General features: G+C 35.9%; 2 protein-coding genes across 3 annotated transcripts; both read left to right on the top strand.

Annotated features, from left to right (window-relative positions):
• Positions 1 to 29,486: 29,486 nt before the first annotated feature.
• On the top strand, positions 29,487 to 41,737 carry LOC130980066 (serine/threonine-protein kinase BLUS1). 2 transcript variants are annotated; one of them, XM_057903677.1, is made up of 22 exons: positions 29,487 to 29,803; positions 30,120 to 30,246; positions 34,367 to 34,926; positions 35,530 to 35,784; positions 36,091 to 36,215; positions 36,319 to 36,363; positions 36,527 to 36,608; positions 36,704 to 36,772; positions 36,858 to 37,028; positions 37,107 to 37,172; positions 37,376 to 37,444; positions 37,542 to 37,688; positions 37,868 to 37,941; positions 38,813 to 39,016; positions 39,461 to 39,552; positions 39,719 to 39,795; positions 40,036 to 40,161; positions 40,251 to 40,293; positions 40,380 to 40,420; positions 40,889 to 40,950; positions 41,037 to 41,088; positions 41,415 to 41,737. In XM_057903677.1, the coding sequence occupies exons 3-22, from the start codon at positions 34,759 to 34,761 to the stop codon at positions 41,457 to 41,459; spliced, it is 2,013 nt and encodes a 670-aa protein (XP_057759660.1). In that variant the 5' UTR covers positions 29,487 to 29,803; positions 30,120 to 30,246; positions 34,367 to 34,758; the 3' UTR covers positions 41,460 to 41,737. The 2 variants fall into 2 exon arrangements, with proteins under 2 accessions (XP_057759660.1, XP_057759659.1); XM_057903676.1 differs by lacking the exon at positions 30,120 to 30,246.
• A 12,410-nt stretch (positions 41,738 to 54,147) lies between these two features.
• LOC130981227 (uncharacterized) lies at positions 54,148 to 55,422 on the top strand. Its single transcript, XM_057904837.1, has one exon. The coding sequence runs from the start codon at positions 54,148 to 54,150 to the stop codon at positions 55,420 to 55,422; it is 1,275 nt and encodes a 424-aa protein (XP_057760820.1).
• Positions 55,423 to 72,089: the final 16,667 nt, after the last annotated feature.

Below are 72,089 nucleotides of genomic sequence, written 5' to 3'. Positions count from 1 at the left end.
ACTCTAGTTTTTAATATTTAAAATTGATAAAATATTTGGAAAAAATATTATATCTGTTGGTCAATTAGCATTAAATTTAAATCTATTGACCACGATAATATCCAAATCATTGATTGATTTTTATATAAAAATATTCTTATTCTATTCAGTATTTAATTTTGGTAAAACATCAATTAATTTTAAATTTAGTTATTATGTATTCTAACTTCTAAAAATATATGCTAAGATTGTTATTAATAAAAATTTAAAATTTTTTATTTTAATAAATGCTCAACAAATTATTAAAAATTCAACCTTATAACTTTATCAAAAAAACTTTTTTAAATTAGTTAATAAATAATTGTTTATAAACTAATTTAATCAAAATATATTTTTATCTTTATAGTAGATAAAATATAAGTAATTAATTATTAACTAATCTTAGCAATGTATTTTTCATAAATAACACACATATAATTTATATAATTTTTGTATATACATTATGTAATTATTTTTATATTGTGCCTTTTATTTTATAGTAATAATATCTGAAAGACAAATAAAATTAGTTAAAATAGTTCCAACTTATTTTATTTAATATTTATTAAGTATGGTTGCAATTAATAAATATTAAATTTGATAAAGTTAAAAATTTTAATTAAAAAGTTTTTTTTGGTAAAGTTACAAGGTTGAATTTTTAATGATTTGTTAAGTATTTATTAAAATAAAAAATTTAAAATTTTTATTAATAATAATTTTAGCATATATTTTTGGAAATTAGAATACATAATAATTAAATTTAAAATTAATTTATATTTTACTAAAATTAAATACCGAATAGAATAAGAATATTTTTATATGAAAACCAATCAATGACTTGATATTATCGCGGTCAATAGATTCAATGTTAATTGACTAATAAAATATAATATTTTTGGCAAATATTTCACTTATTTTAAATATCAAAGACTAAATTCTAAATCTTTTAAAATATAAATTGAAACCTCCTAATTCGAAATACTATGGACAATTTTAAATAAACGTATACTTTACTAAATCTGTTCATCTTGATTCAATTTACATGGGGCAATGTAAATCTAAATTGCCAAATTTGATTTAGTTAAAATCAAAATCTCCTCTAATAAATTTGTGCAGCCTAATTTAAATTACTATTAGAATTTATAATAAATTACTTTAATTCGATTTACATAAAAAATTTCTTTAAAACATACACGTATCAATTTTTAATTTGGATGATACAGATAATATTTGGCTACATTTGATTTATCCAAATACTTTATCCTTTATTTTATGTTTTTATTTTTTAAAATTTATGAAAGAAAAAATGAAAATAATAATTTTTTTTGTTTTTATCTTTTATTTTCAATTTTTTTCACAAAATTTAAAGAAAATACTAAAAATAAAATAAAAAATAAAAATACAAACAAAATGTTAAATAATACTTTCATGTCTCTTGATTTATACAAGTATTAACACAAACATTAAATTTTATTGAAAATATAATTAATAAAAGAGACAAAACAAAAATATTTTTATTATTTTCTCTTTTCATCAATTATTTAATCTTCTAACCTTTTTATATTTAGTAATAGAAGGCACAATAAAAAATTAATTAATAACTTTTTAAAATTAAAAAAATAATACTTAATTTGTAATAAAAATAAAACTTAAGATGAAATAGAATGATTAGTAAGAATCTTTGCTAGCAAGCTTCGTGCTACTATATTGTTGTTATTATTATTAGCTATGATAAATAATATAATGACCTAATAAAGATCAGAGGTATTTTTGTGTCGTTAGGTTAAAGCTAAGAACAAGAGTATGAGTTAATATAATATGTATCAAATAGACTTCGAATTTCAAAGTCCTTTCCTCCTTTTAACATATGTCCTTAACTATGTGGATGGTATTGAAGTGCACAAATAAAAATATAATCAAATTTGGGCACGGAAATATGTACTATACATAAACAATTTTTAAAAAGATAAGATTTGTGGTACAACCAAACGTGGCAGATTCAGTGAGAGTAGTAGGAAAATGCAAACTTTATCCTTTGCAAAAACCTCGTTATTGTCACACCTAAGATTGACAAATGCGTACGACTCTTCAATAGCCTTTAAATTTATCAAATACCATAAATCACTTTTTTTAGGAAAATAAATTATTTATTCTAATAAAGTTGTCCAAAATATTTTTTATAAAAATATTTATTTATTTTAGTCACATTAATATTTTTATAATCTATTAAAATCAATTTTATAATTTATTATCTAATAACTAAAAATTAAAGAAGTATCCTCACACATAAAAATAGTATATAATTTTTATTAGAGTATCCACTTCACTATATAGTAGGGAAAAAATAGAATAATAAGAAGGTGAATATAAATAATATACATATTATTGAAATTAATACAAATAGAAAAGGGATGTTATAATACTAAGAAGGTGAATATTTTAATGTAAAAGTAGGTCTTAAGATATCTCTATTCTAACTGATGGATTTTTTTTTCTTCTATTTCTAATTCTCCAATTTTAGTAAATCTTTTTTCTATACTATATATTACGGTGTATATTGAACTTTTCTTTTGGTGACTATGGCATATGGAATATAATTACTCCATCATGAACAATAATAAAGAGAGTAATATTTAAATTATCTCTCTTACGCTTTTATTTTTGATATGTTTTTATAATATGACTTGCGATAAAATTTATTTAATTTGGTGTTCAAATTTTTATTTTAAAGTACTATTTATTATATATATTTGTAAAAGATATTTTTAAAATATTAAGATTTGAATTTAAGACTTTTGAATTAGAATGTTAGGTATTTACTATTTTAACTAATCACATATATTTTATAATATTTACATATTTAACAACAACAACAATAATAATAATAATAATAATGAAGTATGATGACAGATGAGTTTAGAAATTAAATTTAATCCCCCCCCTTTTTCAAATGAATTAATCTATTTCTTGAATTTAATATAATATCCTAATTCTTCACGTATAAAAAGAAGCTAAGGTATATATGTATGATTATTGATTAAGAAACTTAATGTTATATAAAATACATTACCAAAGGCCCCTCTGCTTCCAATGCAATTGCAACTAGCCAACTACCATTGAATTTGAATAACACACATAATAATTGCATTTAAAATAAAATGTCAAATTATTGAGGATGTCATTATTACACTAGAAAAAAAATTTTCCACGTTGAAAGACTACTATCCACTTTAATTGATTGTGACAAAATGAAACGAGTTTTGGATGCATTCTAAAACGTATAACACACTCATTATATGGACTCTATTTTAGTCTTTGATGGAAAATTAAAGCCTTGAAAAGTGGCTTTCTAGTTTCTACTGTTTGAACCTCCATGCATTTGTTTCATTCTTATGGAACGGAATATTCATTATATACCTATGACATTGCATTTTTTCATGCTACCATGTGTATTATTAAACCCTACATACGCATATTTATATAAAACACTTGAATAAATTATTATTTGTACCATAAAAGATATAGATACTGATAAATGTATCTATATAAAAATAAAACGACAATTATAATCACAGAAGATGGCTTTTGTATGCTAAGAGTACCCAAACTTTAGTTACACAATTAGTTCGTTAGAATATTTTTGGCACACAGAAACTATCTTCCGTGAATATAATTGTTATTTTATTCTTATATGAATATATTTATAGTGTTTATATCTTTTGTGAATACAAATGGTAATTTATTCAAAATACTTTGTATAACATACTTAAAAAAATAAAAAATATATATAAAAAATTGTTAAAATCACATTTTTAACGATGGTTTTCACTAATTTAAGATGGTGTTTAACATTTTATGTAATACAATATAAGATAAGATGATGGCAAATATTAATATGCTTCGCGTAAATTAAAGTAACGAATACAATATTTTTTTTAAATAATATATTATTAGAGATAATAAATAGAGTGGTATGTTAAACATTTTAGTGTTTTTTTTTTTTTGTAAAAAAATATGTACAGTCCATTTAAAAAAAATATACAGTTCATCTTATTATTAGTAGGTTACTATTTCAATTTCAACCGATCATATAAAATATAATAAAAAACTAAAATTTATTTAGTTAATAAAAATGTAACACTTTTTACTTAATAAAAAATATTAAAAAACGAGCCTAAAAGAAGTGATGAAAATTTATTTTGCTATCCAAATAGTTTGAATGATCAATAATAATAATGTACTCAACTAAATAAGGTAATAATTTATATAATTCTATGTGAATGACACATTTTATTCAAGTCTAGAATGTTGTATTTTTTTAGTTCAACTTTCGTTATCCTCTCCACAAATATGCCTTAGGAATAAAATATAACAATACACAATATATATGTGTTTAATTTTAGTTTACTATTAATATAAAATATTTTATACATTTATCTAATCATATTTTTTAGATGATCATTTATACAATAAAAAATAATTATTTTTTACTGACATGATATTACATAATTAAATATACATATAAAATTGATTTATACTAACGGTATGTTAAAATTAAATTTTATATATAATCAAAATGGTGTATAAAAGATTTTGATATCGCCCAAAAAAGTTCCCTGAAAAATAAATTGTGACCCTTAAAAGAAGATGAAAGTTTAATCAAAATACACTAATTCATTGAGATCATGCCACATCCTAACCATCTACTTTAGCAATTACATTGCAAAAATGGAGATAACTTCACAATTAGATATATTGTTTTTTTGGTCATGGGACAATTAGATATTTGTCAAACGTCTAAAATTATTAACGGGCCCAGGGGACTTTATTTCTATTGGAATTCTTTTTGGTTTTGCCATTCAGTTGTTTTTTTTTTTTTGTCTTGCCCTTTACTTGTTTGTTCATCCTTTAAATTAATTTTGGAAGAGTTTGAGGAAAGTGAAACTTTGGGCCTGCTGGAAGAGTTTTTAAACTGGTTTTAGTCAATAAATGCCACAGTTTGTTTGTATAAATAATTTTTCATATCCCCAATTAGGTTCATTGAGGCCCGCTATTTGTGATGGTACAAAGGAACCCGAGAAAGCCCATATACCTGACCAAAAATTAAAAAAAAGCCCATACACATAATCCAAAAAGTGGTGGTTGTGAAAGGTTGGAAATGGGGTGGAGTAAGATTTGAGGTTAGTTAACAAACTTGGTTGGTTCTAGTGGTTAGCTAATAGCTCACTAATTAGTTTAAACAAGTGTTAAAAAGTTCAAATTTTGCTTTGTGCATGTAACAATTTATTGGTTAGTGACAAACTTTTAAATGGAGCTCAGATTGGTGACTTAGTCCTTAGTCTGTCGAGTTGAAAAATATCATAAAAAAAAAGATTTGAGATTAGTAACTAGTAATATTGGAATAATTTTAGATAATTTTTTAAAGTTCGGATATTTTTATCAACCGAAATTCATCTTTTATAAGTTTAAGTAACATTAGTTTTTTTTTCATAAATAAATTTATTAACGATATGAATATTCGTAAGTAAAAATGATAATTTATTTAATTAATAATAATTTTTTATTGTTGGAAAATTAATTATGTTTGAATTATATTAAGTAAAACAATAATTCTTTGTCTAAATAAAAGGAAAAAAAGAAATCTTGATTCATGCACTCAAAATAAAAGGTAGTGAATTAATTTATGAATGTAAATGCATTATTGAAGGAGCATTTTTTAATGATTTTGTTTGTAATTTTGCGTATGATATTATTGATAGTAATTTTCAAAATTTTACTATAAAATATATTACTCAAAAAAATATAAAATAGATTATTATATCATAAAAAGTAAACATAATAATTGAATTGAATCTCTAAATTATTTTTATAATCAAAGATAATAATTGTGGGTCAACTTCAAGTTAATGCTAAGCATTTTCCTTAAAAATTTAATCTGCTGTATTTTTTTTAAAAGACGTTATTCACTATAAAATATCATAAAAAATATTCACAATACAAAGTAAAAGTAGTAGATATTTATCACTTTTATTTTAATAACGTTACAAAAATTATGGAATCTAATTTCAACAAATTAACTTAATTAATCATAGGTGATTTAAAAAAAACATAAAAAATATTTAAATTGTCACTAATTTGTCACATTAATGTTTATAATTGGGCAAAACACGAAATTTCATTTTGTATGTAGAATGTAATGAGTCTTATAAAAAAATTATAATGTTTTTGGGTTTAACTACACACCATTAAAGTTGTCATTAATATAAATTTTTAAGTTTAATTTTTTTATTTTAATAAATATATTAGAAACTTAAATTCTTATTACTTTTTCTATAAAAACTTTTAAAATTGATAAATTCAATATGTGTGACTAAACCCATATTTTTTTTTTAAGTGTGAATTTCAATGAACAATAATTTATCCAAAATCATCATGTAAATAATTGTTGAAATAAAAAAGGTCAAGTATATATCAAATCCTATTGTTTCTTTGTTTGCTAGGATTGGATCCAAACATGAGAGGGTATCCACAACCTTTCACATGTGATCCTTGTTCCTTGCCATTGCCATTTGTTTGCATTATTAATGTTATTAATATTATTGGTGACAAAATAATAATAATAATAATAACACGAAAAATTGCCGACAAAATCAAGAAAAACCTCCGATAAATTCAACTACTTAGTTCACGGGCCCCACTAATGCACATATGTTTTTATTTTTTTTGCATTTATACTTTTTTAAAGAATAATTCACCATTAACGAAAAACTATTTTGGATTAGTCATCAGGCTGACGTATTAAAAAATATTATATGAAAAAAAAACTATTTTAGGATAAATATAGTAGATTAATTAAAATGGTTTTATAATATACTTAAATCCAGATGAGTTAGGAATATTGTCACATTATACAATCTGTGTAGCAATTATTTTAAAAGTCATGTAAGTATATTATTAAATAATTAAATAATAGTGTAAAAAGATTATATACTCTTAATATATATATAGTAGTGGAGCCGCGTTACACATGACTAGTAGTGGTTATTAAAAGAAAAAAAAAAACATGATAGCTAAGTGTTAAAATGAGGAAGAAGTATATTCTAAGTTGTTTTTTGGAGGAGTTTGCTGAGATGAACATGAAGAATAAAGTGGAGGGATAGAAAACAAAGGAAAAACACTGCAACACCAGCAATTATCTTGTCTCGAACTCACGAGGAGAGGCCTAAAAAAAGATGAAAATTATTGTCATCTCCTAAGACTAATAAAAAACATATCTTCAAAGTAATTCTAAGCAGTGTCTGAAGATTGAAAAAAAGCAAAAAATGAAAGAGTCTAACCAAATAAAGTCCATACTCGACAAAAGTACAATCAAAAACGAAGAGGAGATCGAAGAATAAGGAGATGAATAAGTCTCCAAAAAATGCAAGATTAAAAGAGGAATAATTAACATATTTAATGGTGAAGGGTGCGAGTCTTCAAATGACACCTAAAGCGTCATGAGATTTTTTGTTAGAGTTTAGGAAGATCTTTGACAATCCAGAACTTTAAATGAATGTGCAAGTTCTACTCTTCCAAATTATTTTCATTATTGAGACAAAGAATCAATCTCGACAGACGAAAGTAAAGTTACGTTCGTGTGGCTATGGGAATTGGTATATTGTGGACTCGATGAGGGTGGTTGGTGGTTTAATTTTAGGATGGAAGAATACTATCAATGTTCACACACGGAGTAGTGATGACTACTTTATTACAGAAGATGTTCATGCCACAAGTAAAAATGAGGTTTGAAAATTCATTGTAGTTCACTTAAATTGCTCTGACACTATCTGAAATTCTCAGTATAATGAGCTCTTTTTTATTATTCAGCAATTTCAGTGTAGAGTGGTGATTATGGATGATTTTAATGCTATATCTAGACAAACAGAGAAAGAGGGTGGTGGCAAAAAAACTAGCAACCTCCATCTTATTATTCAATAATTTTATCAATGTTAATGAGTTATTGGATATTGAAATGGTGGGTCGACATTTCACGTGGACAAATCGGAGACAAGACTCAGAGTTGGTGAAAGAAAGACTAAACTGTGAGTTAGTGGGGGTTGAGTTGGAGAACACCGTACTCGTATGCAGTAATAAACATGCTTTTAGAATAAGGCTAAAATCATGCCCCTCTTATCTTACTGACCCGCAAAATTGGCGCAATAAAAAAATGTTTAAATTTCAAGAATGTTAGTGTTGCAAAAGAGAAGTTAGGCAAATTGTGATGGAAATCTGGACTTCTGAAGTAGAAGGGTCAGCAATGTACTCTTTGGCTAAAAGGCTAAAAAGATGTAGACATAGGGTAGTTTAATGGCAAATTAATCACAAAACTAAATTTAGAAGAAAACTTGAAGAGCTACAGTCACTCATAGAGGATCTTTAAAAAGGTGGAGTAAATGGAAGTGGCGAGCTGAATGGCCTAGAGAAGAAGCTAGAACTAGCGTTTATTAAGGAAGAGAGCTACTAGAGAGAAATCTCATGTTAAATGGTTCAAAGAGAGTGATCATAATACACGATTCTTTCATCAGAAGTTCCAATCCAAAATGAAGAAGAATTGAATATGGAGGTTGATTGGTCGAAATGATTAAGTCGCCTCTAGCCTAAAAGAAATAGCAATAGTGGCAGATGAGTATTTTGACTATTTTCAGAATATTTTTACTTCCAATAGTATTGCTGATCCAAGCTGGTTTCTTAATAGTTTGGAACCTAAGGTTACAACTTCCATGAACCGGAGGCTCCAAACACCAATTTCTATGGAAGAGATCAAACGAACTATTTTCGGTGTTCATTCTCAAAGTGTTCCAGGTGATGATGAATACATTGTAAATTTTTTCATTTCTTTTGGAATATTGTAGAGGCCGGTGCTAATGTGTTTAAAGTTGTATGTCAAGAGTTTCTTTCAAAATGGTCGAATCCTAAGAAGTTTTAACCACACTCATATCTATCTGATTCCTAAAATTTCTTATGCCAGTACTGTTAACTAGATGATATCTATTAGTTTATCCTCTGTTATATATAAAATTATCTCTAAGATTACGGTGCTTAGACTGCAAAGCATTATGAATAAGATCATCAGTCCTAATCATAGTGCATTTTTAAAGGGAGGTTTATTTCAGACAATACTCTTATCGCACATGAATGCATGCATTATTTAAAAAATAAAAGGAGTAGTCTAGACTCTGAAATAATTATTAAACTTGATATGAGCAAGGCATATGACAAGTCGAATGACAATTCGTTGGTTTATTATAAAAAAAATTGGGCTTTGAATTAAGATGGACTAATTGGACAAGAGAATTAGTAACAACTGTTTCTTACTTCATTGTTGTGGAAGGGCAACATTTTGGTTTTTTAGACCAAATAGGAGGTATCCGTCAAAGTGATCCTCCATCTCCATATTTTTTTTTCTGTGCAAAAGGACCATCATTCTTGCTGCACAAAGCACAACAAAATAAGAAAATTCAAGGTGTTTAGGTTGATCGATGATGTCCAACTGTTAATCATTTGCTTTTCGTAGATAATTCCATTCTATTTTGTAAGAGTTCAGCTGAGATAACTCGGCGGATATTGGAACTCCTGAATACTATGAGAGTTTTAGTAGTCAAAAGGTGAATTTGAAAAAGCCTACAATTTTCTTTAGCCATAACACCTTTCAGTCAACTAGACTTAGCATTGTTCGGAATCTTAATATTGATCATATAGGAGTCCAAAATTAATATCTGGGACTCCCCTCTACTGTTTAGAAATCTAAGAAAGCCATGTTTAGAGATATTAAAGAAAATATTCAAAAAAAATTATAGTGTTGGAAAAAAGCTTGTTATCATATAGAGGGAGGCATACTCTCTTGAGAGTAGTTGGTGAAGTAATTCCAATTTACTCTTTGTTTTGTTTTAGACTTTCGGATACCTTCCTAGATGATATTCACAAAATGCTGCTAGCGAGGCATGGAAAGAAAAGTTGTATGGATTAAATGGGATATTGTGACAAGATTTTAAAAAGATAGTGGGTTAGGAATCAAAGATTTGAGGATATAGAACCTAGCTCTACTCGAAAAACAGCACTGGCGAATTGCTAAATATCCCAATTCAACTCTATATAGAATACTCAGAGGTAAATACTTTAGATACAATGATATATTGATAGCTGAGATAGGTAATGGCATAGTATTCTAGAAGGGCGAAAAGTGATTGAAAAGACTTATCATGGAGAATTGGCTTTGGAACGTCAGTCAAAATCACCCAAAACCCTTGGCTGCCTCCATTGTTGTCCATTATTGTTCCCCTATCAGCATTCCTGCATCAACCGAACCATACTCTTTTCTATGTCACTAATTTGATGACTCCAGAACGAAGCTGGATCCAAGTATTGTTTGAGTCCACCTTCATTGCTGATGTTAGCTCAAGAATTCAGTCAATAAGGTCAGCAAGGGGATGATGAAATTAGTTGGATTTTGTCCAAATTAGAACATATGAGGTTAGTTTAGGCTATAAAATTGCCTACTCCTTCTATCATCCACTGTTTTTTTAATGCCCTTAGTCTTTTCAGAATCATAAAATTTAGGAAAGTGTATGAAAAATGAAAATACCTCACAAAATAAAGATCTTTTTTGAAATACTTACACGAAAAGCTCCCGATGATGAGTTTATTGCACAACAGATTCTTAGCCACACTTGCCGTTTGCCCTCGTTGCCAAATTAAAAAAGAAACTATCTGCCATGACCTCTTCCAATGTCCTCTCTCTGCCTCTATTTAGGGATTAAGCTTGATTAATGAAGATGTGTGGAGAGACAATTCATATTCCTTCCTTCAATGGTGGTAGAAAGCTCACGCGACATTGGATTCGACTCTAATGGTCGTCGATTAAATACCATCCTGCCCGTGCTTTGTTGGCATTGCTAGAAAGCAAAAAATCGCTATGTATTTGAGAATAAAATGAGTTCTATAGATCAAGTTGCTCAAAGATTCCCACAAGCTAATGAATGAGATTTTAGAAGCTAACTTTGTTCGAGTTTTTTTTGTCAATTCACTGTCTTCTTTTCTTGTCTACTGTACTATTTTCTCTTTAGTTTTTTATCTGTTTCTGTCACTTGTGTTTGTGACCACTTGGGAGGCTCCCACTTTTTTCCGTTGTATCCAACTTTGGAACCATTATGACGAATACAAAAAGCCCCTATGCATTAGGCGAAAGCCAGCCACCATTAAGAGCCTCCAATGCAGCCTTTATCCTGTTGTGACTATTTGATATGACTAAACTACCTGGTTGTGGCGTTATATGCTGCTGAAAGTGAGATAAAAAGAATGACCTCGACTCTGCATTCTCACCCTCTACAAATGCGAATGCAATAGGAATGATATTGGAGTTGCTGTCCTAAGCAATCGCGACAAGTAGTGTACCACTGTATTTGCCATACAGGTGGATCCCGTTGACACTGACAAATGGCTTGTAATGACGGAAAGATTCAATACACAGTGGGAATATCCAGAAAAGCCGATGGAAATAAGCTGATGATTCATCCACTTGCCCACCAACTCGCACAGGACTCATCCTCAACACAGCGACACTACTTGCATCGTGATCTGCACACCCAGTATCCATTATGACAAATCATTATATGACTCTCCCCAATCTTCGTAAATATGTGCCACGGCCTTTTGTTTAGCCATCTAAACCCTCTTGTAAATCAGTATAAATCCAAAATATGCTTCTGTTGTATTCTGTAGTACATTGATCGAGACGGCAGCATCAGCTCTAATCCTGGGCAGTATAAAGGTCGATATCACATGATAATCAAGCATCATGTGATCACTAGATATCGATGTGGCCAGCAAGTATGAGGACTATTGTACCGTTTTACCTCCCAAATACCTTTGCGCTGGCAGAGGCTGACCCGAATGAGTCATGTGCACCCGTTGCTGAACTCTTTGCACTCGCCATAGTATTTGCGATGATCAGATTCCAATATTTTGTACTCAACCCCACGGCGGATGCTATAAGTCTTCACGTTTAACACAACCTCCTCTTTATCTTGAAACTACCGACCAACTTGGAATTCAAATAGAGCTCTTGTATTCTGTGTATCTCTGGCCCCGAAACCAATAGGTACTCCCGGATTCTCCTGCTGTGCCATGGCATCCAATTCCAAAGTTGAAAAGTGCGAGGGTACTGATGAGTTTCTGAACTAGATGCTCCACCACCCACAACTGGAGTAATCCTTGCTATGTCATCATCACTATCATCAGCTATCGTGGCGGGCTCCACATCATCATCATCAGCATCATCATGCAGTGCATCTTCAACGCCATCCGGTACTCCACCCTCTCCGAAATCTGGGACCATAACAGGAGTACTGGGCATCGTAGTAGCAACATCACCCAATGGTCCAATATCACCTATTCCTCCATCACGACTATGGCTTAGATTAGCTGCAAAGGACGGAGATGCAAGTAAAACTGCCTCAGGTACAATCACCAGCACAGCTGACGAGGCACCAACTACCATGGAACTAGAGCAGGCTGGCATTGCTGAGGATCGAGAATTCCGGTTCAAACTTTCAGAACTACACACCACATCCACAAGCTTCGCCAACAGCTCAAGGGTCCTCACCTCAAAAAACTGACGACGATAATGGAACAGAACTTGCAAATCTTCATCATTGCCAATGATGAATGAATCGTATATCACATCATCTCGCAGCACGAAAATCAGAATAACTTATCCACCCAGTTCACGCCATGCAGTCTCAGTTTATGGAGTATAGTAGTTTGAAACTTGGTGAAACTCATCAAAGGTTTGAAGAAAACACTCAGCGGATCCTTATTAGTAAATTTAGTTTCCGATCGCATTTTCTTCTTAATCAACCCTCTATAGTGCACCAGAACTAAAAAATCTCATCACTAGCCATTGTGAGTCTCACTATGGCAAAAAATTCACATTCAACTCGTATTTATATACGTTAGAAATATTCTAATCAAATTAACTCCTTTCGAATTATACATAATAAAAGATTTCGTAATAAATCGAATCTAATGGCTTCGATTTATCATTACCCACTACTGACTTTAAATTGACTTCACTGGATTCGATTTATTAAGGGAGACTAAATCGAACTTGATTGATTCGATTTAGTATTTGCCATATAAATTGAAACTTATTGATTCGATTTACTGTAAGTTATCATAATTAGAATTTTTTGAATTCGGTTTACGTTTGAACCACAAAATCAAGTAATAATTCGAATAAAACAGATTCGATTTATTACTAACAACCCTAATTCGAATTCGATGAATTCGATTTACATAGAAATATGCAATGAGACAATCACGTAATGTTTTTAGATTTAAGGGATACACGTAAAATTAGAGTTGCTTTAATTTATAAAAGTGAATTATTCTTATTTTTAAGTTGTAATAAATAACATTTATCTATGAAAAAAAGAGTTAAAATGAAAAAAAATATCGGATAATTTACTTTTTTTTTTCTTCCAAATTCTTAGCAGATATAATAGATAATAAAATAATAATTTTATTAAAAAGAATTGGACACAACACTTGTTTGACGTACATTTTTTATATTTAAACATATTTTAACAAAAATAAAATTTTTTAAATATGTTTGGACTTTTTTAAATACTATTATGTGTAGACTTGTTCAATATCATTCCTAATCTATATTATTTAAATGGATTTAGAACTAATATGTATTCTTAATTATTAATACAAAAAATATTTTAAATACTTTATATAATTAAAAAGAGATTAAAAACATAAAAACGTTACTTTTTAGTTTAATATAAAAATATCAAGATATTATTATAAACAATATAAAAAATTTTAATTTTTGTCAAAACTGAAGTTAGTATATCTACATTTTACGTATTATGTTCGTATAAATATTAATATTTTACAATTTATGTCAATTACGCATATATTATCTATATTTTATCACAAAATAATACTACTGTTTTTTTTTTCTGAGAAAAAAAGAGGAATAATAATTCGTTCTACTCCAATTTTTGATAATGTCACTTCATATAAAATTTTTTATATTATATAATGTATAAATTTTATAGAAAAATGAATGGTATTATTAAAATTAGAATGACAATGGGCTTATTTGGGTGAGTTTTCAAAAAAATATTTTTTTTTAAAATTTTTTTAAAAAAGTAAAAATAATTTTATATTTGGATATCTCATACAAAATTTTTTTTATTTATCAATTATGTTTAAGTACAACAATACAAAAGTATTTTTTTATTTATTATTTACAGAATATCTTTCTATAAGAAAAAATATATTTTTATTTTTCTAGTACTTTTGTTTTTATTATTAGAAATTTACTAAACACGTTAAAAAATAAATAAAAAATATTTTTTTATTAAAAAATATTTTTTATCAACTTAATGACACTCAAACAAACACAATATCTATTTCAAAAAGTATTAGTTAAAAGAATTAATTTAAAGATTTATTTATTTTGTGTCCTAAGAACACATGTTAAATTTATAAATTAAAAAAATTCTTATTAAAAATATAAAAAATTTAAATTTTTAATACATTTGTTTTGTATTCATTAAATAAAAATATTTAAAATTTTTTACTAATGATAAGTTTATCATAACTAAAAGTAATACTATACATCTAAATTTTTTTATGAACTAAATTTAATCAAATTAAATAATAAAATTTAGAATAATATTAGTCATAACTTATTTTTGTTATGTTAAACTAATTTAATTAAATTTAATTAATAAAAAATTTAAATATGTAGTATTATTTCATTAACTAAATCCTAAATTTAATTACACTTAAAAGAAATGTCATTTACCCATTAAAGAAAAAGAAATGTCATTTAATAGCAAGGAGCAAGTTTGACTACATTTAAGATGATATTTGTTTCCTCATTAATAGTAGAGAGATGATTACGTGATATATTTGATCATTAAAGTACGAAAATTTTGTTGAGTTGTGGTATTCGTATAGCAAACATATTTTAGATACAATATTTGTTGATATTTATCTTATATGTGGGTATGTTGTGTTTTATGAAGTATAGGCACTTTGTTGAATTATTGTGTTTATATATCGAATACATTTCGAACATAATACTTACAGACATTTAGCCGACATGTGTGTCTGCTGTATTTAACCGTGTCTTAATAAAAAATAAAAAAGTTTTTCTCCAAACATGCCTGAACATAGCTAAATACCATCACGTATCAGTGTGTCTAGCCTTATTCTTAACATATATTCTTAAAATAATTTAGATATAGTATATATTATTATTTATTAAAACAAACAATATTTTAAATACGTGATATAATTAAAATGAGACATTAAAAATAATTAAAAAATTTATTTTATATTTTAATATCAATAAAATATCACAATATAATTACAATTTATCTAAAAAATACTTTATATTTTATATTTATGCGTGTCCCGTGGCATGTAAGATTTGCGTTGGCGTGTCCCGTGTCCCATGTTGTGTCGTGTCCCTATTAGTGTCCGTGCATCATAGATTGTGACCAATCGTGTCTTAATAAAAATAAAAATTTTTTTCAAACATATTTAGATATACCTAAATACCATAACGTATTAGTGTGTCCAACTTTATTTTTAACATGTATTATTTTCAAAATAAATTTAAAAATAATAATATATTATTTATTAAAATAAAAATATTTTTAAATATTTTATAATTAAAATAAATATTAAAAATAATAAAAAATTAATTTATATTTAATATTAATAAATATTAAAATATTATTACAATTTATCTAAAAAATACTTTATATATATATATATATATATATATATATATATATATATATATATATATATATATATATACGTGTTTCCTATTTTATAAAATTTTAAAATAACTATTGAGACTTTCAAATTAATAATATTGTTCGCATTTGAGAGATTTTATTCAAAGTGCATTTACGAAATTTCTTAAAGGAAAAATTATTACTCTTTAATTGATGATGTCTTTTTTTATTGTATGTTATTTTCAAAATTACTTATGTAGTGAAAAGTAAAAACAAAAAGATAATTAAAAGATGTAACAATGTATATACGTTTGTTCTGACTTTATTAATTCGATTTTCATTATGATATGAATGTTTACTGAAGGTAAATAAGAAAATATAGAAATATGAAATAAAGACAAAAGAGAATGAGAATTTTGTAGGAAAAGAAAGAAAGAATAAAATAAGGACAAAATTTAAAAAAATATTGATTTTAAGAAATTTTGACCGAATAATACAATTGAAATATTTGACACCGTTAGAAGTAAAATTTGAAAAAAAATGAATAAAATTAAAATATTGAAATATCTCATGGTTTGACCTTGACTCTAATGATTAGTCAATGTTAATTCTACCAAAATTTTCTTTAATTTTTTTTCATTAAAGATAGAAGACTTCATCCCGCAATTTCTTAATTAAATATAAAAAAATTATGCTATTTGAATTATTATTCATTAGCTTCTTCAATTGTTATTTGGAATATATTATAGGAATAATATTAATTTTGTTAATTGTTTTCTTAATCTATAAATATTACTACTCTCGTTAATAACATTCTTACGTAATTGTTTAATATATTCATTTAAAAATATAATAAAAGGCAAGTATTTGAATGACAGTATTACAATAAGAATAATAATATCTATTTTAGGTTTAACCAATTTGAATTAATTAAGTGGTCAACTTACTTATTTAAATAAATATTAGAGATTTAAATTTTATATTATGTATGCATTAATTTATTGACTAATAAAAAACTCTTAAATAAAATTTAGATTCACAGATTAATTCATTGTATAAACAAAATAAATAAATAATTAATAAAAAATCAAAACTTAAAAAATATAAAAAAGGTAAATTCTATATTATCTATAATTTAGTACTTAATTTTTGTCTAATTTATTTTTTTAGATAAACTTCAAATATTTACAAATGATTGTTTTTATATTTTTATTTTTAACTTTGTTTTTAATAAGTTAGGCAACACTTTTAGATACCTTAGCAATCATCTAAAAAAATATTTGCGTGTAAAATATGTATAGTCATAAAACAAATAAATACAAAATTTTTCTGGTGTTCTTATTACACATGAGAATGAAAAATAAAATTTGATAAAAAAATAATAATTTAATTATTTTATTGGTCCTTATAATATCACCGAATTTATAATTAGATTTTTATATATATATTTTTTCAATTGGATTCTTACATTACTTTTAATTTTGTAATTAGGTTATTTTCTTGTAAAAAACGTTAAAATTAACGAAATATTTATTCCATAAAACATATGGTAAAAAATCTAATTAGGTTCTTAATTGTGAATGCCTTCTATTTGCGGATAAATACGTAGTTAACTCTAATATTTTTTACACTAGAAAAGACCTAATTATAAAATTAAAAGTAGTATAGGAACTCAATTAAAAAGAAAAAAATTATAGAAACCTAAATACAAATTTGGTGAAACTATAAAAATTAATAAAATAATTAAATCAAATAATTTTTTTAATTATTTCTTTCAGACCTAAGAATTGAATGCAAAAGCTGCAATTTGTTATTTATAGTGAACATGAGTTTGACATAGAATCAAATTTACCTTTTAGAGAGAAAAACATTATTAAACTAAAAATTGAAGCGTTCAAGAAAGTTGAACGTGATTTTTTAGATTCAAACATTAAACTAAATACACCTCAAGTGAATGCAAAAACTAAAACTTATTAGTTCACAAAACAAGTAATTGAATAAAAAATTAAAATATTATAGAAACTTGAACATACTTTTCATATTCTAGAAACTTGAATATACTTTTCATATTCTAAACGTTAAACCAAAAGTCACAAAAAAAAACGTTAAACCAAAAATAGCTTGTAATTATAATAACCCAAAATTTTAGTAACGGACTTTTTGGATTTCATACATTAAAAATTTGTAAAATTTGAATGACAAGGTTAGATAGGGCCGTCAAAATGGGTCAAGCCCATTGGGCTGGCCCGTTTATCCGTTTAAATGGGCGGGCTTTTGCCTCTAATTCAGGCCCATTTAAATTTCGGGCTAAACGGGCTGAGCCCGATTAACCCGAAAAAAATTGCGGGTTAAATGGGCTAGCCCGCGGGCTAAATGGGGGCCCGCATAAAATTTAGTTTTTTTTTTAAATTGAAATTTCAAATTTTGGCCCAGCATCATTGGGAAAAAAAAAAACCCCGACCCGTACAAAAATAACAAAAAGACCAATAGTCCAATATTATATATTATGCAAGATAAAAAAAATTCTTAAACCCAGCCCAAAATATAACCCAACCCATATACAATATAAGATTAAGAGTACAAAATAAAAAAAAAAACTCTCTCTAACACTCACTAAAAATTGTAACGTACAAAGGAAAGGATGAAAGGAAAAGGAAAAATCACTTTAGAGTAGCCATAAGTTATGGCATTTAAAAAAAAAAAAAAAAAGTAACGTTCGCAACACTAACCCTAATCTGATAACCCCCCCTTTCTTTCCCTTTTCTTCCCCAGTTCCCTTTCCCGGTTTCCCCACAGCGTCCATAGCCACCCACAGCGCGCCGCGTCCATAGCCACCCATAGCCATCAAGGCCACCATACCCGAGCCCGCGACCACCACCGGCCGAGCCTGCCTTCTCGTCGCCACCCACAACCATCGAGAGCAACAGGACTCTTCGTCGCCACCCACAACCATCGAGAGCAACAGGGACCACCACCGGCCGAGCCCGCCTCCTCGTCGCCACCCACAACCATCGACAGCAACAGCGACCACCACCGGCCGAGCCCGCCTCCTCGTCGCCACCCACAACCATCGACAGCAGCCGACGACCACCGGCCGAGCCCGCCTCCTTCTGAATTTGGTAAGACTCTCTTCTTTCACCTATGCTTCTTGATTTTGATTTTCTGAGGTTCTGAGGTTCTGCTTCTGGTAGCTGATAGGGTTTTTTTGCATTGTTGCTTCTGTGACCTTATTACCTGCTTCTGTGACCTTGTTACATGCTGCTGTTCTGTTTTGATTTTGGATTCCTTGTTACATGCTTCTGTGACCTTGTTACATTCTGGGACCTAGGCTTGCTGCTTCTGTTACCGCCTGTTCAATGATTGATTTTGGATTTTGATTTTCTGAGCCCCCCTTGATTTTCAGGATTGATTTTTTTTTATTTTGATTTTTGAATATGTTTAGCATTGCTGCTTCTGTTAGCTCACTGCTTCATGAATCAAATCATGATGAATATTTTTTTCTGCTTCTGGTAGCTGCTTCTTTTTTGCATTGTTGCTTCTGTGACCTTGATAGCTGCTTTGAATATGTTTTGCATTGCTGCTTCTGTTAGCTCACTGCTTCATGAATCAAATCATGATGAATATTTTGATTATTTTCTGTTCTGTTCTGTTCTGCTGCTGTTCTGTTTTGCATTTTCTGTTCTCATTGCTTCTGTTCTGGGTTTGTCATTATGTACTTTTATTTTTTGTTTACTTATAAACTTTGTGTTTTTATTTTTTGGTAGTGATTTAATTTGGAGTTATGGACGACTATGCAAGAGATATTGTTGATCCAAATGCTAAGGTAGAACAAATTTTTTTGGACTCAGACTCAGACTCTGATGATGACTTTGATGATGTTGTTGATGACGAAGTCTCGCCGGAAGTAACTCAAGCGACACCTCTTGTAAGTATTCCACCTGCTGCTATTGATGGGTCAAATGCTAAAAAGAGAAAACGGTTAACTACATCTAATGTCTGGGATAGCTTTACAAAAATAGTTGGGGAAGATGGAAAAACAAGGTGCAAATGTAAAGGGTGTGGAAAAGAATACAAAGGTGGGGATAGTACTCATGGTACCTCTACATTGAGACGACATATCCCTGTGTGTCGTGAACTTCCCAAATTTCATGATTTGGAAAATGATGCTTGATGAAGCTGGGAGGTTAAGAGCTAGACAAGTTGATCCTATGGTTTTTCGTGAAAAAATTGCACTAGCAATCATAGAACATGATTTGCCTTTCTCATTTGTTGAGTATAGAAGAATTAGGGATGTTTTTAAGTACTTGAATCCTGATGCTAAGATGTTTTCTCGAAACACTGCTGTAGCTGATATTTTTAAATTTTATATTGCTGAAAAAGAAAAGTTAAAATGTCAGTTAGGGAAACTTCGAAGTAGGATATGTTTAACTACTGATCTTTGGACTTCATGCACAACAGAGGGTTATATGACTTTGACTGCCCATTATGTTGATTCACGATGGAAATTAAATTATAAGATACTCTCATTTTCTCACTTGCCCCCTCCACATACAGGACATCAATTAGCAAATAAAGTGCTTGAGTTGTTATCTGAATGGGGAATAGAAAAGAAAATATTTTCAATAACCTTAGACAATGCTTCATCTAATGATAGCATGCAAACTTTACTCAAGCGAAACCTCCTTTTAAGTGATGGGTTATTGTGTAATGGGGACTTTTTTCATGTGAGGTGTTGTGCTCATATCTTAAACTTGATAGTTCAAGATGGGTTGAAGGTTGCTAGTTCTACTTTTCATAATATCAGAGAGAGTATCAAGTATGTGAGAGCATCGGAGGCAAGGGCTATCCAATTTAGAGATGTTCTTAAGTCACTTGAAATTTCTGACATTAGAGTGAACTTAGATGTGCCTACTAGATGGAATTCTACTTTCTTGATGTTGGAGAGTGCTTTGAGATGCGAGCGTGGTTTTGTTAGACTCTCTTTGAAGGATAACAATTTCAGAGATTGTCCATCGGAAGAAGAGTGGAAAAGAGGAAGAGAAATCTGTAAATTTCTAAATCCATTTTATAAAATTACTACCTTGATGTCTGGTCAATCTTATCCTACTTCAAATTTATATTTTATGCAAATTTGGAGGATTGAATGTTTGCTGAAAGAATTTTCCATTAGTGAGGATGAGGTCATAAGAAAAATGGTGCAACCAATGAAAGCTAAATTTGATAAGTATTGGAGCGATTATTCCATAATTCTCTCTCTAGGGGCTATTCTTGATCCTCGAATGAAATTTCATGTTTTGGAATATTGTTTGAATAAAGTGGATCCATGTACTGCTAATGAGAAATTGACCACCATCAAGAAAAAGCTGTATTTGTTGTTTGAAGCATATTCAGAAACTTTGTCACATAATGCCTCTTCTAATGCTTCTGGTGGTCAAATAAGAATTTCTACTTCTAGAGAAGATGATTCACTTTCATTTGATGTGCCTGATGTAAGTTTTATCTCTGTTGTGCATTATGTTAATATAATTTTCTTTTTATGTTTCTGTCAATATGTTACTTTCTTAATTGTTTTATTATTTTTTGAATATTGTAGGAGTTGAGAAATATAAATTTTCAAACTAATGCTTCACAAAGAAAGTCTTCTTTAGATATCTATTTGGAAGAGTCAACTCTTGATATGAACTCTAAAATAGATGTCTTGCAATATTGGAGGTCTCAAGTCCATCGCTTTTCTGATTTAGCTTCCATGGCTTGTGATGTGCTTAGTATTCCAATAACTACAGTAGCTTCAGAATCGGCCTTTTCCATTGGTGCACATGTCCTAAATAAGTATAGAAATTCTATTTTGGATAAGAATGTGCAAGCTCTTATTTGTGCTCGTAATTGGATACATGGATTTGAAGATGATGGTAATTCACTTTTTAATATTTATTTTGTTAACTTCTATTGGCAATAAATAATGAATAACTTGCATATTGTATTTATTTAGTTTTCTACTAACTAACTTTAAATTGTAGATGCTGAATTTGAGTGTCAAAATGAAAGTGACAAAGAACATTATAAAGATAAAGTGGATTCAATTAATATGATGCCTGGTATTTTATTAGTATTGTGTAATTGTTTCAAACCATGCATTTTTTAATTCAATTCTATGAAAATTCATTTTCTGCCACTAAGTCACTAACTTTTATTTGATAATTTATTTTTCTTTCTATTGCAGGTGTTGACTAATTTGGTGGATTGGATAAAAGATTTTTGGGGATTACATTGCTTGCTACTTTTGTAAAATATTTGCATGCCATGTAATCTGTTAAATACTTTTTTTTTACCTTTGTGTGGCTTTTTGGTAGAATTATGATGTTGCTATGTTGATTTATAATACTCTATTAATTATATGAGGGGAATTACAAATACCCCTTTAATTAGAAATATTAGAATTAGAAATATGGAATCACTAATTGGATGTGAATGTGGTTCTGTTTTGAGTTAAAACAACAAATTTAGAACATAATAGTTACTCAAATCAAATGTATTTAGTTGTTTACTAGAACTTTGCTTTTATTTGTGCCAAACAGGATTTTTTTGTCCAAATATATACACTAGTTTTTCTCCTCAAAATTGGACTTTTTTAGCTTTTTTTCAAAAAAATTTCAAAAAAAAAAATTTCAACAGATAAACGGGCCAGCCCATTTAACCCGTTGGGCTGGCCATAAATGGTCCGGGCTATAAAATTTAGGCCCGTGAACAAAGTGGGCTTAAATGGGCTAGCCCGTTTAACCCGTGGGTTAATCGGTCTGGGCTTAAATGGGCTGGGCTGGCCCATTTGACAGCCCTAAGGTTAGACTTCATTTAATGATAGGGCTGTCAAATGGGCCAGCTCAGCCCATTTAAGCCCAGACCGATTAACCCACGGGTTAAACGGGCTAGCCCATTTAAGCCCACTTTGTTCACGGGCCTAAATTTTATAGCCCGGACCATTTATGGCCAGCCCAACGGGTTAAATGGGCTGGCCCGTTTATCTGTTGAAATTTTTTTTTTTGAAATTTTTTTGAAAAAAGCTAAAAAAGTCCAATTTTGAGGAGAAAAATAGTGTATATATTTGGACAAAAAAATCCTGTTTGGCACAAATAAAAGCAAAGTTCTAGTAAACAACTAAATACATTTGATTTGAGTAACTATTATGTTCTAAATTTTGTTGTTTTAACTCAAAACAGAACCACATTCACATCCAATTAGTGATTCCATATTCTAATTCTAATATTTCTAATTAAAGGGGTATTTGTAATTCCCCTCATATAATTAATAGAGTATTATAAATCAACATAGCAACATCATAATTCTACCAAAAAGCCACACAAAGGTAAAAAAAAAGTATTTAACAGATTACATGGCATGCAAATATTTTACAAAAGTAGCAAGCAATGTAATCCCCAAAAATCTTTTATCCAATCCACCAAATTAGTCAACACCTGCAATAGAAAGAAAAATAAATTATCAAATAAAAGTTAGTGACTTAGTGGCAGAAAATGAATTTTCATAGAATTGAATTAAAAAATGCATGGTTTGAAACAATTACACAATACTAATAAAATACCAGGCATCATATTGAATCCACTTTATCTTTATAATGTTCTTTGTCACTTTCATTTTGACACTCAAATTCAGCATCTACAATTTAAAGTTAGTTAGTAGAAAACTAAATAAATACAATATGCAAGTTATTCATTATTTATTGCCAATAGAAGTTAACAAAATAAATATTAAAAAGTGAATTACCATCATCTTCAAATCCATGTATCCAATTACGAGCACAAATAAGAGCTTGCACATTCTTATCCAAAATAGAATTTCTATACTTATTTAGGACATGTGCACCAATGGAAAAGGCCGATTCTGAAGCTACTGTAGTTATTGGAATACTAAGCACATCACAAGCCATGGAAGCTAAATCAGAAAAGCGATGGACTTGAGACCTCCAATATTGCAAGACATCTATTTTAGAGTTCATATCAAGAGTTGACTCTTCCAAATAGATATCTAAAGAAGACTTTCTTTGTGAAGCATTAGTTTGAAAATTTATATTTCTCAACTCCTACAATTCAAAAATAATAATAAAACAATTAAGAAAGTAACATATTGACAGAAACATATAAAGAAAATTATATTAACATAATGCACAACAGAGATAAAACTTACATCAGGCACATCAAATGAAAGTGAATCATCTTCTCTAGAAGTAGAAATTCTTATTTGACCACCAGAAGCATTAGAAGAGGCATTATGTGACAAAGTTTCTGAATATGCTTCAAACAACAAATACAGCTTTTTCTTGATGGTGGTCAATTTCTCATTAGCAGTACATGGATCCACTTTATTCAAACAATATTCCAAAACATGAAATTTCATTCGAGGATCAAGAATAGCCCTAGAGAGAGAATTATGGAATAATCGCTCCAATACTTATCAAATTTAGCTTTCATTGGTTGCACCATTTTTCTTATGACCTCATCCTCACTAATGGAAAATTCTTTCAGCAAACATTCAATCCTCCAAATTTGCATAAAATATAAATTTGAAGTAGGATAAGATTGACCAGACATCAAGGTAGTAATTTATAAAATGGATTTAGAAATTTACAGATTTCTCTTCCTCTTTTCCACTCTTCTTCCGATGGACAATCTCTGAAATTGTTATCCTTCAAAGAGAGTCTAACAAAACCACGCTCGCATCTCAAAGCACTCTCCAACATCAAGAAAGTAGAATTCCATCTAGTAGGCACATCTAAGTTCACTCTAATGTCAGAAATTTCAAGTGACTTAAGAACATCTCTAAATTGGATAGCCCTTGCCTCCGATGCTCTCACATACTTGATACTCTCTCTGATATTATGAAAAGTAGAACTAGCAACCTTCAACCCATCTTGAACTATCAAGTTTAAGATATGACACAACACCTCACATGAAAAAAGTCCCCATTACACAATAACCCATCACTTAAAAGGAGGTTTCGCTTGAGTAAAGTTTGCATGCTATCATTAGATGAAGCATTGTCTAAGGTTATTGAAAATATTTTCTTTTCTATTCCCCATTCAGATAACAACTCAAGCACTTTATTTGCTAATTGATGTCCTGTATGTGGAGGGGGCAAGTGAGAAAATGAGAGTATCTTATAATTTAATTTCCATCGTGAATCAACATAATGGGCAGTCAAAGTCATATAACCCTCTGTTGTGCATGAAGTCCAAAGATCAGTAGTTAAACATATCCTACTTCGAAGTTTCCCTAACTGACATTTTAACTTTTCTTTTTCAGCAATATAAAATTTAAAAATATCAGCTACAGCAGTGTTTCGAGAAAACATCTTAGCATCAGGATTCAAGTACTTAAAAACATCCCTAATTCTTCTATACTCAACAAATGAGAAAGGCAAATCATGTTCTATGATTGCTAGTGCAATTTTTTCACGAAAAACCATAGGATCAACTTGTCTAGCTCTTAACCTCCCAGCTTCATCAAGCATCATTTTTCCCAAATCATGAAATTTGGGAAGTTCACGACACACAGGGATATGTCGTCTCAATGTAGAGGTACCATGAGTACTATCCCCACCTTTGTATTCTTTTCCACACCCTTTACATTTGCACCTTGTTTTTCCATCTTCCCCAACTATTTTTGTAAAGCTATCCCAGACATTAGATGTAGTTAACCGTTTTCTCTTTTTAGCATTTGACCCATCAATAGCAGCAGGTGGAATACTTACAAGAGGTGTCGCTTGAGTTACTTCCGGCGAGACTTCGTCATCAACAACATCATCAAAGTCATCATCAGAGTCTGAGTCTGAGTCCAAAAAAATTTGTTCTACCTTAGCATTTGGATCAACAATATATCTTGCATAGTCGTCCATAACTCCAAATTAAATCACTACCAAAAAATAAAAACACAAAGTTTATAAGTAAACAAAAAATAAAAGTACATAATGACAAACCCAGAACAGAAGCAATGAGAATAGAAAATGCAAAACAGAACAGCAGCAGAACAGAACAGAACAGAAAATAATCAAAATATTCATCATGATTTAATTCATGAAGCAGTGAGCTAACAGAAGCAGCAATGCAAAACATATTCAAAGCAGCTATCAAGGTCACAGAAGCAACAATGCAAAAAAGAAGCAGCTACCAGAAGCAGAAAAAAATATTCATCATGATTTGATTCATGAAGCAGTGAGCTAACAGAAGCAGCAATGCTAAACATATTCAAAAATCAAAATCAAAAAAATCAATCCTGAAAATCAAGGGGGCCTCAGAAAATCAAAATCCAAAATCAATCATTGAACAGGCGGTAACAGAAGCAGCAAGCCTAGGTCCCAGAATGTAACAAGGTCACAGAAGCATGTAACAAGGAATCCAAAATCAAAACAGAACAGCAGCATGTAACAAGGTCACAGAAGCAGGTAACAAGGTCACAGAAGCAACAATGCAAAAAAACCCTAGCAGCTACCAGAAGCAGAACCTCAGAACCTCAGAAAATCAAAATCAAGAAGCATAGGTGAAAGAAGAGAGTCTTACCAAATTCAGAAGGAGGCGGGCTCGGCCGGTGGTCGTCGGCTGCTGTCGATGGTTGTGGGTGGCGACGAGGAGGCGGGCTCGGCCGGTGGTGGTCGCTGTTGCTGTCGATGGTTGTGGGTGGCGACGAGGAGGTGGGCTCGGCCGGTGGTGGTCCCTGTTGCTCTCGATGGTTGTGGGTGGCGACGAGGAGTCCTGTTGCTCTCGATGGTTGTGGGTGGCGACGAGAAGGCAGGCTCAGCCGGTGGTGGTCGCGGGCTCGGGTATGGTGGCCTTGATGGCTGTGGGTGGCTATGGACGCGGCGCGCTGTGGGTGGCTATGGACGCTGTGGGGAAACCGGGAAAGGGAACTGGGGAAGAAAGGGGAAAGAAAGGGGGGGGTTATCAGATTAGGGTTAGTGTTGCGAACGTTACTTTTTTTTTTTTTTTTTTAAAATGCCATAACTTATGGCTACTCTAAAGTGATTTTTCCTTTTCCTTTCATCCTTTCCTTTGTACGTTACAATTTTTAGTGAGTGTTAGAGAGAGTTTTTTTTTTTTATTTTGTACTCTTAATCTTATATTGTATATGGGTTGGGTTATATTTTGGGCTGGGTTTAAGGATTTTTTTTATCTTGCATAATATATAATATTGGACTATTGGTCTTTTTGTTATTTTTGTACGGGTCGGGGTTTTTTTTTTCCCAATGATGCTGGGCCAAAATTTGAAATTTCAATTTAAAAAAAAAACTAAATTTTATGCGGGCCCCCATTTAGCCCGCGGGCTAGCCCATTTAACCCGCAATTTTTTTCGGGTTAATCGGGCTCAGCCCGTTTAGCCCGAAATTTAAATGGGCCTGAATTAGAGGCAAAAGCCCGCCCATTTAAACGGGTAAACGGGCCAGCCCAATGGGCTTGACCCATTTTGACGGCCCTATTTAATGAGCTGATTTTGAATATATAAAGAATAAACAAATAATAATATTTTATTATAATAATATTTTATTATAATGATATATGATAAAAAGATTGTGATATGATTATTGAGATTAATTTACTGAACTGATGAATGAATGAATGACTGAAAATTGAAAACTAAATGATTAAATATTCGCCTGACAAAGACGAAGGTTTTGTCCCATTTATTCATTATTGTTAATGATTAAATTCGGAGAATACCCATGTACCGTTGATAATCGAAATTGGAGAAATCACGTACAGTTTGATCATCGAATTCGAAAAAATTCACGTACTATTGATGATTGATCTCGGAGACACTTACGTACTGGCCATTACATGTATATTATGCTCAAGCTTTGTGACGATTGTCGCGGTTATTACGTACTAATGGTATTAACCATATCAACACATATACACGGATTGATACAACTGGAAAACCATATCTATGACAATTAAGTTCTTAGGTAATGTCAGGTTGTGGGGTGTAAATCGACACATGAACTCATGACCTATATAGGACAGACATGCATTATACTTGTTTGCAGTATAATTTCTGTGATCTTGTGTTATGTTTGATTCTCTATTGATTGTGTTGAGTAAATTGTTTGTATTTATGTCTGTGGTTGATCTACAATTGTTTGCTATCATTTATTAGTTAAAAGATTAATTTGACATATTAAACATAAAGAAAAAAACTTTAAGAAATTATAAGAGGCAATAAAAGTCAAAGAAAAAAGGATTTATGATTGAAATAACTAGTTAGAGACTGAAATAGTCATGAAATGAATGAAGTTAAGGTCGTATAGCCTATGTCAGAAAAGATAATGCGTAAAATTATTCCTATGCTAGGGCTTTGCTTTAGGATCGATAGCACCCTACTAGGAGCCGTAAGTTCATATTTCCTTTCCTTCACTGTTTTTATAGGCAGAGTTGATGGAAATGTCTGCTGAAAAAATGGTATTATCCTTTTGCCACATTCTAAACTTGGAATACGTGTACGTTTAGGCTGCGTTAGAAAGGAGATTAAAACTGAAAGACTGAAATTGGAAGACAAAGACTGAGATTAAATTAAGTTTTTGTATTATATTTGGTGTAAAATATACTAAACTGGATTATATCTTAATATTATGTTTAATTTAAAATAAATATAAAGATTGAAGAATAGATTTAAAATTTGAAAAATTAAATAAAAATATTTTTGATAAAAAATATTATTCAAATATCAGTTCCATCTCTAAAATTTTAGTCTCTTAACCACTAAACACAATATTAAATTTCAATCCTCTTAATCTCAATCTTCTTAACCAAACACGGGCTTAAAGACGTGGGACATTATAAAAAGCTAAGGAGCTTATAGTATTTTTTTTTTCTCTATTTGTTCATCTTTGAGGGGTAAAATTTATCTAGCGTGAATGTTAGAGTAAAAGGTTTTTAAATGAGTCAAGATTCACGGTGCCACGGATATATATATTTGTTATATAATTTATTGTGTATGGTTGATATTTTTAGTAAAACATTTTAAAAAATTTATTACGTTATATATTAAATAATTTTTATAATTTAAGAGAAATAAATTAAGCTGCATTTATTTTAAAATTGTGTTTGATAGATGAGACATAGATAAAAATATTGTATCTGAAAATATTAAATTAGTGTATTTTGTATCCATCCTGACAGGAAGAACACAGAGACATTAACAAAAAATACAATCACATAACTTATTTTTTATTTTTTCTTTTATCATTTTTGTTAATTTTTTATAATTATATTATTTTATTATTATATTTGTCTTCTTAAAATTTTTAAATAAAAAAATCAGAATAAATTAAATTTTCATAATTTGTTCTAACTTATCATCAAACATAATACAAGAACACAGAATTTTATATTTCTGTTTTTTGTGTTTTATTCTCCGTATTTATCTTGTCCTCTTTTTAAAAATAAATACAATTTTAATAATATTTAACTACTAATATAATCATAACATGCTAAAAGTTGGATCCTTACCTTAATAGTTTGAAAAGAGTAAAAGACCATATTAAATTGTTGTTGAAAAAAATAATAATGACTAACAAACAGAGAGTAATTAAGTCTTTATTTTATAATATTTTGTTATATATAAATACTTGTATGTATTATAATTGAGAGAGGGAAAAAAAAAAAAAAACCGTGACAGATTCAATCAAGGTTGAATGAACTGTTTGGCACAGAAACACAAGCTCAGCCTCAGAGAGAGAGAGAGAGAGAGTTTTTTTTCCCTTTCCGAAGGAAAGGAATTTGATTTGAGGAGCAAAATCAGGAAAATCCATACTCTTGAAGAACTGCAATTCGACCCTTTTCCTACGCAAAGGGCACCGCCTTCGTTTCTGAGTATCTATATATTTTTCGTGGCTGCTTTTATCTGACTCGGTCGTTTCAGATTCACTTGTTCTTCAACTCCACTGAAAAAAAATTCCACCTTCTTCACTACAAACCCTAGGTTCGTTCTTCTATTGTCTTAGCTTGCGATTTTTTCAGCTACTTTTCGATTCAGTTTACACTTTTCTGTGATCAACTTTATCGAATTCACGTGTTGCCCATTTCAGTTTTGGATCATTTAACGGCTTGAAAAATGGTTAAAAATTAAAATTTTATATGTATATTTATTTTAGCTGCTGATTGGAGTGTTGTTGCTTTGAAAATTCATTGACTTTGTTGGTTTTTTTTTGTTGATCAAATGAACTTATTGATCATCTGGTGGCCAATTTTGTGTTTTTTTTAATTATTTATTTTTGTAATGGAATATTTGAATGTAGATTTTTTATGCTGAAGCAAAGAGATGAGCTGCCGCAGTTAAAAAGCAGAGAGTGAAATGGAGTTTTTTGAAAAATTAAATCATGCGAATTTTGTTGGGGGGATCTTTGGCAAACTTCAATTTATTTGGTTGGTAGATTACATATAATTGAATTCTGAATCTAACTTGCATCCATATCTACAATTGCCATTTCTTGAATAATTTGGTGGATTGAGTTTATAATATTTTTTAATGAATTTTTTGTGGTACAATTTATTGCATCTTATTGGTTACAACAAAAAACTTGTCAAGTTAACAGTGGAAAAGCAATTAAAGAGGCTCTTTGTTTTTTTGTGTGTGTGGGTTGGTGGGTTTTTTTTTTTTTGGGGGGGGGGGGGGTGGGGGGATCCTGCTAAAGGTCTGCTTGTTCCCTGCAGATATTAAGTGAAGGTTATTCTTGTCATAAAATCTCTTGTAGATTTTGGGGATTCAAAAGAGTTATCTTTCTCAAGGATTGGGGCCTAAACATGATTATATACTAGGAAGAAGTATGCTGCCTATGCTGTGATGCAATTTGTTTTGGATGGGTGGGGCCTGGAGTTTAGGGATTAGTGGCTTGGTGTGGACTTGGTATTTGAATTTGAGATGCATCACGTAAATCCATTGCAGCACTAAAAATTATCTAAGAAATCTATACTTATATTTGGATTTCATATATTTCATTGGGAAATGGAAAGGCTTTTTGGATTCTCATATTATAAGTTGGGAATTCCCTATGAAATCTTTGACTTAGGTGGAGTTTCTAATTGGAGGTGTAATTTAGGAATTCGGAATAACACCTATTATTGAAGAGATGATGAAATCTCAACCTAGGTTGTTTGGTCATGTTGGGGAAAGTCTAGAAGAGCATCCGGTTAGGATGGTGAAACAGATGGGAAAAAGTTCACTGGCTAGGATAGAGGGAGACCTCAAAAGACTCTGAATGAGTTGGCCACAAGAGATTTAAGCATAAATGAGCTGAGTTTAGACATTATTCTTGTTGTTTGAAGTAGAAGTAGTTTAGGAACTATTGTATTGGAATGTTTAGTAACTACTTTGTTTTGTTTCCAAAGAGTGATGAATGGACAACTAGGTTATTTTAACTAGGTTATTTTGCTTTGCTTACTGTATGCTAAGGAGATTTAATGAATCTTAGAATATCTTCTCAATCATGGGGAAAAAGAAATGCCTAGGTGAGGGCTCTCTAGTTTAAAGGAGAATTTCTCTAAGGTGGATGATAAAAATACAAGGAATTTGGAGCTTAATTACTATATAATGTAAGAGAAAAATAGACGAAGCAATATAAAAAGAGGAAAGATCAATCGAGAAAAGTTGTCCACCACTCAGTTGGGGAAGCCCCTTAAGGTGGTTAGGTGCTTTACACCAAATAGAAGCTAAAATTCCTGACTTGTCCTTGATATAATTGAACAATGTTGACAATTGATTTTACTCGAGCTATTCTGTTTGGCTTTTTCAAAAAAGCGGAACACTGCGATTTTTGAAATTTTTATTATAAATTTATACAAATATGTTGTAGTTGATTTTTGGTCAAAGTTTTTGTTAAAATAAGTTGAAACAAGTGCACCCATAAATCCATTGAAACTCATAATTCGGGAGTTATTCTTCAAACAGAAAGTGCCTGGCCCTCTTTACTTCTTCCAGAGCCATGAAAGGTAGTCATGGAAAACTAGTCCAACGACATCGGTCACATCCACTGTTCCAAGGAATAATTCCTTGGAAGAATGTTTGGAGACCAATGTGAGAGTAATATTGGAACTGGTTTTATGCGAGCTCCTAAACAACGCACATATACAACACACATATTATGCACCAATAGTCCTAATATAAGGACTTGACCTTAGTGGAGGTTTTGGATTTCTTGAGGGGTTTATAAAAGAGCAAGTAGATCTATTCAACTGCAAGGAGTAGACAATGATTTCATGATCATACCTCAGAAGAGTAGAAGGATCACTTCTCTTTTATGTAGGTTAGAAGACCAATAGAGTCCAGGAGATCAAATAGAAACCTGAATGCAGAAAATTTCCTCTCCCATTAAGCTTACATTTGGAATTTTATTAAAAAGAGAATCTCAAAATGTAGGGTTTTTCTTTTTTTTTTTTTTCGCTTTTTTTTTTGTCGCTGTTTTTTTTTCTTCTTCTTCTTCTTCGGATAACTCAATTATATAAGGGAGAAAGATAAGGAAGACATAGAAAGGCATATCTAAAGTGCAAATCTCCTAGACCATGGTTCTCCCAAAAGTGGACATGAGATCCATAATCCACCTCCAAGAACACTGGGGGCTTGAACATATGGCAGGCTCATGGGAGATAAATTTGCATGGACTACCTATTCAAATGATGTTTCTGTGCCAGCTTAGCTTTTTAAATTATGTAGAATCTCATCTTCGTTATTTTTGGGGGGTAAATGACATTCAAGTTTTAGGAATTTTTCTGTATATACATCAACTTCAGGTGTTGTTATTCCTAACTTTGCCATTAATTTACACCCGATTTCAAATTTGTGTAAGTGTTCATTGATGAGTTCCTTGGAATGTGATAACTTAAATGAATTTTATTGAGCTTTGAACGACTAGCTTGAATTTCCTTCCATTATCTGATTGTGAATCAAATTAGTAAAGAAGGAAGAATTATACCTGATCGAAAACTGTTTGCCTTTGGTTTAGAAACCGTTTTCAACTTTCCATTTCTATAATTTTCTACACTTAATTTTGTTTCTCTTAAAACCATTACAGAATGTGTTAGGGTTTTTAAATGTTGAAATTTCTTTTCTTTCCTTACGTGTTCATTTGTATCCGTACGCAACTAGTTCAACCAACAGTTCAATTTCATGCACATAGAATATAACACAAATTAAATTCTTCACATACAATTTTTCTCTTCAAGATACCTCTGCACAGTTGGGAGCAACCAAAGTAGTTTGTATGAATGTTTGATGGAAGAGGGAAAAAATTTAATTGTGTCTGTGTTTCTTGAAGTGCGGAACGTATTTATTACATTTATTTGCTTATTTATAAAAGAGTAAAATTTTCAGCAACCTATGTAGTGAATTACTTACCAAACTCATTTTCTGATTCGATGACATTATTATCCTGACAAGGCAAGCACAAAGTAGGAAGTAAAGCATGTCCTTAGGATTTGCAATATATAGATGATAGTTTATAACCTCTTTGGGTATTTGTTTTGATGCTCCTGGATGGATGACAATATGGAAGCTCTATTTATGGGCATTGTTGAAAACATCCTTGATATTGCGCAATGGTGTTATTCATCCATTTTTGTTTGTTGTTGTTATTGTTGAATGTTGACAACTCGCTTCTACAGTCTAAAATGTGTTTATCCTCTATGTTGCATCACTTTTGGGGAAAAAAAAGGGTAGTATATTTGTAAGAAGGCAGTTTTCATTTTATAGGGGGAATGGAGTAATGAGTTACTTACCAAACTCGTTTTCTGATATGAGTACTTTTCTTGTGCTGCAAGGAAAACATAAAATAGGAAAATCAACCATGTTCAATGGGCTGTATTTTTATAGGTTTTGGAATATACAGATGATAGTTTATACTTTTATTGGGGATTTTTGTGTTGACGGTTGGTCAAAGGATGGAACTATAGGGGTATTGGTATTGTTGATAAGGTGCTTTAAAGTGAAGTATTTCTTTTTTTGATAAAAGAAGAATATCATTCAGACGAAAAACAGAGCAAAAAACAAACAAAAGGAATAATGGCATAAATTGAGTTAGATTGTGGATTTGGTATACGTTATGGTTAGTTAGTCCTAGCCACAGGCCACATAGTTCAGAATTGTGTGAAAAATGAGAATAAGATAATTAGATATTCCGAAAAGGAAGGAATGATTCTCTTTGTAAGTTCTTTCAGCTTTAAAGCTGCATATGCTGGCTGTCAACTTCCATTTGTTCTAATTATATGACAAACTGAAGAAACATATATCCTTTACTTTTGGTATATGGTGTCCTACAAGAAACTCTCCTCTGAATGCATATAACTTTCAAATATATAGTACTTCTTAGTTCATAACAAAAAGAGCTCGTGCGCTCTATTTTACAGAACATTAGTTTTGTATATGTGCATGTATCTCTGCCCCTCTCTCAAATAATATTCTCTTGTAATTCTGTTCAGTATCAATTTTTCACCCGTAAGGATAATTGTTCAATTTTCTTGACTAGTAGGTCTGTTTTTGCCATCTATGCTGCAGATATTGGAGATTGACTTGATGCAGTTCAGCTACCATACTACTAATAAGTTATGTGCAGTTCTTGTCTCATGCTAGTTTAGTTCTGTGACACATGCCTATTCAATTTGTCTCACAAAGCTGGTCGACTAGCACATCAGTATGCTCAGATATTTGAGTTCCGTAATATTAATTAGTTTTGAATGAGAACATTACCATGTTAAATATATCATTGAAGTTGAAAAGAAATACTGGGAAGGAAAAATAAAAAAGTGCATCTTCAGATGCATTTGATCCTTTGGTTTGTTCAAAGGAAAAGTGCTACCAACCTGAAAGTATTATAACATTGGTTTCACCTCTGCATTATGTATCTTTTGGTCAGTGGTACATTTTGATGTTATGATATAAGAAGAAAAATGGAGCATATATCAGAAAAACGATTTCCTCTTAATGCCAAAGATTACAAGTTATATGAAGAAGTTGGTGAAGGTGTTAGTGCCTCAGTATACAGGGCTCTCTGCATTCCACTCAATGAAATAGTTGCCATCAAGGTTCTTGATCTCGAGAAGTGCAACAATGATTTGGTATGTAAGCTAGATTCTTATGAAATTTGAAATTTTTTGGTTTTCAGATTTATGTGTGACAAATTTTATTGCATATTTGGTTATTTGTCATACCATTGAGTATTTCTATTTTCTGTGCAACAAAAATTTGTTTGTAGTAAATGCGCATTGCTTGGCTTGCTAAGCTGCCATTGAATTAGGTTATTTGTGTGGCTCCTTACAATCCCAGTATTCCATTTAATCTATGTATAAAGAGTTGCTATGTTGTTTTCAGATTTTACTGTATTTATCTTTTTATATAATTTTTTAATGCATCTTTTGGTTCAATGTGGCTTGTAGAAATAGGGAAAAAAAAGATTCCAGTCATCATTACACTGCTTGGTGATAAATTATGCATTTCCAGTCCAATTAGTTGTTAAACTTATTGAATTCAAATGTCTTGTTACGTGTGGTGTCATTTGCTTTAATACAAGGATAGAAATTTTTTTATATTAATAATACAAGGATAATTTCCTTTATTAGTTCAATTATTAGATACTAGATTGTTTGCTGATACTTGCAAGTGTGTATTCCATAGCTGTCAGATTGAATACATTCTCAATGATATCTATGCAAATTATGCAGGATGGAATTAGGAGGGAGGTACAGACCATGAGCTTGATTGACCATCCGAATCTTCTACGAGCACATTGCTCTTTTACTGCTGGACACAATCTTTGGGTTGTGATGCCATACATGGCTGGGGGTTCTTGCCTTCATATAATGAAATCTGCCTTTCCCGAGGGTTTTGAAGAGCCTGTTATTGCTACTTTACTTCGTGAAGTTCTCAAAGCACTAGTCTATCTTCATGACCATGGTCACATACACAGAGATGTTAAGGTATTGGGCTGCATCTTGACAAACATCCATTCTTACCAATTTTGAAACATGCAACCATTTGATATGAATATTCGGAATCTGAGAGTTAGGATTGTAGTCAAAATCCTAGGTGAAATGTGTGATTGAGTCTCAGTTTTTGCAGAACTTGCACCTGTTTCTTTGGCGCTTGTAAAGCCTATTTGAATCTACCAATTCATTCCTTTTGTTTGCATGAATTCTCTCTCCATTTTCTTTACAAGCCTACATATGTCTTATTTTCTTTCTTTGCTTCTTTCCCCTTTCTTTTAAACATACTTAACTATGCAGGCTGGGAATATTTTGATTGATTCTAATGGTGCAGTCAAACTAGCTGACTTTGGAGTGTCAGCATGTATGTTTGATACTGGAGATAGGCAACGATCAAGAAATACTTTTGTTGGAACACCCTGCTGGTACCATTTAGTTGCTATAATCCTTTATTGTAGTTTCATATTAAATCTGGCTAGTCATGTGAATATGATCGCTGAAGCTGTGAGTTGTGTTTATTTTCATCAGGATGGCTCCTGAGGTTATGCAGCAATTACATGGATATGATTTTAAGTGAGTGTCTTCCCTTCTACCTATCCCTGTTGGGCTTCTTTTTGTCCCTTTAAATAAATATTTCTTGTTTTTGATGAACTTAGGAATTTTTATTCTTAATCTGATATTGCAATATTTGATGAGTTCTTTTTATTTTCTCTTATATTTTGGTATCTATTAACAGAGCAGATATATGGTCATTTGGCATAACAGCACTTGAACTTGCTCATGGTCATGCCCCATTTTCCAAATATCCACCAATGAAAGTAATTCATTTATCTTAAAATTTACTTGTTAGTACCACTTCTCTGCTTTAGTCCATGAACTTAGTTGAATATTTACCTTATTTTTCTGGATGTAGGTTTTGCTTATGACTTTGCAAAATGCCCCTCCTGGTCTTGATTATGAAAGAGACAAGAGATTTTCAAAGGTTTGTGGTGTTTTAACAAAAATTTTGTTGTGTCTGTCACTTGTGAAGGTTATTCATATATTAATTGTTCCTCCTCCCTACTCAGTCTTTCAAAGAGTTGGTTGCCACCTGCTTAGTGAAAGACCCTAAGAAACGTCCAAGTTCAGATAAGCTTTTAAAGCACCACTTCTTCAAACATGCGCGCCCTGTTGACTATCTTGCTCGCACAATTTTAGATGGCCTTGCTCCATTGGGAGACCGCTTTAGAATGTTGAAGGTTTGCTTCTTATTTTCAAATTGTTGTATTATGTTTATAAATCACTTCTGCTATCATTACTCTGACCTCGTGTTCCAGGCAAAAGAGGCAGATTTACTGGTTCAGAACAAGGCTCTTTATGAAGATAAGGAGCAATTGTCTCAGGTTGGTTCATGTTAAATTCTGAAGTATACAATCATTTTGGTTATAGTGTATGCAAGGTGGTGATTTTCATGACTGCTGTGTATTATTCAATGTTAAGTACATGTTTACTGGATGCCTGTATCAATTTTGTATCTATGTTTTATTACTAGTCCTTGATGATTTAAGAATACATTATATGTGATTTTTAATTGTTGTGTTTACAGAAAGAATATATTCGAGGAATTAGTGCCTGGAATTTTAACCTGGAGGATTTAAAAAGTCAAGCTGCTCTCGTAAGTAGTACCTTCCCACTTTTTCTCCTTTATTTACTTTAGCTAGGTGGAAAGTTGCGCATTACTGGTTATTATTTTCTTTGTCCTTTGCATACAGATTCAAGATGATGGAGTGCCAAATGCAGAAGATCCAGATATAGACAAGAAGCAAAAAGATAGATCTGATGACGAAAGGGTCCCAGCAGATGGTCTATCTTCTGTATCAGCTAATCATTCAGATGTTGCACCCACACTGGACAAAGAGGTACTGATATTGCCCAAAAAATTCTTTATTTATTTCTTGAAATCTTCACTTCAGTTTATGTTCTTTTTGATCTCTTAACCTTTCTATTATTTATTAATTATTATTATTATTATTATTATTATTATTATTATTATTATCTACAAATGCATTTTATCATCTGGGGTGCATCTTATTCTCAGGATGGCTTTAACAATCTTCAGGATTTGGAGAGTTCACTTCCTTCATTTCCTAGTAAACCTCTTCAAGCACTTAAGTATGGCCATTTCTTCCATTTATGTTCTTCTGTGTTTATTTATTTATATCTTTTTGTGTGGTGGTATTATTTTTTTAAGTAATGTTGTGTCATCTCTTTTTGTAATGTTATCTCCCGCCGTATTTTTTTCATCTTTATTTAGTTACTGTTGTTATTTATGATCTTTCCCATAATGGTTACTCTTTTAGGTAAAAATACAAATGGTTTACATTTTACTCTCCTAACACAACACATGAGCGTCTTTAGGGTTTGTCATAAACCACTTTTCCTAAAAGTTTAAGTTGTTAGGTAGAGGCATGTGAATGGTTTATATTATATCTATTAGGTTTGAAGCATGTAATATGTATATGTCTAGCCTATTTTATTCTGAAATTTAACATTTATGTAGAATACTGTGGCAAATGGAGATTTCACTCTAGACCACTTGGTTATAGAAGTTTTGATAACATGCCATGAAAACATCTCATCCAATAGCTTGATATCAATACTACATTAAATCTGTGTACATAAAAATAATGTGCATACTTTTTCTTTCAAATTTTATATAATTTCATTTTAGATACATTCTTCATTCAGATATGGAATTATAATATGCTGTACGTTTTATTTCCCCTTTTGCATGCTTAGACTCTGGTGGTTTGAATGTAAACATGATTTACAAATTATGTTGTAATTGTTAGTAGTAATTGTTATCTATGAAGAATTTAAGTCAAATTCTTAACGTGACTAAATGATGTTTTCATTTGAATTGGCAATTGATTTTTTTTGTGCAAATACTTAAAAATTTTTCCTTATATTTTCTAAAATCATTTGCTAGTTTAGTATATGATTTTCCATTAGATTGTTTTATCTTGATATGCAATCTATGCAGAGGTTGCTTTGATGTCGGTGAGGAAGATGTCAATAATACCAGTCCAAGAGATTTGGATACTGATTATGGAAGAAGTAACAATGAATCTTCTGGGCCAAGTGGTTCATTACCGCAAAATGCTATAGCTCAACAAAAAAAGTTTTTGAGTGGTTCTTTGTTGCCTGATAATTATCCTTCTTCCAAAAAGGTTTTCGATGGTGACAGGTATTTTTTTCTCTTTTTTCTTCTCCCCACCCTCACAACAGTACTTCATTTTTCTTTCCTGTCTTTTAGATTTCTTACAATTAGTGCAGCACTTATGCCTAGATACACTCTTGGAAATCAAATTCTGTTATAAGGGTTTTTGCTGGCTGAAAAAATTAAGTCTAAAATTGGTTACTTGCATGCAATGCTGTGCCTGTGACATTTCTTTTGTATGTCATTTTTATCTTTCTTTTTTTTTTTGGAAACCATCATTAAAAGATTGTGCTTCATTTGCTAGCTTTATATTATAAATTGAAGCATGGTTTTTGAGAAATTTTGAAAATTCTCTGTTGAATAATTGATTTGTTTTATGATGTGATTCTTAGAATGGGATAATTTCTTCGTAGATTTTCTTGTTGATCTACTATTGGTGTGTATTCTAAAATGTTTTGTGCATTTTAAAAGGGATTATCTACAAACAAGATATTCTTCTGAGCGGAATCATAGCGGTCCATTGTTATATCGGCAGAAGAGGGATAACACCAACCTTCCTCTGGGTGTGTATTTTTCTTGTTAATGTGATTGGCATTCTGAAATCTGATGATCTGAACATTTTCATCATTTTCATTTTCTTGTCAGTAATTAGATGTTTACTTGTTTCATTCCAATATAAACTCACTCAGAAATTGTTCTTACATACTTCAATGCTTTATCTATAAGCAGTTGATGACACATCAGAAGGAGCTGTTGTTCAGCGTAAGGGGCGCTTTAAGGTCACATCAGCAGATCTCAGTCCAATGGTATGTGTAGCATGCTATTTTGTTTTTTTAGGTCTGTCTCTTCTAAATGCATCCAGGTGTACATTCTTATTCCCGATCTATGGTTAGGCTATGCTATTTGTTAAAATTTGTAGCTTTTTCTGTTTCCTTGAGATGATATGATGACCTATGGTTGGATCTATGCAATTATGTTTGCTCCCATCGGTGTTAATGATATTGGGGATTGAATTTATTATGTTTTTGTTTCTTCTACTTATTCAGGGTCAGCCAAACTGTGTTTGTGTCCCAGTTAGTGGAGCTCCTGCTAGTCCGCCAAATCTGAACTCCGTGGCTGCTGCTATTCTTCCATCATTGCAGTGCATATTACAACAGAACAGTTTGCAGAGGGTATGCTTCTGTTGCAATTCTTAGTTTCTTATTTATTTTTAATTGACAATTCTAAGGCGGATATTTTACTTTCCAATGAAATTTGACAGGAAGAACTTATTAAACTAATAAAGTATGCAGAGCAATCTTATGGTAAGGGCTCATCTTTTTTTTTTGTGTGAATTTTGTTTCTTAAAACTGCCAACTCTGGTTATTCATTCTGATTTTATTTGTTGTAGGCAAGAATGCAGAATCAGCGGAGGCAGTTGATTCTTTGCAGGTACATTACCACCCTTTGCGTAATATTAATAGCTCTTAAAAGTTCCAATGACATGCTCAGGACTAGGTTTTTGCGGCTGTATCAGAAATCTAGAAGCAATAGGAAAACATTGAAGGAATTTGATATTTATAAACACTGATTACAACAACTTAGGGAACAAAATCAAAATTTAAGCCAAATCTTAAGGACAGAAACTGTCCCTGGATGGGGGTGTTAAGAATACTCATTATATAAAGGGTAGCTCAGTACATAGGCATCCCACGGTTATCTGGGTCCGGGATAGGACCGCACCCAAAGAGTGTAATGTAGGCAGCCTAACCTGATAAATGCATCAGTGGCTGATTTTAAGGTTTGAACTTGTGGCCTTGAGGTTATAGATAGACAACTCAACTGTTTCTCTTAGACAGCTCACATGAATACTCATTACATGAGTGTTGCTTAATGGCCTCACATTTGCGCAACTTGCAGGCACCACCGGTGACAAATAGGGAGCGAGAGCTGTATTTTCAGGTTGTTCAACTCCAACAGAGGTATAATGAATTTAACTAAGTTTCTGTTTGTTGATCAACCTAAATTTAGCATATATCTTATTTTCATTTTTCAACTCTTATGTCAGTCTTGGCACCCTTGTTGAGGAATTGCAGAGACAAAAGATGAAAAACCTTCAGGTATGTCAGAATGTCTTGCTTTAATTAATTATTTAAAAAAAGAAAAGAAAAATTGAAAACCCCATAAGGAAGGCTTTGATTATAAGTCGACCTGGATACAAAATAAGCTACTCTGAACAAGTGCTTGGATCCTATCCAAAAGAATTAATCTTTTCATATTCTTATTTGTGTCTTTTTCTTTTATATATTCATTTTGAATGCATTAACTGTGTTCCTTAATGAAAGTAGAGTCTAGATATACCATTTTGAATGCTGATTTCATTATTTGGAATTCCCCTTGAACTATCATTCATTTATGGTATGTGGCCTTGTGCTTTGGTTTGCAGTTAGAGAAACAGTTGAGCTCAATGGCCAACAAAGTTGAAAAGTGAAGAACAATACAAGAAAGAAAGCTTATAACTGAGCAATGTCTGGCGTCCAGTGATAACATTGGAATTGGATGATGATGATGTTTTGCAAACACACCTGAGGGATGAGGCCACATCTCAGTTTGTATCTTGCTGTATACCAGTGTAAACTTTGTGTTTAAGGCAGACACCAATTTTTGAGATGCTATCCTTGAGTCTCTTTATAAAATGTAATTTATTGACTTTAGATATTGAGATTATTATTATTATTATTATTATTATTATTATTATTATTATTATTATTATTATTATTATTAAATTTAATACCCCCTTACCATTTGTCTGCCTCATTACCCCCATCCTCTCTACCCACCAAAACATACCCTTAAGAATTCAAGTAAATGCATATATATTATTTAGCTGAGCAATGTTGCTATTGCTATGTGCCTTATTTTAAGTGTGAATGTGGTTTGTTCAAATATCAGATACCCTACCTCTGGGGTAAGTTTTATACTTGCTTCCTCTTTTAGGACAACCATTCTATGATTTCTTAGTACAAGTCATTGTAAATTGGTTGAATTGTTGCTTGATTTATGGAAACAATTATCACATATAAAGTTATTTATGTGATTTTACTTAAATACTTGGACTTTTGAGATGGTTTATGAATAAAAAGTCTCAAGTTTTATTTGTTCAAGTATTTCTAAGATAAACATGTATCAGAAAAGTCACAAATCATGCACAAAGATTAAGATGGTCAGATTTTAGGAAACATGAAGTTTGAATAATGAATAATGGATAATAAGTCATAGCTGCCTCATTGGCTGGTCTAAAATATCTGCTCCTTCATGATCAATCTGTGGGAGCTGCAATTTGTGTCTCATCCTCTAGTAAACAGTGATAGCCCAGAAAATTTTACCATGAGGGGTAAAAATATAGAAAGCATTCAAGTGTATCATAGTTTCAAATATTTCAGTGTTTTTAGTCATTAATTTTAATCATAAAATATATACATCTTTGATATTAATGACTAAAAATACTGAAACACAGGAAATACTTGAAATGTTTCTAAAAATATACAGGAAAGTATATTTTCTTTTTATGGATATGTTTACTATTTGAAATTGGAATTATATACATATATTAGAAAGAATTATAACTATTAAAGTTGATCTAAAATAATAGCAAGTTAGTTTATAACTGTTTTCCCTTCTATATTTCAATATGGTTAAATGTATATATTTTTAAATGTTTTTGATAATGCGTATCCTAGGACATTCGTTGAGATTACTATTAGAAGTTTTTAAACTTTTTTCCTCTAAATATGCGTTTACAACTAGAGAAATTTCATGGAGTCTAAGAAAAGTAAAATAATAACTCAATAAGAAAAATCCAAAATTAAGAAAAGAAAAGCTAACAGAAACAAAGAAAAGACATAATAACAAGGATGCTAAATAGCAAGAAATTCATGAAGGGATGATCTGCAGCTGGAGTTTTGGTTGAGTGACAATATATGATACTTTTTAATATGTTGCATCCGAGTTCGAATTAAAAAAAAAAAAAGAAAGGGCTGTTGTCCCAGTATATCACTCATCAGATTCAGTCTACAAGAGCCTTTTGTTCATTTTCAAAGAAAAAATAATACAACAGCCTTATTTTTTATTGATGTGAATTTTGCACATGCTTTCTTGATCTTTTTATTTGTAATTCTAGATTTTTCGGTTATAGAAATTCTAATATTATATTATGAAATTAGAGGTAGAAACACAAATAATTTATCTTTTAGTCATGTACTCATGTATAGTATGATTCATTTTTCTCTTGACCATTTAAAATGGTGTAGCATCACATTTGGAAAAAAAATTAGTATTGGGTACCCATCAAATTTTTTCATTGGATGATATTTTAGCTTTAGTTAGCAGTGACACTCACCATTAATTTAAAATATTCATGTGAATAACAAAACTTTCAGATTGACAAAACGAAGATAATAATAATATGGCTGTTATTCTTCGATCTATCATGATAGAAGTACTCTTGATGATGTCACATTAACACCATTTTTCTATAGTTCAGTTTATGATGAAATTTGTAGCTAAACTAACTTATGTTATTCCAGTCAAAGATCAAGGTCAAAATTGCCTAAATCAAAATAGGTTTTGGTCTGTTTCATATATGTCATTAATGGTCACGCCTAGATTATTCATAATATTGATCATTAATAATTTTATAATGTTAGAGATATAATTATTTATATTGTCTTCTCTTATCAACTTAAATTTTTGGGGGAAATGGATCCTCTCAATTTTTTTTAAACAATTGAGAGAGTAAAGTGTGATCTCTTGCTATTAATTTTATAAGTTGGACCAAGAATAAATATGAGAGAGAAAGTAATGAAGGGTTAGACTTAATTTCTTTTTAACAATTGAGAGGATCTATTTTTACTTTTGCGATGAATGATTTCATGAAATCAAACAAATCCAAAAAAAGCTCTTATTTAAAGAAGAGTTTAGAGATATAATCATTAATATTGCCTTCTCCTATTAGCTTAAATTTTTTAAATAAATAGTTTTATGACAAGTATTATGTCTTGTATATTATTACATATATACTACAATAAGTAGAAGATATAAAAAGGTTTAGCTTAAGCCTTAATTAAATTTTATAGTTAAATATATATTTTTAAATGGTTATAAATAAAAACGTAAACTATAAAAACTGCATCCAAATTATATTTGCGCTAACGAAAATGTCTCCGAATTTTGTTATCAGCGAAACCATCCTCAAATAATTTAAAAACGTTTAAAAAATGTCTAATTGTAATCAAATACCTTCTCCATTAACAGAAGAACATGATGTGGTTCACTTATTACTAATAGCAGAGTTTTACTTGCCATATAAAAAGTTTCGATTGTCACATCACTCTTTTTTATTAACATATAATATTTCGGTTAATAAATGTGCATTTTTGTCATATTTTTAAATAATTTAAAAATATTTTTATTAATAATAAAATTTAAAAATAATTTTATCAGTAATAAAATAATTTAGATATATTTTTTATGATCTATCCTAGCTAAGTTAATATAACGCAACATTTCATTACATTACAGTTCAAATACACTGGTCTAGGAGAATGAATCCTCTTAAATATAGTATAATAAGATATCACACTTAACATACTATTTGGGAGAAAAAAATTAAAATTATTTTTATTAAATAATATAATGTTCGGGTGTCGGGTTCCGGACAGATCGGGTGTACAAGTGAATGGGTGAGGACGCCTTAGCTTTGGTCGCGTTGGTTGCGGGTTTGCCGAGTAGACGAGCACTTGTCCTAGAGAGGTGATAAGAGGGGGGTGCCACCTGCAAAGACACTCCGACGCTCAAGTCAGCTAGTGCGCAGACGGGGGAAAAATGACATGGAAAGGTGACGTACCTCGGGAGAAGAGCCAATCTTCCCTTTATATACATGTCAGTAATGGGCCCCTCATGAGGACAGGCCCGTATTCTCAAGGACGCTGTCCTGCGGCCGCGTGTGGGTCGCATAGGACACGTGTCCGGGTCGTTTGAAGGACGCGGAACCGGGTCGGGTGGAGCTCGGGCCGGATCGACCCGTCGGTTCCTTGGGCCGGGCCGTAACAGTGCCCCCACGCGCCAATGGTAGTTGTGGGAGCTATCAATGGCGTGTTGTCTCGCCTCTCATCCGGGATCGTCTGGTCGGCCGTTCGTGATAAGGATATGCCCCTAACGCGCGTGTCCTTTGGTTGTACAAGCAACCGTTTTGTCGCATCGTTTCCAGTGCCGAGCATTAAATGCTCATAATGGGGTGGAAAACCCTTGCTGAAAAGACCATTCTGCCCCCAGACGTTTCGCGCTTCCTGGGGGGGGTAGTTTTTAAACAGGCCAGTTTTGGTACTCCTTTCTTTCTTTTGTATCTTCCTTTCTCTGCCTTCTTCTCGCTCCCAAACCTCAACATTTCTTTGCAGCGCTGTTGTGTGCCTCTCCCTTCGCACCTTTCTTTATCAACTGCTCCGTCCTCCTTCCACTAATTCAGGTAACTTTCGAATCATTCTCCCTTTTATGCATTATTTTTGCATGTTTGTTGTTTGGTTTTTTGCTGTTGTTGCGTATCTTTCAAATTGTGACTAGATGTGTTAAGGGGGAAAGTACCATTCCAGGGTAGGTTTTTTCTTGTCCTTTTCGTGCTTTAGTCTCGTTTGGCCTTAGTCGGGGAGTCGTGGGGGGTAGTGTCTGTATTCGGCCTGAGCAACCGATCTCTTAGACTGACTGGATGGTCCCCCCATGTAGGTATGGCTCGCACGGTTTCCCGGGCTTCCGTTAACCCCGCGGCGCACGATCCCTATGCTTGGGTCGTTTCCGACGTGAAGGATTCGCCTAACCAAATGGGCGAGGAGGAGCTCACCGAGTTTCGACAAGCCGAATACTTGTGTGGAGGGACCGACGAGGAAGCCAATTATGACGTTTTTGTCCCGGCTCCTCACGAGCGATTGTATGAAATCAACTTCCAACACCCCCGAGTCGCTGACTGGATTTGGTTCTACAAGTCCATGTTCACCCAAGTCGGAGTTCGTATTCCGTTCTCAGCCTTTCAAATGGCGCTTTTGAGTCGAATTTCCGTGGCGTCGTCGCAGTTGCATCCGAACAGTTGGGCCTCGATTCGCTGTTTCGAGATGGTTTGTGAGTACCTCGAGCTGCCGGTGTCCGTAGATGTTTTTCTCTTCTTTTTCAACCTCACAAACCCTTCAAAGGAGGGGAAACACAAAAAGGGGTTCATGTCCTTCCGGTCTGCCCAGGGTCGGAGGATTTTCGGTTTGTTTGAAGATTCCTATCATGGGTTTAAGGACAAATATTTCAAGGTCCGCCCTGTCAAAGGTCGTCATCCCTTTTGGCTGTCATTAGAGGGGGTACGCCTTATTCCGACCTATTGGAGTTTCGGAGCAGGGTCGAACGCCTTTATTAAGGTTACTTATGGAGGTATGTCGGCGGTGGATAGGCAGATTGCCGAGGTGTTGATGGCAGTCTTTGGGAAGAATCAAGTAAATCCCCATTTCCTTATGGGTGACCGGGAGGCCGGTCGTAATTATATTTGTGAGAAACTTTTACTTTACCCTTTACGTTTTTACTTTTATTGGTGTTTTGTGGCGATTGACCGACCTTCTTTGCTTTCCTGCAGTGGAGATGTCTGCGTCGGTGACGGGTCTTCCCAACTTATTCCAAACTTTCCTCTGTACCAGTGACGACGAAGGGGACAATGAGGAGTCTGCCGCCGAGAAGTCTACAATTCCACCGGAGGACAAAACTACTTCCGTGCAGGAGGCCACGGTTGACGGGACCGGGACCTCGACCCAAGCTCCCCAGGTCGAGGGTGACAAAACGGCTCATGCCTCTCCCTTCCGCGAGGTGATAGGCACCGGGGGTTCGACGCCTGCCCCTAATGTCGATGACGGGGTGGAGGAGGTCCCTAACCCTAAGAGGAAAAGGAAGATGTCCTCCAGTCCCGAGGGGGCCCTTACCGTCATGGAGAGGAATTTTGATGCCGGGAACTTTATAGATTCCCAGCTGATCCCTGGTACTGAGGAGTATTTCCACGAGTCTTCCCTTGCCGGGCAGGCGAGGTGGATGTACCGCACTCTTTTGCGGGGCGCCGTGATAGCCCGGAAGGCCGAGTTTGAGCTGTCCGGGATGGAGTCCCTCCGCAGAAGGTTGGAATCTAGTGGGAAGGCTAACAATGAGCTGAAGAGTGAAGTCGAGACTCTCCGGGAGCAGTTGACCCAATTGAATGAGAAACTTGACGCCGCGGAGAAGAAGGCCACTGCTGCCGAGAAGAAAACTGCCACCGCTGAGAAGAAGTTAAAAGACTCGGACGCCACGATTTCTTGCCTTGTCGAACGTGAGATGACTTTGGAGAGCCAGGTCGGCGCGGCGCAGAAACGGGTGGCCGAGGTGGAGAAGGAAAAGCAGGCCGTGGAGGCCGAATTGGCAACGTGGAAGGCTAAATACAAAGATGTATTGAAGCAGGGGAAGGGTGCGATTTTGGCGACCGAGGAGGCTCTTAAGGCTCAGGTCAAAGTCATTGCTCCCGAGTTTGATACGTCGGCGATTGGTGTTCTCAAAGTCATTCAGGATGGCAAAGTTGTCGACGTCCCCAAGAAATGAATCTTCTGTTTAAAGTTTTTGTTTAGCCGTTTTGTTTTGGCTTGTGAACAATTTTGATTTTAGCCGTTTTGGCTTATGACGATTTGATTTTAGCCATTTTATTTTGGCTTGTGAACAATGACCTTTTTAGTCGTTTGCTCGTGTTGTCGTGATAAGCTTTTTCTTATTCGTCTGGTCGTGTTATCGTTTCTATTAACCGTTTTTGGTTTGTTGTCGCTATTTATATTGACGGCCCGTGGCCTTTCGCGTAGTCATGTTACAACGGTGGTTGACGGGTTCCCGGGGTGATCAGTCCCGGGGTCGCGCGTCGTCGTTGGTCGTGGTGGGATGGTTTATCTGGAGAATTGAGTGACAAAACAGAAGAGAAAATTTGCACAAGTATATCTTATTCGGTAATCGTGTAAAGGACTCGTAAGTCGCTATGAAAAGTTCAAAACTTAAATTTGCAAATTAACAACTTAGCTAGATTGGTCGGTTTGTCGCGCCATCCTCTAGGAGTAGAATCTTCTTAGGTTGTCCGCGTTCCATGTTCTCGGGACTTCTTTGCCGTCAAGCCTTTCTAACTTGAAGGCTCCTTTTCCCATCACTTTTTTGACCCTGTAGGGGCCTTCCCAGTTCGCCGCTAGCTTGCCTTCTCCGGGGGTTGGTAGGCCGATATCGTTTCGCCTCAGGACGAGGTCGTTCGGCTCGAATTCCCTCTTGAGCACTTTGGTGTTGTAGCGCAGAGCCATTCTTTGTTTAAGTGCTGTTTCTGTCAAATGGGCCATTTCCCTGGCTTCATCTATCAGGTCTTTTTCCACGGTTTCTTCCACTCCTTTCAAAAGTAACCGTGGACTCGGTTCACCGATCTCTACGGGTATTACTGCGTCCACCCCGTACGTTAGTCGGAAAGGAGTTTCGTTAGTGGAGGATTGTTCAGTTGTTCGGTAGGACCAGAGAACCGATGCTAGTTCGTCGGCCCAAGCACCCTTTTTATTGTCCAACCTCTTTTTTAGCCCTGAAAGGATAATCTTGTTGGCGGACTCCACTTGTCCGTTCGTCTGAGGGTGTTCCACCGAAGAGAACCTTTGCTTTATGCCCAGGCCGTTGAGGAATTCCGTGAACTTTTTATCAGTAAATTGCGTGCCGTTGTCCGAGATGACGACCTCCGGTATCCCGAATCGCGTTATCACCTGCCTCCACATGAATTTCCTGCAATTGGACGAGGATATGTTGGCTAGCGGCTCGGTTTCCATCCATTTGGTGTAGTAGTCGATTGCGACTATGAGGTATTTGACTTGCCCCGGGCCGACTGGGAAGGGCCCTAAGAGGTCGACTCCCCATTGAGAGAATGGTCGGGAGGTCGTCAGCAAGCTTAACTCGGAGGCCGGCGCCCTGGCAAAGTTGGCGTTCTGTTGGCACTTTACATATTTTTTGACAAACTCTTTGGAGTCCGCCATCATCGATGGCCAATAGTATCCGGCTCGGATCAGTTTCCTCGCTAGGGCCTTGCCTCCGATGTGGTGCCCACAGCAGCCCTCGTGGACTTCCCTGAGGACGTAGTCCGTCTGATCGGGGTGTAGGCACTTCAGTAGGGGTTGGTTGAGCCCTTTCCTGAATAACTGTCCTTGGATGACGGCGTATTTGGCCGCTTCCCTTCTCAATTTCGCCGCATCCTTTTCATCACTAGGGAGTTTGCCGTGTTCTAGGAAGTCGGTGATGGGGTCTAGCCATGAAGGACCTAGGCTTGTCACGTGCAGCGTGATTGCTGGTTCTCTCGTCATGCCTTGGATGAGAGACCGGTTCCCTTCTCCCGGCTTTGTGCTGGCTAACTTTGATAGGAGGTCTGCCCGTGTGTTCCTTTCTCTAGGTACGTGGTGGACCGTGACCTCTTCGAACTTTTGGCTCAAGCTCTTAACCTTTTCCAAGTACTTTTGTAGCAAAGGGTCTTTGGCTTGGTAGCTGCCGTTTACTTGGGAGGTGACGACTTGGGAGTCGCTGCATATTTCTAGTCTTCTTGCACCGACTTCTGCTGCTAGGGTTAAGCCTCCTATAAGGGCTTCATATTCTGCCTGGTTGTTCGAGATGGGAAACTCGAATCTGACTGACTGTTCGTATACAACCCCAATCGGGCTTTTCAGAATGATCCCGGCACCTCCGAAGGTCTGGTTGGAGGCTCCGTCCACATGGAGCTTCCACCGTGTACTCACCTCTTCGCTTGGATCTCCCGTTACTTCTACTAGAAAATCCGCCATCGCCTGCGCCTTGATGGCTTGCCGGGGTTCGTATCGTATGTCATACTAGGAGAGTTCGATGGACCAAGTCATCATTCTTCCCGCCAGATCGGGTTTTTGGAGTACTTGCCGGATCCCTTGGTCCGTTCTGACGACAACTTGGTGACTCTGGAAGTACTGCTTTAACCTTCGTGAGGAAGTTAGAAGTGCTAAGGCTAGCTTTTCCAACTTGCTATACCTTAATTCTGCCCCTTGCAAGGCCCTGCTTATGAAATAGACTGGCTGTTGAGCTTTTCCGTCCTCCCGTACCAGAACTGCGGCCAGGGCTTCACTTGTTATGGCGAGGTACAGGTATAGTGGTTCCCCGTCCTTCGGCTTCCCGAGGACGGGTGGTGCCGCCAGGATTTTCTTGAAGTGCCGAAAGGCCTCTTCACATGCGGGCGTCCACTCAAACGCCATCCCTTTCTTCATGAGGTTAAAGAATGGCAGGGCCTTTGTTGCCGAAGCTCCGAGAAATCGGGATAATGAGGTCAACCGCCCTGCCAACCTCTGGACGTCTTTGATGCAACCCGGGCTCTTCATCTGGAGTATTGCCTGGCATTTCTCCGGGTTAGCTTCTACCCCTCTCTGAGTTATCATAAAACCCATGAACTTGCTGGCTTCCATGGCGAAGGCGCACTTGAGGGGGTTCAGCCTCATACCGTGTTGACGGAGGGACGCGAATACACCCGCCAGGTCGTTCAAGAGGTCGTCAGGTCGTGTTGTTTTTGCCAGGATGTCGTCCACGTAGACTTCAACTGTTTTCCCTATGAGGTCGTGGAATATCCTGTTCATCAGCCTTTGATATGTTGCCCCCGCATTTTTCAAGCCAAATGGCATTACCTTATAGCAGAAAGTTCCTCCCGGCGTTATGAATGCCGTCTTGTCTTCGTCAGGACGGAGCATCGGTATCTGATTGTAACCGGAGTAGGCGTCCATGAAACTTAGATACCGATATCCCGCCGCGGCATCGACGAGTGCATCTATGTTAGGGAGGGGGAAGCAATCTTTGGGGCATGCTTTGTTAAAGTCAGAATAGTCCACGCACATTCTCCACTTGCCGTTGTGTTTTCTCACCAATACCACATTCGAGAGCCATGTCGAGTAGTCCACTTCCCGTATGAAGCCTGCTTCTAGGAGGCTGGCCGTCTGCCTGGCCACCTCCTCTGCTCTTTCCGCCGACATCTTTCTCCTCCGTTGGGCCACTGGGCGTGCTTCCGCCTTGACAGCTAGATGATGTGAGACGATTTTTGGGTCTATGCCCGGCATGTCGGCTGGAGTCCAGGCGAACAAGTCCTTGTTGGCTCTTATCATTTCGATCAAAGGCTCCTTCAACTCATGTGGGAGGTTGCTGTTAACGAATGTGAACTTTTCCACGTCGTCACCGATTCTAAACTTCTCCAGATCCCCTTCTGGTTCTGGCCTCGGCTTGTCGTCCACCCTGGCATCAAGGTCGGCTAGGAACACACCGGATGCTTCCTTGGACTTCTTTCTAAGGGAGAGGCTGGCGTTGTCACAAGCGACCGCCGTCTCGAGGTCCCCCCTTATGGTCCCTATGGATCCGTCATCGGTAACGAACTTCATGACTAGCAGCTTTGTGTTGATTATGGCTTCGAAATCGTTGATTGTTTTTCTTCCCAAGATGATGTTGTAGGCAGTGGAATCTCGAAGGATTACGAACTCGGCCATCGCCGATCTTCGGCCTTGGGCTTGCCCCACCGAGATTGGTAGGGATATTACTCCGTCCGGTTTGATGAAGTGGTCGCCCAACCCGATAACCCCGTGCTGGTGAGTCGTCAGGTCGGCATCCTTTAGCCCTAGTGCGTCGAACACGTTGCGGAACATGATATTTGAATCAGCTCCTGTGTCGACAAGGATCCGCTTGACGAGGCCGGTTCCCACTCTGGCCGTAATGACCATGGGGGGGTTTTCCGGGGCGTCGTTGAACCATTGGTCTTCCGGGCCGAAAGAGATGGAGGGAGGCTTCTTAGAGTTTTGCACCGGCGGGGATGAGACCGTCAGAACCTTAGTGTCTTTCCTGTGTGCCGACCGGGATTTCGGCGCGGCAATTTTGGCCGTTACCACGTTTATCACAGTGAGGCCGTGGTCTCTGTCTTCGGGTTCTTGTCGCCGTTTGGCCGATCGGGTTTTGCCTTCTTCGTCTTGATCTCGATAACGTCTTCTCGGCTCCTTGATGAGGTGGGAGAACGCGGCTAGCTTTCCTTCCCTTATCGCTTGTTCTAGTGCATCCTTCAGGTCAAAACAGTCCTGTGTTTGATGGCCATAACCCTTATGATAATCACAATAGAGGTTCTTATTTCCTCCCGTACGGTCCTTAAGTGGTCGGGGTTTCGGTAGGATTTCCTTCTCAGCTATTTGCTGATAGACTTCCACGATGGGGAGAGTGAGTGGAGTGTAGTTAGTAAATTTCCCGACCCGAGGGAACGGTCTAGGTGCCTTGTTTGATGCCTCCTCCCTGGCTTTTTCTTTTGATCTCTCTCCGTCACCTGGTTGCCGAGCTTGGCTGTACCCGGACTGCCGCTTATTGGCAGCCACGACTCGGCTAACTTCCTCGTCGTTTATATATTCCTTGGCTACCGTCTGGATCTCATGCATCGTCCAAACCAGTTTCGTGGTAAGGTGTTTTCGGAAGTTCTCATTGAGGAGGCCGTTTGTTAGGCAGAGACTGGCCACCGAGTCGGTTAAGCCGTCGATTTCCAAGCATTCGTCGTTGAACCGATCTAAGTACCTCCTCGTCGGTTCTCCTTGTCTCTGGGTTATCCCTAGAAGGTTGATAGGGTGCTTGGCCTTCGCGATCCACGTTGTAAATTGGGCCAGGAATGCACGGCTGATGTCTGAGAAACTGTATATGGAACCTTGTGGGAGGCCGTTAAACCATCTGATCGCTGGCCCTGCTAGGGTTACCGGGAAGGCGCGGCATCTTACTTCGTCCCCAACTCCTTCTAGATTCATCCTGGCCTCAAAGGCCGTGAGGTGTTCTAGAGGGTCTTGAGTTCCGTCGTACCTCATGTCCGTTGGTTTGTCGAAGTGTTTCGGCAACCGGACCTCGAGGATAGATCGGTGGAACGGGGTGACGCCCATTATCACGAGTTGTCGTGTTCTCTCGGACCTCCCTTCCCCGTCTTCGCGACCTCTTGCCGCTCGGCGGGTCGGTCCGCCGCGGGAGTAGATGATCGTGTCATTTCGTCTTCTCACTACGGGTGACTCCTCCCGCGTGCTCTCCGCTTCCGTCCGGGATGCGGATGCACGCCGCGGGCGGCTTCGGTGAGAGTCTTCCTCCTCGCTCCTGGGAGATGGGGTATAGCTGGGATCGGTAGACCGTCCATCCCGCTCCCGGTCGGCCAGCTGTCGTTCTAGGTTCTGGACTCTGTGGCGTAGCTCCTGCATTATTATGGCGCTATCGCCGCCCGTCCCCCCGAATGGTCGTGTTCTCGTGTGTTGTTGTTGGGGGGACCTCCGCCGCCCCCTTAGCGACGCGACGGAGGCTGCCCCCTCCGCTCCGGCTGCTCGAGCTTGGTCGCCGGGACCCAGCACGACTTCCATTTAGGCAGGAGTTCCCACAGACGGCGCCAATGTTCGGGTGTCGGGTTCCGGACAGATCGGGTGTACAAGTGAATGGGTGAGGACGCCCTAGCTTTGGTCGCGTTGGTTGCGGGTTTGCCGAGTAGACGAGCACTTGTCCTAGAGAGGTGATAAGAGGGGGGTGCCACCTGCAAAGACACTCCGACGCTCAAGTCAGCTAGTGCGCAGGCGGGGGAAAAATGACATGGAAAGGTGACGTACCTCGGGGGAAGAGCCAATCTTCCCTTTATATACATGTCAGTAATGGGCCCCTCATGAGGACAGGCCCGTATTCTCAAGGACGCTGTCCTGCGGCCGCGTGTGGGTCGCATAGGACACGTGTCCGGGTCGTTTGAAGGACGCGGAACCGGGTCGGGTGGAGCTCGGGCCGGATCGACCCGTCGGTTCCTTGGGCCGGGCCGTAACAGTGCCCCCACGCGCCAATGGTAGTTGTGGGAGCTATCAATGGCGTGTTGTCTCGCCTCTCATCCGGGATCGTCTGGTCGGCCGTTCGTGATAAGGATATGCCCCTAACGCGCGTGTCCTTTGGTTGTACAAGCAACCGTTTTGTTGCATCGTTTCCAGTGCTGAGCATTAAATGCTCATAATGGGGTGGAAAACCCTTGCAGAAAAGACCATTCTGCCCCCAGACGTTTCGCAACAAAGGCCCTGCCATTCTTTAACCTCATGAAGAAAGGGATGGCGTTTGAGTGGACGCCCGCATGTGAAGAGGCCTTTCGGCACTTCAAGAAAATCCTGGCGGCACCACCCGTCCTCGGGAAGCCGAAGGACGGGGAACCACTATACCTGTACCTCGCCATAACAAGTGAAGCCCTGGCCGCAGTTCTGGTACGGGAGGACGGAAAAGCTCAACAGCCAGTCTATTTCATAAGCAGGGCCTTGCAATGGGCAGAATTAAGGTATAGCAAGTTGGAAAAGCTAGCCTTAGCACTTCTAACTTCCTTACGAAGGTTAAAGCAGTACTTCCAGAGTCACCAAGTTGTCGTCAGAACGGACCAAGGAATCCGGCAAGTACTCCAAAAACCCGATCTGGCGGGAAGAATGATGACTTGGTCCATCGAACTCTCCCAGTATGACATACGATACGAACCCCGGCAAGCCATCAAGGCGCAGGCGATGGCGGATTTTCTAGTAGAAGTAACGGGAGATCCAAGCGAAGAGGTGAGTACACGGTGGAAGCTCCATGTGGACGGAGCCTCCAACCAGACCTTCGGAGGTGCCGGGATCATCCTGAAAAGCCCGATTGGGGTTGTATACGAACAGTCGGTCAGATTCGAGTTTCCCATCTCGAACAACCAGGCAGAATATGAAGCCCTTATAGGAGGCTTAACCCTAGCAGCAGAAGTCGGTGCAAGAAGACTAGAAATATGCAGCGACTCCCAAGTCGTCACCTCCCAAGTAAACGGCAGCTACCAAGCCAAAGACCCTTTGCTACAAAAGTACTTGGAAAAGGTTAAGAGCTTGAGCCAAAAGTTCGAAGAGGTCACGGTCCACCACGTACCTAGAGAAAGGAACACACGGGCAGACCTCCTATCAAAGTTAGCCAGCACAAAGCCGGGAGAAGGGAACCGGTCTCTCATCCAAGGGATGACGAGAGAACCAGCAATCACGCTGCACGTGACAAGCCTAGGTCCTTCATGGCTAGACCCCATCACCGACTTCCTAGAACACGGCAAACTCCCTAGTGATGAAAAGGATGCGGCGAAATTGAGAAGGGAAGCGGCCAAATACGCCGTCATCCAAGGACAGTTATTCAGGAAAGGGCTCAACCAACCCCTACTGAAGTGCCTACACCCCGATCAGACGGACTACGTCCTCAGGGAAGTCCACGAGGGCTGCTGTGGGCACCACATCGGAGGCAAGGCCCTAGCGAGGAAACTGATCCGAGCTGGATACTATTGGCCATCGATGATGGCGGACTCCAAAGAGTTTGTCAAAAAATGCGTAAAGTGACAACAGAACGCCAACTTTGCCAGGGCGCCGGCCTCCGAGTTAAGCTTGCTGACGACCTCCCGACCATTCTCTCAATGGGGAGTCGACCTCTTAGGGCCCTTCCCAGTCGGCCCGGGGCAAGTCAAATACCTCATAGTCGCAATCGACTACTACACCAAATGGATGGAAGCCGAGCCGCTAGCCAACATATCCTCGTCCAATTGTAGGAAATTCATGTGGAGGCAGGTGATAACGCGATTCGGGATACCGGAGGTCGTCATCTCGGACAACGGCACGCAATTTACTGACAAAAAGTTCACGGAATTCCTCAACGGCCTGGGCATAAAGCAAAGGTTCTCTTCGGTGGAACACCCTCAAACGAACGGACAAGTGGAGTCCGCCAACAAGATTATCCTTTCAGGGCTAAAAAAGAGGTTGGACAATAAAAAGGGTGCTTGGGCCGACAAACTAGCATCGATTCTCTGGTCCTACCGAACAACTGAACAATCCTCCACTAAGGAAACTCCTTTCCGACTAACGTACGGGGTGGACGCAGTAATACCCGTAGAGATCGGTGAACCGAGTCCACGGTTACTTTTGAAAGGAGTGGAAGAAACCGTGGAAAAAGACCTGATAGATGAAGCCAGGGAAATGACCCATTTGACAGAAACAGCTCTTAAACAAAGAATGGCTCTGCGCTACAACACCAAAGTGCTCAAGAGGGAATTCGAGCCGAATGACCTCGTCCTGAGGCGAAACGATATCGGCCTACCAACCCCCGGAGAAGGCAAGCTAGCGGCGAACTGGGAAGGCCCCTACAGGGTCAAAAAAGTGATGGGAAAAGGAGCCTTCAAGTTAGAAAGGCTTGACGGCAAAGAAGTCCCGAGAACATGGAACGCGGACAACCTAAGAAGATTCTACTCCTAGAGGATGGCGCGACAAACCGACCAATCTAGCTAAGTTGTTAATTTGCAAATTTAAGTTTTGAACTTTTCATAGCGACTTACGAGTCCTTTACACGATTACCGAATAAGATATACTTGTGCAAATTTTCTCTTCTGTTTTGTCACTCAATTCTCCAGATAAACCATCCCACCACGACCAACGACGACGCGCGACCCCGGGACTGATCACCCCGGGAACCCGTCAACCACCGTTGTAACATGACTACGCGAAAGGCCACGGGCCGTCAATATAAATAGCGACAACAAACCAAAAACGGTTAATAGAAACGATAACATGACCAGACGAATAAGAAAAAGCTTATCACGACAACACGAGCAAACGACTAAAAAGGTCATTGTTCACAAGCCAAAATAAAACGGCTAAAATCAAATCGTCATAAGCCAAAACGGCTAAAATCAAAATTGTTCACAAGCCAAAACAAAACGGCTAAACAAAAACTTTAAACAGAAGATTCATTTCTTGGGGACGTCGACAACTTTGCCATCCTGAATGACTTTGAGAACACCAATCGCCGACGTATCAAACTCGGGAGCAATGACTTTGACCTGAGCCTTAAGAGCCTCCTCGGTCGCCAAAATCGCACCCTTCCCCTGCTTCAAGACATCTTTGTATTTAGCCTTCCACGTTGCCAATTCGGCCTCCACGGCCTGCTTTTCCTTCTCCACCTCGGCCACCCGTTTCTGCGCCGCGCCGACCTGACTCTCCAAAGTCATCTCACGTTCGACAAGGCGAGAAACCGTGGCGTCCGAGTCTTTTAACTTCTTCTCAGCGGTGGCAGTTTTCTTCTCGGCAGCAGTGGCCTTCTTCTCCGCGGCGTCAAGTTTCTCATTCAATTGGGTCAACTGCTCCCGGAGAGTCTCGACTTCACTCTTCAGCTCATTGTTAGCCTTCCCACTAGATTCCAACCTTCTGCGGAGGGACTCCATCCCGGACAGCTCAAACTCGGCCTTCCGGGCTATCACGGCGCCCCGCAAAAGAGTGCGGTACATCCACCTCGCCTGCCCGGCAAGGGAAGACTCGTGGAAATACTCCTCAGTACCAGGGATCAGCTGGGAATCTATAAAGTTCCCGGCATCAAAATTCCTCTCCATGACGGTAAGGGCCCCCTCGGGACTGGAGGACATCTTCCTTTTCCTCTTAGGGTTAGGGACCTCCTCCACCCCGTCATCGACATCAGGGGCAGGCGTCGAACCCCCGGTGCCTATCACCTCGCGGAAGGGAGAGGCATGAGCCGTTTTGTCACCCTCGACCTGGGGAGCTTGGGTCGAGGTCCCGGTCCCGTCAACCGTGGCCTCCTGCACGGAAGTAGTTTTGTCCTCCGGTGGAATTGTAGACTTCTCGGCGGCAGACTCCTCATTGTCCCCTTCGTCGTCACTGGTACAGAGGAAAGTTTGGAATAAGTTGGGAAGACCCGTCACCGACGCGGACATCTCCACTGCAGGAAAGCAAAGAAGGTCGGTCAATCGCCACAAAACATCAATAAAAGTAAAAACGTAAAGGGTAAAGTAAAAGTTTCTCACAAATATAATTACGATCGGCCTCCCGGTCACCCATAAGGAGATGGGGATTTACTTGATTCTTCCCAAAGACTGCCATCAACACCTCGGCAATCTGCCTATCCACCGCCGACATACCTCCATAAGTAACCTTAATAAAGGCGTTCGACCCTGCTCCGAAACTCCAATAGGTCGGAATAAGGCGTACCCCCTCTAATGACAGCCAAAAGGGATGACGACCTTTGACAGGGCGGACCTTGAAATATTTGTCCTTAAACCCATGATAGGAATCTTCAAACAAACCGAAAATCCTCCGACCCTGGGCAGACCGGAAGGACATGAACCCCTTTTTGTGTTTCCCCTCCTTTGAAGGGTTTGTGAGGTTGAAAAAGAAGAGAAAAACATCTACGGATACCGGCAGCTCGAGGTACTCACAAACCATCTCGAAACAGCGAATCGAGGCCCAACTGTTCGGATGCAACTGCGACGGCGCTACGGAAATTCGACTCAAAAGCGCCATTTGAAAGGCTGAGAACGGAATACGAACTCCGACTTGGGTGAACATGGACTTGTAGAACCAAATCCAGTTGGCGACTCGGGGGTGTTGGAAGTTGATTTCATACAATCGCTCGTGAGGAGCCGGGACAAAAACGTCATAATTGGCTTCCTCGTCGGTCCCTCCACACAAGTATTCGGCTTGTCGGAACTCAGTGAGCTCCTCCTCGCCCATTTGGTTAGGCGAATCCTTCACGTCGGAAACGACCCAAGCATAGGGATCGTGCGCCGCGGGGTTAACGGAAGCCCGGGAAACCGTGCGAGCCATACCTACATGGGGGGACCATCCAGTCAGTCTAAGAGATCGGTTGCTCAGGCCGAATACAGACACTACCCCCCACGACTCCCCGACTAAGGCCAAACGAGACTAAAGCACGAAAAGGACAAGAAAAAACCTACCCTGGAATGGTACTTTCCCCCTAACACATCTAGTCACAATTTGAAAGATACGCAACAACAGCAAAAAACCAAACAACAAACATGCAAAAATAATGCATAAAAGGGAGAATGATTCGAAAGTTACCTGAATTAGTGGAAGGAGGACGGAGCAGTTGATAAAGAAAGGTGCGAAGGGAGAGGCACACAACAGCGCTGCAAAGAAATGTTGAGGTTTGGGAGCGAGAAGAAGGCAGAGAAAGGAAGATACAAAAGAAAGAAAGGAGTACCAAAACTGGCCTGTTTAAAAACTACCCCCCCAGGAAGCGCGAAACGTCTGGGGGCAGAATGGTCTTTTCAGCAAGGGTTTTCCACCCCATTATGAGCATTTAATGCTCGGCACTGGAAACGATGCGACAAAACGGTTGCTTGTACAACCAAAGGACACGCGCGTTAGGGGCATATCCTTATCACGAACGGCCGACCAGACGATCCCGGATGAGAGGCGAGACAACACGCCATTGATAGCTCCCACAACTACCATTGGCGCGTGGGGGCACTGTTACGGCCCGGCCCAAGGAACCGACGGGTCGATCCGGCCTGAGCTCCACCCGACCCGGTTCCGCGTCCTTCAAATGACCCGGACACGTGTCCTATGCGACCCACACGCGGCCGCAGGATAGCGTCCTTGAGAATACGGGCCTGTCCTCATGAGGGGCCCATTACTGACATGTATATAAAGGGAAGATTGGCTCTTCCCGCGAGGTACGTCACCTTTCCATGTCATTTTTCCCCCGCCTGCGCACTAGCTGACTTGAGCGTCGGAGTGTCTTTGCAGGTGGCACCCCCCTCTTATCACCTCTCTAGGACAAGTGCTCGTCTACTCGGCAAACCCGCAACCAACGCGACCAAAGCTAAGGCGTCCTCACCCATTCACTTGTACACCCGATCTGTCCGGAACCCGACACCCGAACATATAATATATTTGATTAAATTATTTAATATAATAAAAATCAACATCTTAATCATCATCTTTATATGAAAATATTTTTATATAAGTAGTCATTTTATTGCAAGAAACAAATTGATCGAGCATATATAAATGGAGACTTGTGAATAGATGTCTATATATAAATAGAGCCTCACTAGGTGGTGTTTGAAGGAAAATCAGTGTCAATTCAGGAAGTTAGAAAACTATTTTTCCGGTTTAAGCAATCTTGGTGTGAAATAAGATTATTAAGGAATTGAAGGGTATATATCTTGAGAAACTAAGTTTTTTTTTCCAAGTAACTTTAAGCCATTTTTTAACATTTGGTTTGACTAAAAAATAAAAAATCACTCACTTCTCTTTAAAAGAAATTACTGTTGAATTGCAAATTTTTATTTGATTTTTTTAGTTAACTAATTTCTCTTCATTCAACAAGTAGCTATCAAAGTAGATGATAAGTAAAGATTAAAAAGAAGAGAAATTTAAAGAGAAAGATAAATAGAGACAAAAAAGTGTTTCTCAATCTTTTTTTATTATTAGTCATTATTTTATTAACTGATGAAAATTTTTTAATTCTCTAACAAATGCGGTACATATCTTAGTTAACATGTATATGATAATAAGATTTTTTAATTAAATAAGGTCTAGAATTCTAAATTTCGTGAATGCAATTTTATAAACTAATATTAGAGAGATAATAACTTTTTTTTTTAAGAAAGTGAGCTCAACACAGAAAAGTAAAGTAAGGTAAACATGAAATAACATAGAACTAAAATAAAGATACATAACCATGAGGTAGAATTTGTTGTCATCTCCGGCATTACCATCAACAACCAAACGGATCAACACCACACCATTCCTTATAACTCTTATAAACCCTAAACCCTAAATCCTAAACCTTAAACCCTAAACCATCAACACCTGTCTCCAATCTCTGGAAGATTCTGCTGTTTCGTTCTAGCCAAATATTCCAGATAACCGCAAAGAATCCTATCAGCCACTTCTTTCTCTCAGACTTACGACCAGACACTTCTATCCAACTCTCAAACAATTCTTTGACAGTCCCCGGAATAGCCCAAGCTCTATCTGTACCCGTCAACCAAGCGCACCACACCTGCCAAGTAAATTCACAACCAAGAAACAAATGGTGTACAAGTTCTATTTCTTTTTTACACAAAACATAAATCTTATCACTATGATGTATGATTCCTAGCCTACTCAGTCTCTCCTTAGTGTTGATCCTGCCTATTAGGACAAACCACGTAAAGAGCTCTACTCTTAGAGGAACTAATTCTCTCCAGATTGCACTAGTAAAGCTGTAGCTTGTGATGTCTTCTAGGAGAGTATCTTTCTGTAGCACCTACACAAAAGAATTAGTAGAATAGATACCTGTTTTATCAAATTTCCATACAATTGTATCCTCTCTACTAGGCGACATTCTTACTATTCGCAATCGGTCATGGAGTTGATTGAGCAACTCAAGTTCCCATTGGAATAACTCTCTCCTCCACTAAAAGTTCCACACCCATTCTATCCCATCCTAGAACCCACAATCCCCTACGACAGATCCTTGTTGATTTGAAACAGAGAAGAGTCTCAGAAAACTATCTTTCAACATACCACTTTGTAGCCAATCATCCTCCCAGAAATGAATACGTCTGCCATTACCCACCTCCATAGCCAAACCACTGATCAGCAACTCTCTCTCATGTGCCCCTTTAATATTAAGCTGACAAATGTCTTTCCACGGGCCATCCCTCAATGGTAATGGCTGTTTTGACAACATTACAGAAGGGTTCAAAAGATTACAAGAACATATAATCTTCTTCCACAGCGGGCAATCTTCCTTCGAAAAATGCCACCAGCATTTGAACAGAAGCACCATATTTTTTATCAACGCATCCCCCACCCCCAAACTGCCTAACTTTTTCGGAGCTTGCACCATCTCCCATTTCACAAGTGGTATACCGTTATTTCCATCCTCTTTACTCCAAAAAAATCTCTGCTGTAGCCCAATTATCTTTTCTACAATCGCTTTTGGCATTTTGTACAAGCTTAAGTAGTAAACCGGCAGACTATTCAGGACAGATTTTATGAGAACCAGCTTGCCCGCTTTGTTGAGGGACTTAGCTTTCCACAGACTGAGCTTATCTTCCATCTTATCTATGATCGGTTTTCAGGTCTTCACCAACCAGGCGCCTAAAGAGATACTTAAATACCTGACAGGTAAAGTAGCTTCAGCGCATCCCAACAAACCACATATATTTGTTACCCATTCTTGTTCACAGTTAACCAAAATCAGATTTGACTTATCAAAGTTAATACTCAGGCCAGACATCAACTCGAAACAACACAAAAGCCTATTGTAGTTCAGTATTGTTTCTGTATCCTGTGGGCAAAACAAATTTGTGTCATCCGCAAATTGGAGATGCGACAATTCTATGTTGTCCCTACGCACCAATAGTGGAGAGATGCGGCCATTCCTAACTGCCTCACCCACCATCCTATGCAAGACGTCGACAACCAGAAAGAACAGAAAAGGAGACAGCGGATCTCCTTGTCTCAGACCTCCTCCATCTTGAACGGCTTGGATGGTGATCCATTAATCAACACCGACATAGACGTTGTGGTCACACATTCCTTCACCCATGCATTCCATCTAAGACCAAAACCCATCTTTTGGAGCACCTCATCCACAAAGCTCCATCTCACTCTGTCATAAACTTTCTAAAAGTCTAGTTTGATAATTGCCGCCTGCTTCTTACGCAACTTCAACCATTGGACTGTCTCACAAGCAATGAGAGCACCATAATATATTTTGTGACCCTTCACAAACGCAGACTAAGTCTCTCCCACTAAACTTGGCATTTCTTCTCACCAAGGCTTTGGATATCACCTTATAGACGCAGCCAACCATACTAATTGGCCTTAAGTCTTTAATTTCCATGGCTCCCACAAATTTTGGAGCTAGCGCCACCCATACGTTAGCATCTGTTGGTAGCTGTGCACTTTGGAAAAACCCCAAAACAGCTGCAGTAAACTCTTGGCCAATCTCACCCTAACATTTCTTTATGAAATTCATATTGTAGCCATCAATACTTGGCACTTTACTAGACCCAAAATCCCATACTGCCTCTCGTACTTCCTCAGGCGATGACATCACCTCTAGCTCTCCTGCCTCCTCCTCATTAATCTGCCTTACCAACCCATCACAGATTCCAACCCTAGGATAATACTCCTGTCGATATAGTTCTTTATAGAATCATGTAATTGTAACTTTTATTCTGGCCTGGTTCCTCATCACTCTGTCATTAATTACTAGGGAGTCAATTCTGTTGTTCCTTCTCCTAGCCGATGCTAGGTTATGGAAGTATCTGGTGTTCTTGTCCATATCTCTAGCATGTTGAGATCGAGACATCTGTTTCCAATGAACCTCATTTCTGGCATACCACTTTGCACAACAAGTCACAAGAGCCTTCCGTCTAGCCTCCAATGTCCCATCATGACAACTATCACTAACCATGTCATCAATCTTCTTAATTTCTTCCTCAAATTTCTTTATCTTGTTGTCAATGTCCCCAAAATTATCCTTGTGCTATTTCCTCAGCGGAGTCACCAAGACCTTCAGCTTACTAGTGAACTGTTCATCACCCAATTTTCTCCACTCATCATTCACCATCCTCAGAAACTCTTCATGTGTAAACCAGGAGTCTAAGCTTCGGAACGGTCTTAGACCCGCACTCAACCTCACATCTTCTAGAATCAACGGGCAATGATCTGATAGCCCTCTAGGTCCTTCTCTCAAGAGAGTATCTGGAAACTCCTCTAGCCACTCCACAGTGATAAGAACCCTATCTATGCGGCTACAAGAACGACCTCGAAACCATGTGAATCTTTGACCGGTAAGCGGTAAATCCACTAGTTGTAAATCTTGCACCCATTCCTTAAAGTCTTCTGCAGATGCTGGTAAACTAGTTGCGCCTTTTCTTTCCTCCAACTTTAGTATCTTGTTAAAGTCCCCCATAAAACAGAACGGAACCTGACATAGACCCACAATATAAGTTAACTCCTCCCACATCATTAGTTTCTCACTCCAGACATGTGCGCCATATACCAAATAGAATGCATAGTTAAAGTTATTCTTTGTCAGCACGCCTTGCACGCAAAACCAACCATCTCCTTTATAGCAGTTCGATCGTTTAAACAGCACATCATCCCACATTAATAATAAATCGCCAGAGGCTCCTACTGATTCCACATATTCCCAGCCCACCGTGTCACAACCCCACACTCGAGCAACATCAAATTTAGTCACTACCTCTCTCTTAGTTTCAATTAATCCTAGCATATTCAACTTGAACTTCTTTTTCAACTCTTTCACCATGCTCAACTTTCCATCCCCTCCTAAACCTCTAATATTCCAACAACTATAAATCATTTAAATGAAATTTTACACACCTTTTTATGTTGTTTGGCCTACTCCTCTTTGCTTTCTCCTTTTGTTTTTTCATCCTTCTTTTTGCCGCCAAAGCTTCATTCTGACTTTGAAAAATCGCCATAATATTTTCTTCTTCATCATATAGAATTGCACCAGACTCCACAGCCAACTTCCACGTTTCTTTATTTTTGGCTAACTGTTCTTCCCGCGTAAGCCTCTGATCAGCATCTTGATTTGTTTCTTCCTCTTCTGCATTGGATCCTACCTCCTCTGTGCCCCTTTTTCCCGCATCTTTATTTTCCAAAGTTTCAGCCTCTTCTCCGACCTCTGCATCAATGCTCTTATCTTTCTGAGGTTGCCCCCTGTCGTCTCTCTGCGCCCCTCGGTTGACTCTTCTTCCATCCGACCCCTCCACTGCCGGAACTTGTTCACAGCTAACCCCACATTCCTTCCCTGACCAGCTCTCCACAACAGCGGCACGGTTTCCTCCCAGCTGGCTCCCAAGACGCGTTGCAGATTGAGAATGCTGGGAGCTTTCCTTCAATGCGGCGCGAGCAAGGGATGGGGAGCGCTGAAGAGAGCAACCCATTTCGCCAAGCCCAACGTGCAAGGAGGGATCCGCCTGGCTCGAACCAACACACCCGACTAGCCCTTTACCCGATCCAGCTCCCTTACCGGTCTGTTGTGACATGAGCGCCCAACCCATCCATTTCTCTCCCACCAGCCTAGATTCCATATGACCTAGCAAGAGATAGGGCTTGGTTCCTTGTGCATGGGCCTCAGTAAGATTAGAGCCCAAACCCACACATTTCCAACCCTTAATCCTTACCTCCACTCTTTTGGACCCACTTTCCTCATCAATACATATATCTGTATCTGTTCTTTCCGAATCAACCTCCACATAATTAACAAATCCCACGCAAACAGGCTCGCCATTAATTTTATTAATTCTGACAGAACCCGTTTCCATTTGCATTTGATGCTGTTTTGAATTTTCTTTATTGCACTCATTCAAAAAAATATCTGATGTTACCATTCTACCTTTATCCTCGTTTCCCTCGTTTTTCTGTTCCATCATGATCTCAGTCGCTGGATCCCACGCCACCGCCATCACCACCCTTCTACCAGACTGTAAACTAGAATTTTCACCCCTTTCTCGTATAGTTGCATCTTCCAACAAGCAATTATCTCCATATACCTCATGCCAAACCTCTTTTACGAAGACATCGAAGCCACTAGTACCTACGGTGATATGCACCCATTTCTTGATAACATCAAACACACAAGTATCAATAAGCACACGACCAAAACTGAACGATAAGGCTGATTTCGTCCTTTCATCACACTTGATTACTTCTCCCCATAGGCCACCTATCTTGTTGAATGTCTCCACTGACCAAGAATGTAGCGACACTCCATAGTATTCCAGCTAAACTCTCCTAGTTTCACTACGTTCCGATTCCTCCCATCTCCATACATTATGAAAGAATTGTAGGAAGCTATTCATTTTGAAAGTGAACGCTTCTTCCGCATTCTTCACAGTATAAAAAACTAGCAAGGCTTTATATGCTCCAAGTTCTCTGACTTCGACAACTTGCAAAAAATTCTTCCTGATCGCTCTCTGTAACGATATGAAGTTAATAGCCATCGTCGTTCCTCCTACCAGACTCCTCAGCAACCAATCAAAATTCTCTTTTGCTATTGGAACTTCAACTTTCTTCATCCGACCGTTTACGTGCGGGTCCTTGACAGGTGTATCGTTATCTATTTCTTCCACTCTTATCAGATTTTTGTCTTTCCTATGTTGCCTGTTCTCTCTACCAGCTCTTGCATTGTCTCCTTTGCGTATCCCGGAAGTCTTTCCCTCCATTGGTCTTCTATACTTAGCCTCACTTACTGAGATTATCTTCCTCCGTATACTTGTTTGATGCATTTCTGCTATAGTCTTCATTACCCCCCTTTCGTTGTATATCGAACAAACGCAAACAAGTACACCTTCTCATTTTTCAATTTTCGAGTTAAATATGTTAGAATTTGGTTGAATTAGTCCCACATTGCTTAGGATAGTAAATGGAGTGGGTGGCCTAGGCTATAAATATGAGGTTAAGTTCTCTATATTTTTTTCACCAGTCGGAAACACTTAAAGCTTGTATCTAACTTTTCTTTTTCTCTATACCTTTTGATTAGAGAGTGTTGTGAGGTGTAGTTAAATATTTTCTTTGAGAGTGTGGGTGTACTGGGATGCCGGTGTTAGAGAGAAAGAAGTCTATGTGTTGTAACAATTTTTACATAGTGATATTCTCTGGCTGTCATTTGGCAACGGCCGTAGTTTTTTCTCCAGTAATTGGAGTTTCCACATTAAATTCTTGTGTTGTGATTGTGTCTATTTTATTTCTTTGTCAAAGGTATTTTCTCAATGGAGAATGGTGTATTATTCCCAACAAGTGGTATCAGAGCTTCGGTTCGGTGGGATTTATTCTTAGTATGCTCTGTGGTTGCAGCCTAGTCTGACCTTCCACATCAGAAAATAATTTTGTCCTGTAGCTTGAGGTTGATCTTTGGTTGCTGTTGTTGTTGCTGGAAGGCAGTGTGACACTGTGAGAGTACAGTTTAGAAAGGTTCTGGCTAAGAAAATACTTGGTATTTAAGTGTGTCCATTGTGACCCACCTCTCTTTTTTGGGGACCCTTCCTAGTACACGATCTACAGTTGAGTTATACTATTCCAGTATACGGTTGCAACAATGTCAGGATATTCAAGTGCTGTGAAGTTTGAAATAGAGAAATTTGATGGAAGAATCAATTTTGGCTTGTGGCAAATACAAATCAAGGATGTGTTGATACAATCAGATTTGCACAAGGCGTAGAAGACAAGAAGTATCCTCATGGTATTACCGCACTGTCATGGATAAGGATAAGTTGTGGCAATCGGGTCCACAATTGCACACGGGCATTGGTTGGCGTTGAGATGCAAGGTGTGTGGCGGAGTTATGTCGATGGCTGAAGAACTTTCAGGAAAAGCCAATTTGGAAGTTGCACCATGAATTTTCAGCAAGGTTTCGATATGTACCAAGGCGAAATGCTTGGAGTGGTCTAATTCCAAGTGAGTATACTTTCATGGTGGAGTATGATAGTTCTCTGAACTATGATTGTTGGTATAGATAATGACAGCAAAGAATTGTCGGTATTGACTATGGAAGCTGAAGATGTGTGACTATTTCAATCAAGGTGGAGATTGTTAGAATTTGGTTGAATTAGTCCCACATTGCTTAGGATAGCAAATGGAGTGGGTGGCATAGGCTATAAATATGAGGCTAAGTTCTCCATATTTTTTGCACCAGTCGGAAACACTTAAAGCTTGTATCTAACTTTTCTTTTCCTCTATACCTTTTGATTAGAGAGTGTTGTGAGGTGTAGTTAAATATTTGCTTTGAGAGTGTGGGTGTACTGGGGTGCCGGTGTTAGAGAAAAAGAAGTCCATGTGTTGTAATAATTTTCACATAGTGATATTCTCTGGTTGTCATTTGGCAACGGCCGTGGTTTTTTCTCCAGTAATTGGAGTTTTCACGTTAAATTCTTGTGTTGTAATTGTGTCTATTTTATTTCTCTGTCAAAACTATTTTCTCAAGGGGAAATGGTGTATTATTCCCAACAAAATAGATGTCATTGATTCGTCCTATCCATTGGAATAACTGGAATAATTTCTTCTTAGAGATATCTTGTGGCAGATTAGTGATAAAAATAGAGAACGAATCGTTTTTCAAATGTAGATACTCTTCTCGATTCCAAACCTTAGGATCTTTTACTTGTAAATCTCTAGTTCTATCCCCACTCTGTGTTTCTCTCCCTTACTCTCTCTCTCCCCCATGCTCTCTCTCATCTCTCGTTAATAACAAAAATTATATTTAATTTAATATCTATAATTATATATTTATTATTAAAAGTGTTTATAGATCGAATTAGTTTGGGTTTAAGAGTAAATAAAAATTAAACCAATTAAAGTTTAATAGATTTGAGTTGGTTTACATTTTTTTTTTAATAGACATGAACTAACTCAATCCGAAAAAAGTTGGGTTGGATTGGTTTAGATAATTGAACACTCAATTAACAATGACATTTTAAAAAATAATTGGAAAAATAGCAAAATGAAAAAAAGATTTATGTAACAATATGTAATAGTAAAAAACAAAAAGAACAATACATCGTTAAATTTATACTTTAATAATATCATAATTTAGTAAACTGATACGAATTTAATATGAATTTGTATCAAGAATAGAGAGAATTAGGAATAATAAGAAAGATAAAATAAAAGAAAAATTTCTAAAATTAAGGCCAAAGAAAGAAAATAGAATTCTTATTAATTATTACATTATGTATATTTTATATTATTACATTATATTTTTATTTATAGTATAATTTTTTAATTGGGCTAGTCCAATACTAATGGTATCACAAACTTTAAATTTTAAGTTTAACAAAATTGTATATATATTATTATATTTTTTAAAAAATTAATATTAATCTAATTGAGTAATCGAATTGCTTTGTGAAAAATAAGATCGGATATGATCCAATTGTACTCATTAATCATTGAGTACAGAATTAATATAATCGGTTCAACTTAAGTTTGATCAAGTAATCGAATTACCTGTATCCATAAATTTTTTTATTTATTATATCTAAAATTATATAATTATAGTAATAACTAATTAATATTAAATAAGATAATTTTAAATTATTTGGGTTGATTTTTTATTGTCTTTCGATCATTATTGATTTTATATATAAATAATTACCTTATGTTACCGATGTTAAATGAAAAAGACATTTCTTTCGTTAAATAAATGAAATAAACGAGTGACTACATTATTAGAAAAAAATGAAACGCAGTACTTGTGTTTTTTAGCAGGGGAATGAAACACTTTTTTTTTTTAAGATAACCGCGTTTAAAAATAAGTGTACAAATCCACTACAATTGAAAAGATAGAACCTGATTTTAATTTACCATATACACAACATAAAAAAAATGGCACTGTTATTACAAAATTATAGATAACAATTGGTTTGATTTCTAAGTTTTCATCTGCTAATCAATTAATTTGGTCTCTGATGTTTATAATTATAAATTAATTGTCCCTCTTATAACATTTGTGAAATGTTAATGTGAAGTGTTAAGTGGCATCTTGCAGGTTAATAATTTATATTGGCTCAAATATTCCAGACATTTTAACGGTACTTGTTAAAAATAATATTAGTATAAAGCTGTGTTAAAATATAAAAATTTATTTAAAATACTATTTTTATTTTTACATTAAATAAGTAAATAACTTTAACAAGATAATTAAACTCTTTCATTAAATAAATTAAAAAAATGTATGTAAAACATGGTTTTTGTCCCTTAACATTTTCAAAAATTTATATACAGTTTAATTTAATTTAATTTTATCTTCAACTTTTTTAATTTCGATTTTATTTTTATCTCTTTTTTTTTCTTTCACAAAAATTTAAAAGTAAAAAATACTAAAAAAAAACAAATAAAAAAATCCTAACAAATTTTTTTGTCCGTTTTCTTGAAACTTGAAAGAGACATGCATAGCATGTATAGAAAGAAAGAAAAGTAGCTCTACGGTGGTAGCTGTACGGTGCAGTCTGCACGTGATTTTCATTTTCTTCTCTTCCATCTTCCCCTCCGGTCAACTGTGCCCACCATGCATTATTTTTTTATTTTTATTTTATGATCAATATTTGAATTAATTTGATCCAATTTAACTGAAATTTTATAGAAAAAAAATTCATAAATAGAATATATAGTTACTTCAATAAATATTCGGCAGATGCTGATTAAAAAAATTTAAATAAGACTTTTCTAATTTTATACTATATATTATTGTCTTGAAATAATATATATTACACACTTACATTTTTGACAAAGAAAAAAATATTTTTGATTCTTTTTACTATTATATCTTTAAGATATATAATGATTGAGAAAATGAGAAATAATAAACTATTCTTACTTTGTCCAGAGGCACTCACATTAGTCATATATATTAACCATCATTATTGAATATATGTGGACTTATAGGAATGACGTTGGTTTAGATGTTGATAGCTATAATTTGAGGTTATCCTTTCTATTCCGAATTTATGTATGACTTTAATGTTAAGAAGATTTATTAAAATAAACGCGTTTAAAAATAATTATATTCAGTCATTTTATTAGTATATAATTGATTTTTATGATTTAATAAAGATTTATATAGTATGAAAATTATGACGTTATATTATCCTATCGTATCATAAGATATTAAATTATTTTTTTATTTACAACGGAGTTTAAAATTTTAAAAAAATAAAATAAAAGACAATAATTTTTTAAAATAAAATGTCAATAGAATTAGTATGAAGATGAAAAGAGATATAAAAAAGTAAATTAAAGAACACATAACAGTTAAAAGGTAAACTATGATCATAATTAATCATTTTATTTGTACAAGAGGTTGCTTCTTAAACTTGATATTGTATTTTTTCGTTAATTAGTCAGTTGCATCTCTCTCTAATTACAAAAATAAGGGTTCGAGAAGAATGCAAGTCAATATTGTCATGAAAAACAAGCTTTATCGCAGCAACTGAGTCATCCAACTCCACAATCACATGATTATACCCTAACTTTACAGCAAAGTCCACACCCATTAAAATTTTTCAAAACTCTGCCAAAATAACCGGAGTAAAAGATAAGCTTGCACTAAAACCAACTAGAAACCTTCCACCATGTCTCTAATAATCTCTCCACAAGCTGCTTTTTCATTATGTAGAAGTAAACCGTCTGTATTTAACTTAGCAAAAAGAGATTTTGGGAGGTGCCATTTAATCTGCCTATTAAATCATCATCCATTTTCTTCTAGAAATAACATTTGTTATCCTTATCTTTTTCTAAGTTTGTTATACTTATCTTTTTCTAACAGAATCATCTATATAATTTGGTTGTTTTAGCTATTTTAAATTTCATAATCAGTTTAGTATAAATAGGTAGCATTGTTCTTTATATCATACACAATAAAAATTCTTCATCTTTACTTTTCTTATTCTTTCATAGTTTTATTATGGTACTAGAGCTATGGTATCCTCTTTGAGGAGGATATATAAGCTATCATCTTTCTAGTGAGAAATCACCATGCTTCTTTTTATTGATAAAAATAATTTTGTTATTATTATTGATTTGATACTTTTTCACCTCACTAAATAATCCATTATTTTGTCTTATCCTTTCAAGTCCAATAGACTCAAAATTATCATCGTTGGAGCTGCAATACACCTCCTCCTTCCAATAGTTCCGTCTGCATTTTTCTCGATAGTTCCGTCTATCCTTTCTTCTGACAGTTTCGTCTGCACTTCTTTCCAGCAGTTCTACCTGCATTTTGTTTCAGCAATTCCATTTGCACTTTTACCACGCTCTACATGCCATCTGAAGATCACTCTTACGCGCTCTACACGTCCTTTGAAGATTACTCTTACTGCGCTCTACGCGCTCTCTGAAAATCGATGCTTGCTCTCTCTCCCTCAAGCACAGCGTCTCCTTCTATGTTTCTGCCCCCGCAGCCCTAGTTCCGTCGCACGCATCTCTCTCTGTGTCACCGCGCCACACACGTCTTTCTCAACCATTTCATCAGAACTTATCAAAACTGTAGATTATTGACATCTTTCACCCACCAACTTGCGGAAGTGTATTAAACCATCATCATTTTTCTTTTAAAAACAAAATTTGTAATACTTATCTTTTTTTAAGTTTGTTATGCTTATCTTTCTCTAACAGAATCATCTAGAAAATTTGGTTATTTTAGTTATTTTAAATTTCATAATCAGTTTAGT

Source organism: Arachis stenosperma, chromosome 5 (assembly GCF_014773155.1).
Source record: "Arachis stenosperma cultivar V10309 chromosome 5, arast.V10309.gnm1.PFL2, whole genome shotgun sequence".
Classification (NCBI taxonomy): Eukaryota; Viridiplantae; Streptophyta; class Magnoliopsida; order Fabales; family Fabaceae; genus Arachis; species Arachis stenosperma.
Note: the sequence above shows the minus strand (reverse complement) of the source record. Positions and strands in the feature narration are given on the sequence as shown.

What these genes read in the sequence shown, in the direction of transcription:
- LOC130981227 (XM_057904837.1), top strand. Translation starts at nt 54,148, where the DNA reads ATGGCGTTTGAGTGGACGCCCGCATGTGAAGAGGCCTTTCGGCACTTC.
- LOC130980066 (XM_057903676.1), top strand. Translation starts at nt 34,759, where the DNA reads ATGGAGCATATATCAGAAAAACGATTTCCTCTTAATGCCAAAGATTAC. An exon ending in CACCCACACTGGACAAAGAG is followed by an intron (nt 37,689 to 37,867) that starts GTACTGATATTG and finishes TCTTATTCTCAG; the next exon opens with GATGGCTTTAACAATCTTCA. An exon ending in GTATGCAGAGCAATCTTATG is followed by an intron (nt 40,294 to 40,379) that starts GTAAGGGCTCAT and finishes TATTTGTTGTAG; the next exon opens with GCAAGAATGCAGAATCAGCG.